Raw genomic sequence first — 72,089 nt, forward strand, 5'->3', positions numbered from 1 at the left:
GATTATGAACTCTTCCTTGCTGGTTTCAGTCTGATTACTAGTGAGAAAAGATATTTTAAAGCAGACTCAATTCAGTATGTCCTTTTTTTTTTTTTCTTTGAATTGTGAATGTAGATGTTGACTACTGCAGTCTCAAAACAGAAGGCAAGGTTGTGCAGACTATTTCCTACAGCGCTTACAGTCCATGAAGGCTCATTTATATACCAAAGTGGGAAAAACCTCCTTCTGGTTGAGTTAATTGTTTTTGATGAAACTATTTATGGTTCACATAAGAGCTACACAAAAGTTTAATTGTGATGTTTGCATGCAGCTCCAAGATATATGAAAAGCTTTGTTTTATCAAGTTAAACTTCTTGTCATCTGCAGCTGGGCCACACTTCATCTTGGGTTCCTCCCAGTGCTTCTCTGGGACTGGCTCCTGCAGAAGGTCCTTTGCTGTCATTGTTATTCGGGGGGGATGAGAGAAGCGGCAGACAGTGGCTGGCATACTGCTGTATTCTGCCTTTGTAAAGGACAATGTAGCATTTGGACGGGCTCCATCTTATTTTCCTCTGGATAAGCTCTCACATTATACACAAACATAAAACTATGGTAGTGGATATTACACTGCAAAAGAAGAAAAGCAATGCAGTACGAGTTTTGTAGCAGCAGGTACTTTGGCTCCGAAAGGAATACCTAAATGGCTTGTTACATGAGGGGTAAGAGAGCCCATGCCTCTGTAAAATACATGCCATTGCTGAGTTTTTTTTGCTTGGCAATGCTGCGGCTGCTTTCCTCGCTGTTATGATTTATGTAACTACTATTCTATATTCTGTGAGCTAGTACCTCGCTGAAAGACGAAAGTCTGGATCTGCAGTGTTACAGCCTCCAGGAGCAAATTGCTCCTGCTGATAATCAGCTCCAAATCCATTTCTGATTGTCTTGTACACAAGCTCCTCTGCTGCTTTATGTTGCTCTGATAGTTTTCCAGCTTTTGGACTGAAGTCAGTAGTGCGAGATAGAAGGGAAAGAAGAAGCATCTCTGTTTGCCTGAGATGACTCAGACATTTCATTCAATCAATTTAAATACTAGTTTTCATGTTTTCATTTAGGGAACACACATCAGCAGCTAATTTTGGATGACCTCCTGGGAACCCGACTTTCAACTTCAGAATGAAACATCATTGCTCCTATCACAGAAAAAGTCCAAGCAAAGTTGCTGTCACCGGCACTGCAGTCACTGTGGTTGAACACAGCCCTCAGCTCCTGCACGGGGAGAGATGAACCTGCCATGGGGCTCCCCCTATACCACAGGGTGTCTGAACTGTCCGCCTGGCCCCAAATGCTCTCCTTCATCCTCCCTAGAGCTTCCACTAGATTGCTACTGATTTATTTTGGTTAGAGTGTGTATGTGATTACTTGGGCTTTGGGTTTAAATAATTCTGACTGCTATTTTATGGGAAAGTCTTTCCGCTAGTTCTTTCATAAAATATTAGCTTTAAAAGATTAAATTTGTTTAATACCTTGCATGTTAATTATGAAATGATGATGATTTCCAAAGCACAGCAGACAGTCATAAGCATAAATTTTCCAAGTGGTGCTGCAATACTACCCACAGATAATTAATCCCAGTCATATTAACAATAATTAACTGAAAGTGTTAGTAAAATTGATACTTTCAATCACTAGCAAAGGAATAAATTCCGTATTAGAGGTGAAATAATGACATTGTTTTGCTTTTCTTTCTAACTTTTCATAAGAGTTCAATGAAATATTGTTTTAAAACAGGTACTGAGATTTACCTGTGAGCTAGGAACTATAATCCCAGAGGTAGCAGATGTGGATTATAAGAACCAGACAGGCATCCAGTCCCATACCTAGGAGATGTGGTTGCCTGGTGTATCCAGAAGTGTCTGTTCTACACTGAGATTAATGATAGGTGGATACTTGCTACAATATTATTTACATGAGAAAAGTACTTTTCAGAGTGTTTGTATAGCTTTGAGTATAATAGGATCCTAATCTTCACTGATATCTCTAGTCACAGAAGAAATAAATGGAAGTATTTGTTCAAGAATGCTTACATGCTTGCAAGGCTCAAGTATTAACCAGAACTTAATGATTATATCATATTTTGGTTTAACAGTTGTTTAAAATAAATACAACTTGGATGTAACTGAAGCTGGAAGTGCTGTGAGTTAAGTAGGGATATTTCAATTTAGAAAACTTTCAAGAAGCTTTAATAAATTTTAGGGTGCACAAAATATTTCTTTGTTTCTAATCTTAAATGAATAGCAACTGTCCTGTTTGTAATTACAGTACTGAAGGTTTTTGAATCGCCCTTTTTTTGTCCTCTAATACTTGAATACAGCCTTCATGCCTTTTTGTTTTTGATGTTATAACATAAGAAAATTGTCTGAAAGATTGCTGTGTTTTAAGGCACTTTCTGAAGTGCTGCTAGTTTAAAAAAAAATCATTTTATAGAAATGACAGCTTGATGTTCTATGTATATCACTTCCATCACCACTGTGTCAGCCTGAATCAGTTTATTTACCAACACAGCTACAAGGATTTTTTATTTTGTAGCCTGCAAGGTCAAGCATAGTAGTGAAAGAGAAGCTGTGGTGCAGCACCCTCCTTTTTCCTTTGAATTAGTGAGAATAAACTTTTTTCAATGCAGTTTGCTCTCTTTCTCCATGCTTTCTGGTAGCATGAAAAGGCAGCCTTCTCTCAGACTGAGGTAGTCAACATAGAGACAATTATCCCACTGCTCCATGACTGCTGGGCTGGTGGCTCAACTTATTGCCTCTGAGCCATTTTTACGAATTCGGTGTGACACCAAAGAGAATGCTCTATGTTACTTTGATTAACCAAAAGTTTGAAAGTGTCTCTAAACAGTAAATAGGGAAGCAGACTAAGACGCAGAGGGTTTGGCTGTGTCCATCGCTCGATGTGATGTGACTGCCCCTGTCTAATATGGCATCTATAAAATGAAGTTCTATCATTTGCTGTTTCTGAAAACAAAGCTGATTTGTAAAAGTTGTGATTAAATCTAATAAAACTTTAGCCAAATATTCTGTGTAACAGACTGAAACAAATAACCTTCATTAGTTAATCGACTGTAAAGAAAATGACATTGATAAACAGCTAGTGGATGGAAAGTTTGACTTTGTCTCATCAATTGGTCAGACCTTTGCCTGATTATAGACACTCAAAGTGCAATTTGCTAAGCCCTTAAGAGTTCAAATGAGACTTGAATAATTTAGTGTTTTGCAAGATTAGTTATTTAGTGCTTAATATGTCTTGAGATTGTATTGTTAGTCATTCAACAAGAAGGAGTATAATTTTCATTCTTGTTCTATACTCTTCAAATTGTGAATTGTGATATAAACTCCGTTCATAGCTCAGTAGAACAGCTCTGAACTGCTGCATAGATTGTAATTGCAATCTGTGCTAAATGAATGCCCATTAGCAGCACTCTTAGACTGTTCTCATTTTTCTCCTTCATATTAATAAGAGGTTAAATTTACTGCAGTCTGCATATTACATTTTACTATCCATGGATAGCATAGTTAAGAAAATTGTTTTGTTCTCTGTAAGTTTTTTCACATTTTTCCTTGTTATTTAGGCATTGTAAGAACTAGAATTGAACATAGCAGAAATGAAATTATGCACAAAACAAGACTTCTCTCAGATAGGAGTCATATACTGTTGGACTAATTGCTCTTTTGTTAGAGCTTATGTTTCTAAAATATTGAACGTTTGGAAGTATCTGTATTCATCCACTTAAAAGAACAAGGATTTTATGTGGATACTTGTTTTGCATCAAAACTTAATTACTAGGAAAATGAAATAGCTGTTTTCCTCAAGAATTTTTCTCTGAAGCCGCATCCAAAATAGACGCATGAGGATGCAACAGAGTTTGAATATTAGTTCCTCTAGCTAGATCTTCTGTGCAGATTAAAGGACCGACTTAGGTATCATGGACATGAAGTCCAAAACTGTTTGCCAACAGAAATTTGTTTGCTGGCAGCAAGTTTTCAGAATGTGCCTTCTGAGTACCCTGGAACTGCACATTTTACCCTGAAAGCTCCTGAGACACCTGAGAGGTAAAGGGGTTTCATTTCTTTCTCATTCACACTGCTCCTCCAAGTCCTCCCACCCTTCTTAGGTCATGTTTTAGGGCTGTCTGGTCTCTCTTGTCGCTCCCTCTGGTGTCTCTCCAGCTGATCCACAGCCACCTTGACCTGCAGCACCTGCTACTCTGGAAGAGGTCTCACCGCCACCGAGAAGCTGATGATTCTGCACCTCACAGCCTACAAGAATTAATTGTTTATGCTCTGGGAACTTGGAAAAATTCTGCTGCCATTCATGTATTTTTGTTTTAAAGAACTACATCTAAGACCAAACTAATTCTGTGAACCAACATCAGATCATTTAAGAACTGATGTTGTTTAGCAATCGAGGTATAGTATAACCAAAATATAACTATTAATGGTAAACAAGCAAGAGAAGGAAGTGGATATATTCATGCAAAACATTATTTTCTTTCCTGCATAATTTCCTACTTACGAAGCTAGCAGAAATGAAGGATAATTTGACTTATTAATATAATGAAGATCAATGCAATCTCTGAACACAAGGTTGAAAGAACAACATAATTATCCTTCATTTGTTGATGCAAGGAATAGACTGATTTCAATTAGTGTTTTAAATTGGGAAGGCACTGAAGAGAAGTCGGTAACTTTCCTTGTAGCCGAAATTCATTCAGTATGATTCTTTTTCTTGCTCATCACTTTAGACAACATCAGTTACTGTAATGGGTAACAGTAGTGTGTCAATGATTAATGTGTTAAACACACTCAGTGTAATACAGAAAAATTGCAGAACAGCAGATGGTAACATTTGGATCCCTCCAAAAGCATAAACATTAATTTCTTCCTGGAGCCCCCCATAAGAGGATTCAGGGCTTTTGAGGGGGAGGGGGGGAAAGCAGTGTCTTGGACTCAAGTGGAAGCTGCTAAAGAGCAGCATATTGAAAGCAGATGTCTTCTTAATTTCTTCTTTTGTCTTGCCAAAAAGTCCTATCTGCTGCTGACTATCCAAAAATGCTAAATGAGTACTGCTGTGCCAAGCAGGTGGGCTCTGGGTCTACCATTCTTCCAGCCACCCACCAGCTTCTTCCTTGATATGGGCTGCATTGGTCGGCTCCTAAAGGAGAGAGCCTACAGCAGAAAGCTGGAAAAGAAACTTCTGTCCCTTACTCTTTGCCTTTTATTTAACTTTCAATGTTAACAATTTTCTGTTGACAAAAATTAGCTCCTGCACATCATCCCTTGCAATAGCTGGTACTGGATGGGTTTCCCATTACATTTGGCAACCCTGCTGACTTACCAGATTCCATGCTCACTTGCTCTTTTCGTCCTGACATGTTTGCATAATAGAAAGTATTCTTGCACAGGGTGGAAGATCCATACGTGGGCACTTCTAGTGTAAAGGGCTAGCTCTTAGTTCTTCAGTTTCTGTGAGGCAGATTCTCTGTTTTGGGATCTGTGCTATGGCTACCCAGGGGATTGAATAAAGTTTGTTTGATTTTTCTTCCTGTTTTCCCTGCAGGAACCAGGAAACTCAAGGTGGTAGAAGCTGAAAGGAAAGAGGAGCTCTGACTCATTCACTGCACTGATCAAGATACAGCAGGAGACACCATCTTCTTCCCAAGTATCATTATTTACTATCTCTTGTAACAAGCTTTTTTAAGAAATATGAAGATTTAGCAAGGCCTTGGCCATGAAAAAGAGAATTAAACTCACATAGACTTCTGTATTCCAATCTTTACAATGTTGTGAATATTGTTTGTATGTCTGTAAATGTTTATCTCTTTCTGTTTCATTTTTCTCCTGAGGAAAAATTGAGTGCTCCGGTGTTTTTCAGAACAATTCACTAATGTCTTTCCTGCTACTTATGTTTTATTTCTTTCTCATTGGTTTGACAAGTATGGAAATGTAGCACTGATAGCTGACCTTACCTCTACCCATCCATTTAAAATCTGTCCAAGGGTACATTAACTGAAAGTAACAAAATTAATGCTGTTAATTTTTATAATCTTAGCCTAGTCCAAATGTTGTTAATTACCCTTATTATTTTGTCTTTTTCTGCTTAATTGATTGTAACTGAAAGGCATGCTCTTTCCTGTCTACAATCTTTTCTAACTCATCTTTAGTGGTCGAAGAGAGATTAGTCATATTTCAAGTTGATTTGGGACATTCATTGGCAATCGTTTTGGTTGCAGTCTTTCATGATGAAATAAGTACCTTGCTACTCTTATTGGATCTTGCCACCCCTACAAGGAACTTGTGTATTTATATTCTTAAATGCATTCATCATTTGTGCTTTAATGATTTCTTCTGTGTTTTCTCCTACTAATTTTCATTAATTGTGTTCAAATCCAAGACTGAATCATGAGAAACTTTCTTCTGTTGGCAGAGTACCTCTGCACTATACACAGCAGTACTGCTCCTTAATCCGACATTGAAAGTGCTACCTGCGTATGGGATTTCTTCTTCTGGACAACGCTCTTCATCTTGCAAAACTGACTAGCTCATTTTGTTTAATTTTTCCATAGTCTGATCAAAGCTACTTTTTAATGTTTTCTTGGTACATTAGCACTATGAAATTGCTTCTAACAGTATCAGCCAATTAGCAACTCTTTAATCTGCTATATTGTTTGTCAAGGCGGTGTGACAGAATGACAGGCTACCATACTAATTAGCTGGCTTCTGCATAAGTAGAAAATTGCTCTTGTTTGACAAATATTTAAGTTAAAGAAGTAAGGACCTGGAAGTCTGGAAATAAACTTAGTCATGCAAGGATACATCAAAGAGAACTGCATGGCTCAGGTAATTTGTAATGGGAGGGAGAACCTTTCACCTTTTTGTAATAAATCAGAAAACTTATTGAGTGGAAGGGATGAAATAACTTTTAAAAGCCTTAAATGAGCATAGGGTTCAAAGTATCGGTTCATGAACCTTATTTTTTCTAGCAGAAGTTGGGCTTACATAGGTTGCTGATGTTTATTTAGTTTGAAAAGCTGCTAACCTGCATATGTGCACCTGGCCTCCCTTGCCACCCATTTGAGAAAGTACTATTTTTCTCAAAACTCTGTGCCTCCATGTCTGAAAAGAATAAAGGTTCAGGAGCATCAAGAAGGGAGAGGCGAGCTACAGAATTTCCCTCTCAACGTGTTCTTCAAAGCTTCAAATAAACCAAAGTCAGCTCTAGCCAGCAATGGCCAGTGTTGCATGGAGACGGCTTTGTTCAGGCAGCGGATCTACTCCTAGCCTGAGGTCTGCAGCGGTTCCATGGAAGATCCTTGCACTGTTCATTTCAGTGAATCACGGGGGGGTGAGGCTCATCTTTTCAAACTCTACCTCGGCCTCTGCTCTGGATGCAGGTAAAGAAGGAATTTTTGCAGTTGATTGGGAAGGATGCATTACCAAGGACTTTGCAAGCAGAGTATCAACGAAGTAGAATTTTAACTGTAAGACAATTTATGCCCTACAACAATACTTCTTCCTGAGCTCAGGGAAAGATCTGAACTTGTCTCTCACTGCTGACTTTGCAGCAGCTGATCATCCTGCTGTGTTGAGCAGACCTCCTACAATGCAAAGGGGTATAAGACAAAACTGTACCCATGGCTTTTTGATGCAGCCACAGTAGGATTTTGCCTACCTTACATTAGTAAGTTTCTTCATATCCAAATCAGACCCACCAAGGACTTAATAAAAGTTTCCCAAGGCAGTAGAAGGGGAAATTTTGCATTGTTTTACAGTACCCACCATACACAAATTATTTATATATATATATATATATGTAAAACTTTTTAAGCAGACGGTTGGCTTCCTGCATCACTGGGAGACAGTAACTCAGTCTGTAAGAAGGCAATGCCAAACGAGTTGAGTTACAAGAACTGGAAAGCAAAAGATGATTTATAGTATTTGTTTGTGAATCAAATGACTTTTGTCATCTTTTTGAGGTAAATTCAAAGGTGTTGATCTCTGGTGTTTTCAGTTATTTTCAAACCTCAGTTCCCCAGTAAAAAATTAGAATGAAATCAATCAAAATGGTAGAAACAGTCACTAAAAATCTTGCAAAGTAAATTGAGTAATTTTCAAACTTTATCCACTTTATCCACTGCCGCCACATATTTAATATTTGGAATAAAAACATTGCTAACTGGCTTAATTATGATTAGAAGTGCCTGGTGAAAAAGGAAGAGTTCATTTTTAACTTTGTACTCTTGTGAGAGTGCAGCTGAAGTGCTGCATTCTCAGCTGAGCCCTTTCAGGGCTGGAAGGATTTGGGAAAGCCAGAAGGTATTCACAGAAGAGCAACAAAAATGATTTAGGGACTAGAGAGATTGATGACTTGATGTGTGAAGAAATATTAAGGGAGCTAAATATGTACAGCTTGCCCATCTAAATGATAGATACAAAAAATGCAAGGAACTTTCTTGAATTGATGATTGATTAGGTGAAATGAATGAAGTGGATGAAAAGAATGATTACCTGCTGGGTTGTAGGAACAGTGATTCTGGATTGCATCAGCAGTATGGGACCAGTATCTCATCTTTGGCAGTGGGGGGGAGCTGATGCTCATGGAGAAAAGAAAAAAAAAAAAAGGCAAAGAAACCTCAATTGGGTAATTATAGGTTCATCTGCTTAAGAAAAAAAGTTTATGGTCATCTTAACTACATGAAGAGAATGGATGGGAAGGTGAAAATACTTAGGTCAAAAATAACTCTTACTGAGGCCTTAAAGAATTAATGAACAGAGGTGCTCTGAAAATATTACTCTTAAAACCTCTGTATTTTTTATATTATACTGGTAAATGAAATCATAAAAGACCTGATTGCTTGTATGACCACTAAATCCTTAGTTAAATCACCAGAATTGCGGAGCACAGATCTATCTAATGGGGATTTTTCAATTTTCTCCTTTATGATTCTGTGTATACAGTTAGAACATATTTGGGATAGCAGCTCCTGAAAATTTGCTGTAAAATAGTTCAGTAGACACACAATAAGATTCCAAAGCAAACCATAACCTTAGCCCAGCATTGGCTGAGATTGCCTCTGAATGTATTTCAGATGCCAAACTTTCAGCTTCTTTGTGGGCTGTTGTTAAATTGTGACATTTGGATCCTTTGATGTTAGTGTCAAAAATCCCAGTGATTTCAGTGAGGACTGCATTTCACATAAAATGAACGAGAAGTTGCCCAAATGAAAAATAAAATAGAAATCCAAGAAGGAGCTCAAAGACTTTGCTCCCAGTGGTGAGCATTTTATTGAAGGTGTTGTGCACAAGTGTCCTTGAGCAGAAAAGCAGAGATAAGCCTCTGACATACGAACGCAGCCGTCAGGCTGTGCGGTGTGCTGACAACTCCTGTCCCATTTTAACTCATCAGTGTTGATGCATGAGTAAAGCAAGGTCAACACTGGGTTTATGAATGGCAATATACAACTGCTTGGGATCTCTTTTTTTTTTTTTTTTAAATCTGTAAAAACAAAGGCATTGAAGTCAACTTAAGTTTTGCTTCAAGATTGCAACATTCTGTGACACCGTGTCTCAGAGTGTCAAGACTCCCTGTTGCTTCTGGAGAAGCATATAGAGATGTTGATGGCATCCACCTCATATAAACCTGGGTCCCATCCTTTATTGGCTTGAATAGTGGAGAAATCCATAATTAACTCCAGCTCTTAGCTGGGGGGCACATTAAAATTTTGTTATTTTCTTTCCTTTCTTTCTTTCTCCTGTGGGTAATCTGAAAGTGCATAAATTAGAGGAATAATATAAAATATGACCAGTAAATGATCACTGGGTTATTCAATATTCTTTTTCAGTTTCTGCTTTCTATTTTCTGTCAATCATATACCATAATAGGCTATTTGTCACCACAGCTATCTGTATACATAAAAGATAAGTAGGCACTGAATATATGCTTTTAACAATGTTCTAAGCATTGCCAGTGATATATGATTTTCTTTTATCTCTTCTGTATGTCTCTGTATCAGGGGAGTGTCATTGGGTGTATCCCAGTGGAACAGAAGGATTTTAATCAACTGCTGAGAAAATGAGATATTACACTGGAACAAGAATAGCTGCTTGATAGAAACTCCTCTTTAAAAGTATAATTCTTCAGTGTTCGGGTTTTGTTGCCATTGTCAAGTACTGAATAAAAATGACATTAAAAAAATACCCAACTTTGGGTATTTTTCTCAGAACATAAAAGACAAGATTCATACCAGCAAACAAGAGGCTTCTTGATGCATTCCCTGAGCTTCAAATAGGAATGAGTACACTAAAAGCATTATGAGTTATAACCATGTAAACTGAGTGTGAGCAAGACCTGCTGTACAGAAAAAAAAGATGATTTATGTTGCTAGCATTTACATCGTTAGGGTTTAGAAAGAAACTGGAATGAGTTCAGGTATGTCCCAGTTTTCAAGCATCAGAGTTAATGTCAGGCATGCACCCAGCCATGCCTCTTGCATGGGACACAAAGCACCATGTCTGGTTGTATCCATAATGCCTATACCTCAGTATGTCATTAAGACAGAACTGTGCTCAGCATCCCTTGGGTCAGCTTTCTAAACATATTTAGGCTCTTTACGATGTAGGCATCAGACTTTTGTTATTTGCAAGCACTATGTCCCTTTGCTTTTAGTGGCAGTTCGCATGCAATATATTTTTGATCCATAGAGGTAAAAATCCTGTAAGATACCTATCTAAATACTTGAATAACTTTAAAACCTGACTCTTAGTAGGGACTGAATGAGTCACCCTAACCGAACTCAGCTGATCCTGAGCTAGAAGGAATGAGTAATGTCTGGGCAGCCCTGGGGGCTGTGCTGAGCAGGAGGGCAGCTCTGGGGGGTGGAGGGCCTCTGAGCCCTGATAAAGGGGATGTTCCCAACACAGGGCTGGGGACCTGGCTCCTTTCTGCCTCAGAGTGTATGGCTTCTCTTCACATATTTTTTGGTGTCGGTTTTCCCCTATTGTCCTCCATATATTTTTTTCTTAGTGCATTTTGAGTGCTTTTGCATTTTAAAGCTCTTAATTCTCACCCAGCTGTTACCTCAGCCCTCTTCAGCTTGTACCAGCAGGAAGAGTTCATGCTTCGCCTTTTCACATGCATAAGCTCTTGCATGGCTTTAAAGCTTACTCACAGCTAGCCCGCAGCTCCTTTTTACATCCTGTGCTTTTTTGTTTTCATGGGCTGAAGGGCTGAGCTGTCCAGGAGATGTGAAGCAGCTTTTCCCTGGGATGGTGGCCAAGAGCTGTGGCAGATGGGCAAGAGGCAAGATCCCTCTGCTGCCAGACCTTCTCCTATGGGTGCTGCCACCCTTGGGAGTCTCCCAGAGAAATGAAGCTGGGGGGCGAGGGGGCTTAGGAATTGTGAAACCTCATTCAGTTTTGGCCAGAACCATTGTGCGATGCTCACACTTGCTAACAAGCTTGTTCTCCGAGTTCCCACCAGCAAAATAATCTGTTTCAGGTATCTCCATGGAGACTAATCCTTGGGAGGTCCTGATTTGCAGTAGAAACACATTTTGGTGTACAGCCCATACAGTGTGACCAAACCTAATTTGGCTTCTGAAGGTGAGTGTGGCATTGGTGCCTAGTATCTGTATGAAACACAGGGCAAATAGCAATAGTTGTGTTGGAGAGGAAAAAAACTGACTCCACCAAGGACTGGCATGTCTTCAATGCTTCTGGAGATGGTCCCATACTTTACTTTGTCCTGATTTTATGGCAGTTGCACACAGTTCCTCCATTTCTCAGTCTCTGGCTCCCACAGCCTGTATTCGAGCTGCAGCATTTTGTGTGTATTTGTGCCACTGGATGGCTCCAAATGCTGAAAATAGCAGGAAGCGTTTTTCAAAATTAAGACCATTTATCATAAGGTTGACTACAGTGGCGCAGGGGAGACCGAAAGCCAGGTATTGAAAGAAAGCGTGAAAGAATACCTTTACCAAGTGAAAATGGGATGCAATGCACTAGTTGGATAGGCAGAAGCAAAGCCAAAAGAGGTCTAGAAAAGGTTGCTAGGAAGAAAAAACAGGATCATTGGTAGATTTTCACTGCAAATTGGAAAGGAGAGTAATTATGTACATCAAGGAGAACTGATGTACTTGGCTAATGTATTTGCTGCCTTTAATAAGATTGATGAGTGAGGCTTGCAGGACGGTTGAGACTGAGATGGGTAAGGGAGAGGTGGAAAGCTGTAAGGGGTGGTGGTTCGTAAATCAGCCAGCCTAGAAGTTATGACCCTCTAGTACAAAGGGAGCTGACTCAGGGTGTTGCAGAGCTGCTGACAATCATTTTTGATGGTTTGTGGTAGTCAGATGAGATCCTTGTCTTATATCAGGAAAAAACCTGCAAAACTGATGATAACTTTAAAAAAGAAAAAAAAAAAGACAAAAACAAAAGAAACAAAAGCAACAACAACAAAAAACCACCCACCCTATGTAAACACAGTTTATATGTCAGCTTAGTTAGTTATCTAGAATGACTAAATATCTCTATTAATATCTCTATTAATATAAATATCTAAATATCTCTATTAATTATATCTACGTATGGGTAAAACAAAGTCTCTCACTTAAGCCTTAGGTACCTGAAGTGACAAAGCCTGTGGTCTTTGAAAAATAAGACGCATTTTTGTTTGTTTTTGAGGAAGCTGGGTAAGTAACTGCTGCCCTTAGACTGTTATAACCCACCCACATGCCTCTGATTTACAAGGGTTTTAGAGGTTAATTTAGTCTGGCATTGAGGAAAAAGAAAAAGTGGTCTTATAGTGAGAACATGTGTCCAGTGGTCAGTCTCCTGAATACAAAACATCTCAGCCTTTTAGGCTCTTGGAAATTAGCTTGGTGAAATCACTGCATTAGGCTGCTGGCATCATTTGTGTATTAAAGGGTTAAAAGCAGGTTTTCTTCTATGTTTTCCAGCATTCAGAGAGTAATGAGTATACTCCAGCCATAATCAACTTATGGGTTCAGGTGAACAAAGAAGACCAACGTCATTGAGCTCCAGAGAAAACAGGGTGTTTGTTCCTTCAGCTTAACCAAAGCTGAAGTTATGCCCTCTATTTCTTCCTCTATTTGTATGAGGAGGAGAGGTCACTGCGTGACAAACAAATGTGTGAGTAGCTCAGAGAGGTGTTTCAATAGTTGATCTTGGCCCAGGACATCTCTCTTTTACTGTCACTGCAGCGTTCTTCATGAGAGTTATGAACTCAATTTTTTTTTCCCCTTGAGTAGTAGGTAGGACAAAAGCAGAAGGTGAACTCTGGGATATAATAGTTGAATTTTGTTTACTTCCCTGCAAGAAGCAGACAAGCTTCAGGTGGTTCTGTTTGCTCCTGATAAGTGTGTGAAGTTTTTGATGCGTGAGCCCAAAAACCTGGGTTTGGATCCCAGAAGAACGGGCTCTTGTTTCCATGAATAATGCACCTTTTGTATTTAAGGATGTTGACAATGCTGTTAGTAATTTGGAGTTGGTTCTTCCAGCTGAAGCTTAACCAGAGAGACAAAAAGATCCCTTGCAATACAGATTAAACTTCAGGCCAGTAACTTCTGGTTCAGATGTAGTTCAAATTCCATTATTTGGTCTGGTCTCCTTTTAGCACAATTTGTTAAATTATTTGCATTTTCTCTTACCCAGATGTTTTGAACAATATCCTTGAGCTGTTTTCCTCTTCTTGCTAACTGTCCAATATTTCTAGCTGCCTTCTGGCTGTGGAAGGAAACTTTTCCCTTTTAATTAAATCACTGAGATCCTAACTGAGGGCTATTAGCTCAGAAGGAATTTGTTTTCTGTGAGTCAAGATGGTAGCAAGCGTGACAAAAGTCTAAGCAGGTTATTAGAGACCCAAATCCTAGATTATTTTTGCTTCCCAGAAAGCCAAGAGGAGTTACTCTTTGGGAAGCAAATGCCTGTGGGGCACCGTGATGCAATGTAGAACAGTTTCCAGCTTTGTTTGGGGCAACGGGACTGGACTTGGTCTTCAGCTGAGGCTTTTTGCTGTCTTTCCCCTGCTGCCTGGGAGTCAGTGCAGCCTGTGCTTAATAAAGGTAGTGCAACAAATCCCGAGACTTTCAAGGATAATAAGAAAACAAAGATATTTCCAAGCATAACGACATCATGTCTTTCATTTCAATGTTTTTGGAGAAACATCTATCTCTCTTTTTTTTTTTTTTTTTAAATTAGTTTAATTTTATCTTCATTAATTGCCATGACTTCTATCTCAGTGAAAGGAATATAGGCAAAAAATTAAATTGAATTATCACTTAGATGGTAGATTGTCCTAGCAGTATCTCAGATAGGCTTGAAACATTTCATAGCAGTGTGTCTCATTCAGTGATTCTGTTTCTTGTGAAGCAACACTTTTCATTTCCTAATGTGATGAATGGCATGAAATAGTGTAATGCAATCTGAACGTTTAATTCAAAACAGATTACTCTTCTATCTAATCAGCACCCAGGAGCACGTAAATCTGTGTGTACCTGATCAGAATTAATTTCATTTGAATGGAAATGTGCCCTAGAGAAGCTCCTCTATTTGTCAGGGAAGCATGATAAGCAATAACAGAAAGACAAAGAAAAACTGGTTTCCAAATAAGGTTTACCATTTTGTCTTAAGTTAATTTTATGATCCTAATTAATATATGTATAAAATTTATCATTCAGTAAGATTTATGGCAAGCTGGTGATAGAACAATCCAGAACAAAGAGCAAAAATTTCTGCAAACGTGGGACTTCAGATCTTGGTACTGCTAAAGCAGATAAAGGTATATCCTTTTGAGGAAAACGGAGTGCCCATTGTGTAGGATAATGAAGGCAGTATCATGTATGGAATAAGGCACAGGTCAAATGCTAAAGACCTTGGCACAGTCAATCTCTTCTTGGAGAGACCTTGGCCGTGCTAAGGCCATGCTGCCTGATTTGAGAAGCCAGCCTGATTTTGCTGTGGAAATACTTGGAGCAGGGCTAGATGATCTCCAGAGGCACCGTTCAGCTAAAATTATCGAATGACTTGGGTCAAGATGCTTACACTGTGTAAGTGACCAGCCAAGTGCAAATATTCTTGTATGAGTCAAATATATTGAAGGAAACTCTTGATGGGACATACATGCTAAAAGAGAACTCCTCAGGTTATCCATGCAAATTACCGAATAATGTGATCACCTCTTAGCTAGGAAGAAAACTTCCCATGTCAATGATATTTATTTTACATTTTTTCAGAAGCTTCTTTAAAACTATGAGGTAAAAGGTATATGATGCTATCTTTCTTTCTTATTTTCGGCGAAAAAAAATTCTAGTCCAGTTTCATGAAAAACAGATAAAGAGGGATGAAGTACTACACAGAGCATTTTAATGGAATTCAATGTGCCTGTAAAAGAAAAGGACGTGAACAGCATCAATATACAAGGGTGTTGATTGCAAACCAAGAGAACCAGAGAAAAGATGAGAACTGGTAGAGTGTCAGTGTTTGTACAGCTAAAGAAGAGATTTGCTCTAACTATGTGCAAATAGAAATTGTGGGTTTTCATGAGTCATTTGAGTATAAGTTTAAGGACTGGCTTGATGAAGATGAGCAAGTCATTGTGTGTTAGTATAAATGAAGTTTGAAGAGGGCTTCAGGCCAGATGGCAGTTTTCTGGAAATTCTACAAAGTACATAGCTGAGATTTGCACTGTTTTAGAAACTCTGTATGCAATGACCACAGTGAGCTAATGTTTGTGGTATGTGTGTTTCTAGCACTGTAATAAGTTGTTTGAAAAAGTAACTTGGACACCTTCTCTTTGAAGAATATCATGGACAGAAAAAAAAGCTAAAAACAAAAGCAAACAAACAAAACCCCTACCATATATATAGGAAAAAGGAAAGTTACTCAGCCCCAAAGAAATGCTATATTCTTCAAAAAATCACAAAATGAAGAGTTGTGGGTTTGGGGAGAAGGTTTATTTTTTGTCTGAAGTGTATCCAGAGAGTAATTTTACAGCTTTTGCTGTGAATCTCCAGGAAGACCAAACAAATATTTATTAGATAACATCAGGTATTGCCCCACTCCCGGAACAATATCAGTGGGACTGGATCAAACCATGCAGAGGACACTCTTGGGTTATGAAGATATTCCTTGCATATTGCAGGCAGACATGAGACTGATGTGTGTTAAGTTTGGAAACCATATGAGAAAAGTCAGAGTGGTGCTAAACTGAGCTTGTGAGGCCTGTTGAAGTAGAAGATGGACATAACTGAGCTCAGGTGTGCTGGCCGTGTCCAGACAGCATTTTCTTTGTTTGTGTTGTCCTGTAAACAAGTGGAAAAAAAACAAGATCTCAATGGCAGACTCAATTTCCTGTCTAACACAGGGTGGCCAAGGTGTTTGAAGTGTTCTTTGCTCTTCTCCAAACCCTATAGCCCTATAAGCATCAGTAATGCTAACAGAGGCCAGAAAATCAATGGTTAGTGCGGCCCGAGGTGGTGTATAGCAAGGCGTTGGGCATGCCCTGCTGTGAAGGGTTTTGTTGCTGCGCAGCTCTTTGCCCCGGCTGATTCCAGCCAGGAGCCAGCATAAAGCATCGCTTTTAAGCAAACTCAAGTCAGTGTGAGATTACAGCTAGCAAAGTCCTGCCGGGTCCATGGGAGCCAAAACTCTTCTGCGCTGAAGATACTGAAACTGCAGCAACATTCATTTCACCCTTCACAGAGTTCATCATTACTGTACATGTATTCCCTCAGCAGGAGACAATAGCAGCCAAAAGTAAAATAATTGTTTCTCCTTGTAGAGGAATGCTCCAAGAAAGGGCCCTAGGGACTATTCTAAGCAAGGCCAATTTTTTCAGCCATATCTAGAAAGAGTAGTACCATCTGCTTTTATCACATAATTTACACAACGCTTAACCAGAGACAGAGCATAAGAAAACCTGCTGCCCCCCTCCTGGGAAGCCGTGTCTCTTAACGAGGATTGGTGACCCCGCTAGTCCAATTTGGTTTGAAATTACTGCTCCAATATTGGAAATTCTCTGCACAAGGAAGCAATGTACAATGGCATAAGTAGCAGAAGTTACTTGTTGTTTTTTTCCACTTTTTTTTTTTTTTCATCGAGTTCTTGTTTTTTCCCCTTATCTAAAAGTATCTTTCATTTAAGAGAGGAAACATGATATACGTGTAAGTAAAGAAAATGGATGCAAAGCTAGGTCATAGTGTTTTGTGACTTGGGGCAGCAATACAATACCTTTTATTACTTGTTGCATACTAAAAGATACTTCTGAAATAATAGTTGACTTTAATGTGAAGCATACAAATCATTGAACTGATAGCAAAATCCAGACTTCTAGGCAAGAGATAAAGTATCTCATTTAAATTGATTACACCTACCTACAGGACACAGAGATGCGAAGAGAAATGAGCAGAAAGGCGATGGAAGATAGCAGGAGACACCTGGACTACACACAGATTGATGGCAAAGGTTTTGTAAGAACACAAATGTAAAATGGACAAATACCATCCCAGCCTGTTATCTCACCTAAGGCACAGAAAGATTTGCCTGCAAATGTACAACGGTAGCTAGTTATTTCAGTGACAAATACTTTGTACTCGAGCTGGCTCACAGAAACTGTGCCCTCATGTATTTCACATGGCTTTTGTGGGTTATGATGAGGAAAGTGAGGCCATCAAAACTGACAGTCGAAAAGTCACTTAGGCTTCCAAAGCCGTACAAAAACTGGTGCAAAATGGAAATCTGAAGTGCTGGTGATGTGCACAAAATCATAGCGGCTCAAAGGCATCGGAGAGGAGAGCTGAAATACCTGTGAGTCCTCTGCGGGCACTTGGTCTAAGAGTAAGTCAGAAATTAGGGATCTATGCTGGTTTTCTAGGCAGTGTGGACGTGTTAGCCTGCATACACCGAAGACCTGGCCATGCAGTGTTCCTGTTGACCAATTGCTGGGTCTCGTAAAACCAAGAAATCTGGGGTTTCTATGTCACTTTAAGCATATGATCACTGGTTTTGGGACGTTATGGTATTTGTGAATGTAACAATGTTTGGTCAATATGGCACAAAGTCAATGGCTTTAACCAGTCACATATTTAGCTGGTCAGACTCTTTCCAGTGCATTTTTGCAAATCATCGGTCTCCGAGCAATGGTGTGAGTTGAAGTCTTGTGCACGAGGAATTGGGGTGGCTGGTGCTGTTATTGCTCCTTTTTTTGGGGGGTGGAGGAGTTGTTAAGGGTCAGCTACCAGCTCAGCTATGCACATTGCTTTCATACCCGTGTCACTGGGGCTAAACATGTGCACACCGACTGAAATAATCTAGCTCAAAAACTTGATTTTCCTCAGGTTTTGGCTTCCTTGCTCTTTCAAAGTGACGGCTGGAGCCCCAGGCTGGAAAAGCCAGCAGAGTGCTTTAGACAGACCTATTTACCAGGATGCGGAGGCATTGTGAGAAACTCTCCACCTGGACCCCAGTCAATACTGCTTGATCCTCGCTGGCATGTCCTAAGGTATTTCTTTGCGGAGCTCTATTCAAGGTGTCTATTTCCAGTCTCTTAACCTTTCACAGCACATACTTTTTTAATAACAAAGCTGGAAAGAAAGGGGATCTTTTTACTATAAAGGTCACAAATCAATGTTTTATTTTAACAGGTTTGTCATTCCTTTGTTGAGGCTTTATTTAGCAAAAGTCATTGCCAGCCCAGCAGCACATAAGAAGGAAAGAACCAAGGCAGTGAAATTACAGCACATATTGCCAAATGACTCTTTAATTAGGAAGTAAGTGTTTTTTCTGTTCCCGTAACCTCTGGCATTCAGGGCTGGTGAACAGCCAAGGGAAAGTGGCATATGGAGAAGAAGAATGTGGCATTCATGAAAGGCAAGATTAAGTGTCCAAGTCAAGGCAAGTCTCAGGATAAGGTCTGCACGTGCCTGTCCTCACCCCGCCATCACCTCTCTTGTGTCCCCACATGGGGAGGCAGCCCCATGAGATGAAGAGCCATAAGGTGTCCCTAAACAACATGGGCCTGGTTTCAGCATATTAAAAAGTGTTCAGTCAGATAATTACCCCTAATAATTAATTCTTTTTCATGATCAGCTTAGATGGCAATGGCGCAGAAAAAGCAAATCGCTTGGTGTTTGCAATCTGCCACTCGCTCGCAGCCCATTCGGCACCTGGTGATTCAGCACATCTGTGTCTACCAAGGACTGATAGAGATGACAAAGCAGCTGTTTCTGGAAAAATTGTTTACCTCCTCCTACCTTTTCTAGTCACTTTTCTTAATGTACAATCAGTCTTGATAAACAAAAGTCACTTAACAGCCCCCGCAGTCTGATATGCTATCTGAATTTTACTGCAACTTCACCAATAAGTTGCAATCTGCTTTTTTATTTTTAAGATAGAAATATATATATTTTTAATTTTAAATAGATTTTTTTTTTTTTATTTTAATTAAGATACATGAGACCCATGACTTAATGAATTTCCGTAACTAAGAAAATAAAATAAATTGCAGTCTAAATTTAAACAAATGCTTCTTCAATGCCTGGCCTTGCAGACCTTCCTAAATGTAGGTGGAACTTGCTGTCCTCTGTTTGCCAAAAGTAATGACACCTTGCTTTTTCATCCCCTGGGGACTTTCACCCCTGCTTTATCTTCAGCGCTTCAGTTCTGCATCTCCCAAATCACAGCTAGGCACCGCTATTTGTTTGGCTTCCTGCTGACACTGAAGTTGTCTCCTTGTACTAGTAAGCACGCTCATGTTTGCAGAGTTGGGTTGTTTGGATGCTTTTCCTCACTAGCAGTTTTCTTTTAAGCTAGAAATACCTTAAACCTGAATTAACACAGCCTATTGGCTCTCAAGTACAGTTTGCTAAGTTGACAGTTTCAACAAATTTTCAACAAATTCTTGCGTTCTAGGTTTGTAGCTGCCACTGAGAAGGCTGGGGATGAACCAAGCCAGGCCTGGAAGGAAAACCTTTTACCACAGTCAGTATGTTGGGTAACTATGCTCTGAGGACCTGGGGAATTAATTGTGTAATTGCCAGGATTAGTGAGGTAAGTTGATGATAATGGACTTGTTAAGAGGACAGTTTGTATCAGGTTAGATAAATTACCTCTTGGTGGTAGGAAGCAGTCCTTGTTCTGTCTGAGGAGTGGAGCCCACCCTCAACTCCCCCCAGGTCTTCCTGTAGTTCTCAGTACAATACAGAGATAGTTGTGTAAGAAATAATTCAGAAGTTACGGAGCTACACCTGCATATTGCTCTATAATAACAGTTGTAGAAGAAGCAGAAAAAGAACAAATCATTTTTTTTCAACCCTCTGCTGTTCTCGGTGTATATTATTTAAAATTTTATTTATAAGGGGTCTTTGTGGAAAAAGCATTTTTATGCTGTTGGCGATGGCTCTGCTATAATAGCAGTGTGACATAGTCCGCACGGGCTGCTGCTTAATTATTTTTCGTGGTGGCTCAAACTTTATTTTACATGCTTTGCATTTAATTTTTCTTCATTTTTTTTCATTTTCTTTTGATTTTTCCTCTCTTTTCTCAGAAAAAGCTTTTCCATTTTACAGCAGCAGCCATCTGACAAAACAAAGCGCATGGTGCATCAAAGATGTAGGTTGTCCCTTCAGTTTTAAAAATCAAGGGGAAAGCAGAGTTCTTTCATTTCTTCCTTCTCTTCCTTGTCTGCTTAGCTGAGATGAGATCAAACAATCCTGTTTTATGAGTGATAGAACAAGCTACATGCCTGTCTCGCAGCATCCCAGCTGTAGAGACTGAATCAACTGTTTTGGAGGCTATTTAATTATGTCAGCACTCAGCACATTCAAAAATGCTCCAGATGTGCTCTTGCAATGAGATCGCTTGCAGAATCAGCTTTAAATTATCGTTCTTTCTGGAAGGCAAATGCTTCTAGCGGTATAACTCCCATTAATGAAAATGAAAAATATTTTCATAAGCCAGGGATGAAATAGTGGATTTCAAATACTGGTTGAATGACCATATTTTAAAAAAAAATTTCATCCAATAGGATGTTCACACCTAGCACACATGTGCATCTGCCATTACCATCAATATAAGATCCAAAAAGTATGACAAATACAGCACCTCAAAATGTCCTGGAGTTTGTATGTGAAGCACATTTACTTAAAAACAGAATTACACTTGCCAAGGCTTGAGCATCTCATAAAGGTGAAGTATATACAGGGTTTTTTATTAATCTAAGCTATGATCTGAGTAGTAAATTCAGGAAAACAGGCTTTTTGGGGTAGGGTGAAATTTAGCTTTTGAATTATCTTGCATTTTAGTGCCTTTCACCAACTTTGTATTTTGAGCCAGGCCCTGTAGTGTTAGTTTTGTTGGTAGAAAATTGCTGCCTTGTGTCTTGGTGCAGCTGAGGATGTTCCTTGCTCTGACTTTTGTGTCTGCTAATGGGGCAGCTGATCTCTTCATTTGCTGCAGCAGCTTTCAAGCAAACTGACAAGCAAAGACTGTTTTGGGGCTAGAAATTAAAGGTCATGATGGTCATCTCTATCATCACCTTTCATAGCAAGTACTGAAAGCTGGATCTTGAACTTTAAGCACTGCCAGGGATCAGGCTGCCCATTGCTTGACATCTTGAGATGCATAGTCCTGTCTTCATACAGGAGCTTAAAGCTTGGGGAATGTGGAGGATGTTGTTGCTAAATAAAATTGTTATTATTAAAGGCAAACAATAAAGGCAATCATACCTGTTTGGGGCACTGCACAAATGCAAAATTTAATATTTAGGGTCTTTCCTAGTCACTGTGCTCATGAAGATTCTCCAGACACCCTGTGAATGGCCCCCCTACGCCTTTCCTAGTCTGACCAACTTCTTCTGGTCCAAGAAGCTCACTGGAGAGGCTGCTGGTGCCTGTCTCCTGGGAGCTGGGAAGGGACTGACTACCAGTTATGGCAATTGGTAGCTGTATTGAGATGAATATGAGTATTGTGACTATTGCAATTGCATGAAAACTCTGCAGAAAAGTGCCTTTCTAATCCCCTGTGCAATCTACAGTTGCTTCTGGTTTAATCTCTCTAAGTGACTGAGCAGGCTGGAGCTGGCTCTGGGTGTCTACCACAGCTCATGTACCCACCCCGAAATGTCCCGTAGCCATCAAGCAGCTCCTTGCTGTTGGAAGCAGAAAGCATGCCTGCTTCAGTGGTTCTTGGGAAGATGAGCTGCTGGGAAGTAATGCACAATGTCCTTTGGGAATGAAAAATTGAAGCATTTGGGGAAAAAATCAAGATGAAATATTTCAACATCTTCCATTTCTTCAGTACAACAGATCCCATTTCCAATTCTAGCCAGGTACTTCATGAGCTTCATTGACTCCCAAAGTGCATGTATTTTTCTGTGAAATGATATTTGAAGAATGCCTTAGCCCAGCTCTGTGGTTCAGGGGTGTTTTCTCTCCCTCCTGCCCACCCTGTTCCTGCCCCAAGCAAGGCAGAGCTGCTGGCAGAGGTGAGCGAGGCTGGAGCACAGCAGCGTCTGGGGCTACTGAGCACAAACTCCGTGGTGCTTTATTCCTTTTCTGCATCTCTCACTCCCTGCTGGATTGCCACCCTTTTGACTCAAACCTTACTGAAAATTTATTCACCTACAGAGATGCTGAATTTGTCTATTTTTTTCCATGAAAATGGGAAAAATTATGGTTTATGAAAAAATGCATTATCTGTATTTAGCCACCATAACATGGTTATTTCATTCTTCTTCACTATTTAAACAAAATTCCTAATGTGGCTGCTATTAGGGATGGAGGGCTGTAGGAGAAACATGTTTTGCTCTGCCCATTGTTCATTTTGCCCATGTAAGTTGCAGGCAGGCATTGACACAATACTCTTAGCCTCCCTTCCTCTTTCCCCTATTCCTAAATTCTCCAGTGTCACAACAGAAATAATCTACAAAAGCTCCCCTGAAAGGAGTTCTAGTTATACTTTAGGCATGTTTTTCACTGTTGTTTTGTTTCACTCCAATCCTTCATGAGCTCTTACCCTGTTCTCCTGCAGGCTCCAGTGAAAACAAATCCATGGGAGCACTGGCAGTGTGCTGCACTGGGGGTGCTTGTGGTAACGGGTTACAACTGCTGGTGTAAATATATCACGTTATCATTTTTTGTCATTGTTTGGGGCTAGATAAAAAAGAGGAAGGGCAGTCTCCTTTCTGAAGTTGGCTTGAATGCCAGATGGGTTTGCAAAACCAATAAATACAATGTTTTCATCAGCTGGCTTCCCAATGAGCATGCCAAGAGGTGACAGCTTCTCCTGGAGCAGGAGTGAGTAGTGGGGCTCGGGTAAGGCTAATATTTTTCAAGCAGTGAAACTAAGGGTAAAGCTAATATGTTTTCAAGCAATACAGTCCTAACTGCTCAAAAGTTCTGTGACAGTGACACCTGCAAGTGCTACCTTGTGAATGTCCTCCCCCAAAAAATGGAAAACTGGGAGATTTCCAGAGACCTAAATGGGAGATGAACACCCTGTTGCTGTCACCTTTCAGTAGTAGATAGTGATTTGATTCCTGGTTTTTGTGTGTGTCAGTCTTCCCATAGAAAACCACTGGAAAAATTGAGTTCCACTTATTATTATTATTTAAATATTATATATTAATAATAATTTTTAAATATGTGTAAATAGTGAATTACTTTATGCAGTGTCTTTGAGATTATAAAAGCGCAGTAGCTAAACAATCTGTATGTCACCATTTCTAGGAAGACCTAAAAGCTTGCTAGGCTATTGATGGGATAAAAAAGTCTGTTTATGATATGTTGCAGTGCTGATAGCTGTATAGATTGAGCTTAATATGCCTGAATTCTTAGGTGGGACATGGAGTTCTTTGAAAAGACAAAAGGCTGACAGCTTTTCCCCACTTGCATAGTCACTGTCTATAGGCTAAACTTGTCTCCAGGCTTCTCTCTTGTTCTGTCAGGTATATATGTAGTCCCATGTTTTGAACACAATTGTTCGTCTTCTGTGGAATATGAATTTAGGAAGAGATCTCCAAGTCCCCAGCGTCTCAGGTAGAAATCAGACCACATGAAATATAAACAGCTGAGAATTTACTCTCTGTGGCTGAAAATTCAAGCCTGTCATTTCTGTGAAGACTTCTAATTTGTGTGTGTGATTAAAGATGCTCAGCCAGCCCTTCTGAAGGCGCTTAAACTAATAAACTCTGTTTCTTACTCAAAGCACAAAACTGACAACATCAATTTTGAAGAGCTAGGGAAGGAGTAAGTTTGAGTATTGCTAGGAAAATATTCTTCGGTGATGAAATCTTGTATGCCAAGTTTTAGCTTAAAGCAAATGCTAAGGACATAGATGACCCTGTAGAAAATGTTCCTTAAAACGCCAGTGTTGACAAACTGACTTTCAAAAGTACTTAGGATTGGCCATGGGAGTTTAACCATTATCTTCAGTGGGAATAGATTCAGATCAGTGCAGAGAGCCTACGTGGAGCCCAATTGACTTCAGTGGTTACTGCACAGGAAGAATTGCAGTTTAGACAGATAATAAACTGTCTGCAATGGGGACTGTTACAGTAATGTGTTGCCTGTAGATGTTTCTCAGATCTTTTTGGCACAAAAGACAAGTATTTCACATAAGAGCATAAAATAAGCTCTAATTGAGAGTGCTTTCTAAAAATGTGATATGTATAATAAATGATTACTGAAAGAATAAAGATGTTTAAAATTATTCAAAGCAACTTTGCTTTGGAGAGATTTCTGTGTGAATTGATGTTATGAAATAAGTGATATAAAATCTGCTGCAGATAGATTGTAGTAAGTTACGGCATAACACTTTCTGATTCTTTAAGTACTATAAAAGTGTCCTAAGTATAAATAGGCTTACAATTTCTCTGGATCATTCTTGATGCTTGAATAATCTGTTGTAGCAGAGCCTCTGCCAGGCACAAACACACATAGCTCCCATGGATTTTCTTCTGCATCTAGCAGTGGCCATGCTTTTTTTTGGATTGTTTTCCTTTCTGAAAAATTAAATCTAATTATGTAAATACAAGCTATATTTGTATATCATGGTAGCAGGAATCTTCACTTATTTCAGAAACACCTTGTGTTCTAATTGTATAAAAAGAAATTAAATATCCCTAAGGGGAACAAGGCAAGGAAAGGAAAACTTTGGTTTTACAAATACTCATCTGATGAAGGCAGCTAAGTCATAGACTGAAGGGACCTCCAAGTCTATGGCAAAATGGGGAAATTAAACTGTCTCCTACATTGAAGTCTTTTATAACATGGCCTTTACTTTTACCCAAACAATGTTAAAAACAGAAAAACGATACTGTAATGTTAGAGGCAGAAATGCCACATGCCATTTGGAATGCTAATTACTGTAAAAAGCGATCGTATCCACATTTATCTACAGGACTTGGGAAATCTGACTGGCACCTCCCACGAATTGCTGCTCAAACACGTTTGAGTCGCTCAGTTAGCAAGTCAGCAGCTTTCCCATCAGCATGGCACATATTTAATAAGAAGTCAGAGTTTCCCCAGACAAAGCAACTTCTCATGGAAACTTTCTGGAATCAGACATCTTGCTTAAACACTCCTCCTTGAGTCTCTGTATCCTACCAGGGACTGAAGTCATGGTGAAGTTAGCTTAACAAAAGGAGAATGAGGATCCATCAGTAAGATAAAGCAAAACCAATGCTGATTATTATATTGGTTCAGCCCTACAGGCCATGTTTTTCCAACCTTGCTTCCTGCACAGAGTTCGTGGGGATGGACACACATTTGCCCCTAACACCCAGGCGCAGTGGGATCTTGTACCATGGGATCATTAAGACAATAATTCTTCTTCCCAAGATTTCAGTAATATAGAGATTGGTTTACACGTAGGTGTATATTTTTGTTACTATTAATACTTTTAATACTATTAATACCACACTGGCCCAATAAACAAACAAAGCAAAGTATAACTCAAATGAAACCACTATCTAATATCTTTGTAGAGGACACAAAGGAAGGTTAGGTGTCAGGGAAGGTAAGAACGTAAGTGCTAATCTCCAGCTTCAAAGACAGCATTAGTAATGTTGCAGGGACAGTAATTACATGGAAAAAAATTAAAACACTAAAATTGCACTTGACAGAATACCTTTAAACTAATATAGTGTTAGAGTCCACTAATGGTTTCTGGCTCCAATAAGTTTCCACAATTTTCTCTTTATTTAAGTCTTAAACTCTCCAAATTAAATGCAATTGGAAAATCGGTTTTCTTGTTTTACTTTATGCTCTTGCTAAATCAGCATCATTATATGATCTTGTTTTCCAGTTTCAAACTTTTCACTCTTTTTCATTGATGCAAAGTTTTGTTAGAACAGAACTGAAAACATTCTTTCTCTATTAAAGTGATTTTTAATTTCAATTCTGTCCTTTTCATATGTCCCATCTCCTTTGCCCTTCCAGTATTTTTATGGTCCATGACCAAATTATGTCTGGGGATAGCCCTTGGCATCCTGGTTTGGGCCAGGATCACAAGGCCACTGGAAATCGGTGGAAAATGTTTTCCAGTGCTTCAGACACGCACCTACAGAATAAAGCAGAAATGGCAGAAGAAAGGCACCTATCATCTGTAATGGTCACTGCCTCAGGTTCTTATAGCCCTTTGTAGTCTCCTTGCTGGCCAGATCGCACCCATCTGCTGTGGTGACTCATCGAGGAAAATGTGGGGGAAAGCAATAAAAGAATTTTTGAGTGCGGTGACTGTCTCCCATTTAGTTCCAGTTTTCTGGTGATGATGAATATCTTGGCTAGAGGTATTTTGATTATCTTCATATTCCAAGTGATTTGGTGTTACTTCAAGCGAAAGCCACAAAAGGAGGAAACCTGTGCATCAAGCCCCTTCCAGCTGTGTCCAAGGCACCAGGAAGGTGAAGTTGCATCTTATTTTTTTTTTTTTTCCTGGTGCTCACTGAATATTCTTTAAAATTTTAAAATAGTTTTTTTTTTTTGTGCTGAGACTTGAAATCTTGGGCATAGGTATCAGGGGAAATTCATGTTCTGCTGGAGCTCATCTCAGGCTGAGGCTGTTTTGCATCTGGTATATCTGTACAGCCCTTTGTCTTGAATTGATGTTTGCTTTTGAGATATATATACACCATACGTATATAGATACTAGTAATTAATAAGTAAAGGAAAGAAGTACGTCAGTAGAGGATTGCTCTTCTGGCTCTCAGTTAATCCCTTGTCAGCTCAGAATAACAGCACTTTAACCTACCAGAGCTGCTTTGAGTTTCATCCTGGGTCAGAATTTTTAATCCGGACCATGATATGAACGGAGAGTACTATTGATCCAAGGTAAGTGCTTGTGTATGGATAGATAGGAAAAATCTGTTTATTTGTTTACGCTACCAGCTGTAATCAAACGGTACAGGAAAAGCACAAGACCATTTTTCTATCATGAAATTGCGTTCTGGATGCAAATACTGGTCTGAAACCTACCAGGGTTTTTAGATCCTCACTTAGTGTTTGCTCAGCAAGTGTCAAAGTTTGCCACTGCAAAATTTTGCTCTTGCTTTGCAGTCTGAGAATAAACAGTTTTGCTCAGCTCTGTTAGCAGCCCTTAGCCTCTAAAGGTTATGATCAAGCAGATCTGCTAGAGAAAAGCCACATTTAATTGGGATTCTTATCTCCTGGGAATTCTCCCTCGGCTCTGGAGGGGAAATCTCTCTGCCTTCTCAGTGTAACACTTTTGCTTCAGCACTAGGCAATGCATATTTCATTGAGCCATGGGGAGACTCACCGCTGACACCAAAGAGGGCAGCTGGAGCTGCACGAGGACTTCAGAAGGGCTTCCTGGGAAAGCCCTGACTGCAGGAATCCTTCCAGAGCTGCTGAAAGAAGAGATGTGCTCTGTATAATTGAGGCAGTTTTCCTCCTCCAGCTGGTAGGATGAGATGTAATGTTCACACAACCGGTGCAGGGAGAAGCAGAGATGCCTCCGTGGCAGTTTTCCTAGCTGACCTTTTGCTTTACCAGTGATTTTGCTGATTCTTTTCCTTCCCTCCCCTGTGCCCCCCCGAAAAAGCTGTGCAACTCACTGCAGCAGACGGAAAAATTTTGCATTTCCTATTTTCTTCCAAGCCAGACTAAGAGCTCTATGTACTCCTCATGAGGCATTTTGCTAATCGATACAGATCCACATCACCTTGTCACGTTCAGCAAATGTGAGAGGCTGCCCAAGAGCTGCACCCTGGCCGCAGGCAGCTGCCACCACTTCTCCCACATGTGGACGTGCCACAGCAATGTGCATTAAAATGCTGTTGTGGTTGTGGGCAGTATTTTCTGGAAACCGAGCCTCGTGAACGAAGGAGCAGTGGTAATGAAGTGATATACTGTTGGTCTTGGGGCTAGTGTAGTTAAGGAGAAGCTATAGCTCTTCCTAACAAGGGAAAAAGCAATTTCTTAGAGTTGAACTTTGCAATAATGAAATGTGAAACTCGGTGTACGTATCACTGCTGTAGCTAAGGGCCATCGGCTGCTGATGGATCAAAATGTCCTCAGTCTCCAAAGAAATTCTCAGAAAGGCCAAGAACAGTTTCGTAGTTTTAGAGGCTGTGGAACATCTCTGAGCTGCTCATAACTAGTTGCAATACCTCAAGCAATAACCCCACTTGTTTTGTTTTGTTTTCAGAAAAAGCAGAAAGAATCTAACACAGAAAGTAGAGTAGTAGAAAAAAAACAGTGTAGACTTGAATTAAATTCCATATTTTTGGGAACAGCATCAGAAAATGTGTATAACTCAGTAAACATCATGTATACATCTAGCTTAAAAGAAGGATTTTGCAGAGCATTTTGAGCAAAACATATATTAAAGTATCGCCATTTCTGAATATTCTTTTTTACATTAATGTTATAGGCTCAGTAGTACTTAAGTATGATTATTATTTTTATTGTTTTTGTATAGTCTTTCTAATATGTCTGGTAAGAAAGATATAGAAGAATAATTAGAGATAAGCCACTTTTCAATTAACTGCTACCTGCTGCTACCCGCTGGTGGACATAAATTGCTAGCAGATAATTTTATCCTTGTATTACTTGAGAACCTTTGGACATCATGTGCTTGACCTAAATTTTTAATGATATTATGAAGCCTTAGTTAAATATAAAAATGATGATTTTGGAGCACAGTTCTTTAATAAAGTTCCTTGGGCTGTATTTTTCTTGTATTCAGCTCAGCATGTGAATGTTTTTGTGTCCTTTTGCTTTAGCTACAACAATGTGGTTTCTAAACCTTAACATGGACAGACTGACATAACCCATTAGAGGCTACATTGGAGAAAAGGCTGGTGAGATCTGTTCAAAGGAAATTCTAACTGAGTTTTTGACAAAAAGTAACAGTGCTTAGTCATGAATCTATGGATGAATACAATCCAAGTTTTGGTTCAGATATGTTATTTCTTGAGCCATAATGATGCTGAAATGTAGGATGTGTAGTGCTACTGGAAAAAAAAGGATAGATTTCAAATTGTCCTTTTGAAATAATTGTGATTTTTTTTCCTCACATTTCAGCCTATTCCAAGTAATGTAAGTGAATATAAAAAGAGTTTTCTACTCTTAAAGATTACCAAGTTTTCTACTCTGTAAAGTGTTCTATTAAGAAATAGAATATAATCTTCAGTAGATAAAAACTAATTAGGAGGCTTGTGTACTTAAATGTAGAATTAGTTCTCTCTATACTTAGGAGTGAAGCTTATACCTTATTACTCCCACAAGAAGAAAGTAAAAATACATCTTTTCATACATACCAAAAATCCAACAAAAATGAGAGTTTCTTCTATACAAAAGCTAACCTACGGTGTCTTCCATCCACAGATACAGCAAATGACATCAGTAAGTGAATATTTGCATAGCACCAAGTGTGACATATATGTAGTATGTAGTCAGCACAAGTTTTACTTAATCTGTTTTCTACCATCATTCCATTCTATACTTCCCTCACCAGGTTTATGTTACAATGATGATTGAAATATTCACTAACTTTTTTTTTTTTTTTTTTTTTTGATGGGGGATGTTAAGCAGAATTCTCTTTGGTACGAGATGCGCAGTGTTACAGTACTTTAAGGTGATATCATCATCACAGACTTAATCAAAAGTGCACCACTCCACTTTAGTAATCATTTTGTTTTCCTAATCCCAAATATTAAAACACTTGTAAGATACCTCTTGTATCACCAGGCTTATTTAAAAATCAGGGGATATATATTAATGTTAGACATTAAATTAGCCATGAGATTATAGCCTTCAGGGTTTGGATTTTCAGACATTCCCTGCACCCTGTGGGCTGGACGTGCTGCCTTTGTTTAAGTATGAGCTAAGTCTCTTCCATGATGATATGACTCCTCCAGGGGATGTTTGAGCAAAACACCATATTGTGTGAGCGGCAATAATGCTGGCAATATAGATAATGCTGGAAAAACAAAGACAAGACAGTGTGTTACGGGTGTATCTGACCCATTGAGACTAAAGGGGTGCAAATGAAGGCTGTTTGGAGATGGGATAAAAATTGCAGGTGGCAGGCAGTAGGCAGCACGTGGGATCAGCCTGTGAATGTCAGCATTTGCAGTTTGCCCCCCAAAATACGCTGTGAAAAACAAAAGGAAATTTAATGAAAACAAAACCCATCCCTCCCCCAGTTTTCAGATGAAGAGAACTGAGGCCTGGAAGAGCAAAATATGTTTCTCTCTTTGCACTTGAAATAGCACATCACTGGGGAGTGCCTTGATGGAGGTGGCAGTGTCCAGGAGCAGGTGGGCTGGAGCTGGAGCACGTCAGTGAATGTTTCCACAGGGTAACAGATCAGGATTTGTCCAACTGTGTCTAAATATCACGTCCTTCTGAGCCATATGGAAATGCTCAGGGGGAAGAATATTATCTGGTCTTTGTCATAAAGGCTGCTAAACCTTCTTCCCAACTGTTCCTTGATATTGATTATCTCAGTGCAAAGAAAATGTAGCAGGGAATTATGAAGTGCTGTCTGAAGAAAAGAAAATCTAGAACTAGGTTTCTAGGGGTTACCTTTGATCTAAAGTTTTAAACTTTAATTTGGTATTAAAAAGAACTTAGTTGATCTACCCAATTTCATTTAAAATACAACGGCAATAATTTCTTTGAATTATAGAAGTAAAACAAAAACAAACAAAGACACTTCTGAAGCTAGTAAACTCCTTTAACTTAAAGCATCCACAAATTTCTTTAATATTTCTTTACAACTGCTTTCAGACTGAGAATCTGTTATATGGCTCAGCTGCAGGAAAATTTTATGGCTGAGTTATAACCCCCTCTCCCTAAAAATAGGCAGCATATAAATGATGGGACTGCAATAGGCGAGGAAGGAAGTGATTACAGGACCCAGATAAAAGAAATTCATCAGAGTCAAGGTCAAGGGAAGGAAGAACTTTGGAAATGTGCTGAAAGTAAAGGTAAATCCACTCATGAAAGTGTCATTATCCTGCAGGCTGATATCAGATAGTGATATGAGTATCGGCCTCTATTTTCTTTTCCTCCATGTATGGATTTCTGAAGTCCAGTTCCAATTAAGATACAAGTCCATGGAGTTTGATGGTAAGTGAAAAATAAAAATGCTGTTGACTGTTTTAATAATAAACACCAGATATGCCTTTGCAAATTTTCAATTCAGATACACTTTAGGTAGTAGCTGGCACTCAAAAGCTTTCTTGCTCACAGTAATCTTACCTAAATCCCTAATAACTATGAATTAGGCTTTAACTTTGTGACAGCCACCTCTCAGAAAAGAATGAAAACACTTCTGTTGCAATCCACAGAAACATCCTGTTATGGTATTTCAGTTCATCCTCTTTTAATCACCACAAGAACCTGAAAGTGCAAAGGTGCATGAAAAATAAAAATAAGCACTTTACCAGGCATTTCTGAACTTTAAAAAACAAGGTTTAGTTTGGTTCAAGTCAGGCTTGACAGATGAGCAGTAGTGTTTATAGGTTCTTAGTCTTCCACGCAGGTTGTCCTATCCAAATTTTATGATGGCAAAAGTTGTCCGATTAAATCGCCCATTTTTCCATTTGCGCTTTGATAAATCACTTTTATGCAGATAGTAAAAAACACAGAAAACTTGGCAGATCCTGATCTGGCCTGTTAGCCATGTACTACCTCTCTGCAGGGTGCTGAAAACAGAATTATACACAGGGACAGTCCCCTTCTTTCCAGCAGGATGAGTGCAGGCACGAAGCACAGGCTGGTGACCGAGGACAGGGCTGGCTTGGAGCAGAGTCCCCAGCAGGACCTGTCCAAGGGCAGCAAAGTTTTCAGCTTGCACCTCTTCTTCTTTCTGAAGTTTTAAGATTTCTGAAATGAATTTTTGCTGTGTGAGGTAAAAGAGGCCTCAGGCAACTTCATCTTGCACAACCAGCCTTTGCCGACCTTGGCAGAAACACAAAGGTCGCGTTTAACTTTTCACACAGGCGAACTATTGAACAATGGCTGCTATGTATTAGGAATAACAAGGATTTTCTTTAGCATTTCTTGTGCAGGTTTCTTTTCATCCATTCTTTCCTTCAGAGAATACCCTGATTTCCCGTGAAATGGGTTCCCTTTGCAAGGCTGACTCTAGCTGCTGATTCCTGTCCACCATCCGTCTTAATGCTCCAGTGGAAAGAGCAGCTGGTAATTTGGAGTGAAAATGTGATTTTTGCTTAAAAATAGCATAAAAAAGACTCAACAATGGCTAATAGGAAAATGTATCAGAGAATGACGCTTATTACATTATTCCTGAGCTTCAGTAATGCGTTAGGATTTTCTCTCATTAGAGTGTTAAAGCACGTGAAAATCTAAACTCAGTGAACAGAAAGAACAAAAACAACATTGAAGTTGTCTCTTCAGGTAAGGGAAATTCTGGTTTTCTTGTTTAAAGTCTCTGCTACCTACAACATTAACTGGACCAGAAGGCAGGCCTGGTGAAAGGGTGATGACAACTGGATTTGTCCCTGCCTGCCCGATACACACAGCTCCCCACAGGCATGGTGCCACAGCCCTAGTTTCTGACCCATCTGGGATTCATCATGGGTCACAACTACCACAGCACAGCTGGCAAACATGGAAATATGCTGGGCTCTGGGGCCAAACAGAGTAAGTTTCAAGGAGAAACCTCGTAGTCCTTCCCTGACCTGAGAGGCGATGTCCTGTGAACAAGGCCTGTAACAGAGCCATGGGGTTTTGCAAATGAAAGAAATAGCTGTGTGAAAAGGAAACAATATGCCATATAAATGAAAAAAAAAATAGGGAAAGACCATTAAATTTTGTTGGGAGAAAGAGAAAAAAATCTTAATTTCCAGCAACAAGTTGCTGCCATTGTTATGTGCTGCCAAATATTTGTGCCATTATACCTTTAGCCTGTATCTGCACAGTGGATCTGTGGGTGTGTATGGGGAACCATAGCATGTTGCTTTCCCTTTTGGGGTGTCTTGTGGGCTACATGAAATGGATGGAATGGAGACCCCTAAAGAATATTATGGCTGTGCAGGAACACTTTAATTTTCTTTTATTTTCAACTAGACAGATAAAGTCTTCTGGTTATTTTTCCCTTTGTTTACAACAGAAACCATATGGTTATGAACCAGAGTTCATTACTGTCAAGAAGCTTGTGGAAGCCTAGAAGAAGGAGTTATTAACTTTTTAAACAGCATTTTTTTTAACGCAGAATAAAAGCTGAAATGGACTGGCAGATAGGTGCTGAGCCACAGATATGTACAGCTCTTCCTGGCCCCACCGACCTGCCCAGTGCACAGGAATTAAGGAGAAAAACAGGTACAAGGACTCTGCACGAGAGGGGCAGGGAGACACTGGAGTCCATGGGGCAGCAAAAGGCATTGCAGGCAGCAGGTGAAGAGCTGCCAGCGGGGCCGTGTGTGGCTCCTGAGGCTGCTTCTTGTGTGTCCAGGCTTGGTTCTGCAGAGGCGACATCATCAGATGTGCAGATCTGTGCAGCAGGGTTCCCAAACAGCAGGGGGAAATTAGAAACTCCAGACACCCTCAGAGTTCCTTTTCAAGTCTTATTTTCTTACCTCATTTTAACCTTTGTGAGGCTTTATGCTCGAGGCCTCTGAGCACAAACTACAGCGAGTGCATTTGGGAGCACCCGCATCCCAGCCCCTGATAAGTAATTGGGTCTGTGCCAGCACATTACAAGGCGACTGTATAGACAATGCCTTTTATTGCCTAATCAAAATACTCGGGGCTTTTACATTTTGCAAGGCTGACTTGCCAAAGGCTTCCTTGAGCTGCACATGCTGCTGCTTTGTCTTGCTTTTATGCCTTATTGAATTCCATTAAAAGACAAACAAATCTCGCAGTCATTAGGCACCTCGCTGACAACACCTGTCAGTCTGTCACTCCGAGTCACAGGCAGCTACCGTGGAGCTTCATTTGGCAGAATTAGGGGAAAATAGAAAGAAACATATCTGGGGCACCTGTCCTCTGCGAAGGAGTGATAGGATTATTGGTACCTAAAAGGAGCTCATTGTGCTGCTCAAAGAAGGTGGATAACAAGTACCATTGCAAGCCAGTTGCAGTAATCAGTGTTGTTCATCATGTTCGTGGATTCTCAAACATTTTCCCAATTTTTAATGGGGAGGAGGCAACCACATTGCGAGTGTTCAGTTATGCACACCCTGGAAACGTGCACAAAGGCAGATACACAACCACACATTCCTCAGCAATTAATTGCCATTGACCTAACTTGCTTTTGTGACCTTGCAATGTAACAAGTGCTACTTTAATCCACAGAGATCCCATTTGCTTTAGAGGAACTATTAAAAGGATTAGGGAAATTTCCATTGTGAGACTTTTTACTCTAAGATGGAAGGTTTTACTATTGTACCATGTACGTACACAGAGAGAAAATACCTCTTCTTCAGAGGTAAAAGATTAAAGGGGTTGAAAGCAAACACTGCGGATACTTTTTCCTTAAAAATGCACAAACAAAACCAGTCTCTGCTTTTTAACCAGTCTCTGATTTTGTTTGGTCTTTCAACTGGCATTGTTCCAACAATTACTACTTAGTGACATGCATGTTCAATGAAGCCTGTGTGAAAAAAGTTTGCACTTTTGTCTTCCACTTCTATTTTAAACTTTTCTTTGATTTCATTCTCTCTCTCTCTTTTTTTTTTTTTTTTTTTTTTTTTGGGGGGGGGGGTTTATAGGGATACAAAATGGAAGAGAGCTCCAATAAATCTACATTGCCCTAGCTCCACTGAGAAGCTATTGTACAGTTCTGCAGCTCCTGGACACCACTGAACAAGGGCATGCCCATGTTTTTTTTTTGTGAAATTTGGAGCATTCCAGGTCACTCTGATCTTACTGGTAGGAAAACAGGGCAATATCCAAAGCTTTGTGAAGTCTGTCAGTTATGGATATGTAAAATTAGGGAGAAACAGCAAAGAAATTGCATCTGAGTAGAGCATATGTTATTCGACATATATTTTTGTACACATGGATCTAAAATTCAAACGATGACTACTTTTATTTCAACTAATTATGTGTTGTAGGTCTATTACAAGTAGTCTTGACATAATTTTTTAGGACCATAGCATTCCTATTATCCTTTATGTCTTCAATTAGGAATGAAGAAACTTGGTAAAGTGTAAAGCTGGAGAAAAAGAGTAAAAGTAAAACACTTGGTAAAGTATAAAGCTGAAGGAAAAAGAAACTCAGTAAAGAGTAAATATCCTGCAGGCTGAAGCGCTGTTGGAATGACCCATGTTCATTGGAGCCAAAGGTGTGTTAGGAGATGATTTCCTTGAATGCAGCTGATGTTCCCGTGGCATGGTTTGTGTGTTTATCCTGCCATCCCTTTCCAGCCTTATTTTGCAATTGAAAACTGCTTTGTGCTGGTTTAGATGCATCACACTTCTGCACCAGTTGAATGCTTAGGGACTGGTTTGCATCCCGACTCCTAAAGATGCACGAGGACCAGGACTTGCTGGGTCTGGCTGAGCTGTCACATCATGAGTTAGCAAAGATAATAAAAACTATCCAGCCCTAGGACACATACAGTAGCTCTGGAACAGAAATAACAACCATTTCTGTACTCAGTACAACTTCTGCAGCCAACACTGAAAACTTTATTATTTAATCTCATCCATTCCCATGTTGGTGCACGAACCACTTGTACACCGTTCCACTCATTGCATCCAGACAATGCGATCTGTTTTGCTTTTCCAGACAATTTCATATTATTGTTGTTTTTCTCCTATTCAGTCCGTTTCCTTTATTTTTTTTCAATTTATTTTTAAGCTTCCCGTTGAAAATGATAGCTGTACCACTGCTGGGGCCAGTGCTATCGGGAATCCCTTTCTACTGGGTTTTATCCATGGGGCTCTCATGCTTCTTCTGTGCCCCATGTGAGCCCAGGGAGGGTAACCACATCTGTGCGTTAACACCTGGCTGGTAAATATGAACTGAGTTCCTGAGAGAACAGTAAAGTTCCTGAAAGAACAGTAAAAGCTTATCTTTTAATCAGCAGCTCCTGGGCTAATTCCCATTGCCCTTTTCTGAGCTCCACCATCCTCACGAGGCATTGCACTCTATCCCAGGGCAAGGAGCCAATTTGACAGGGTTTTTGTTGCTGACCTGCACTGAAGGTTGCAGCTCTAAGTGCTGTTTCCCTACAAGAAAGGTGCCTTTGTGTCTGAAAGAAAACATCATCACTACATGGCTTTTTCAGGGGAGTTTTGCCTGTTGATCTTGTATTATCAGGAGCAGAATACCTGATCTGTGGAGGGAATAAAGGCTCGCTGTGGTCACAAAAGACGAGCTGTCTATGTGAGCTTGGGAAACCTATGGAGACGTGCGCCTGACGCAAAATGCACTCAAGTCAGAGGGAGACTTCCCATTTATTTCAGTGGGTCTTGGCCCAAACCCTTGTGTTATGCTGAGACACACCCTGTGTTTGGTAAAAAAGCACCATGCTGCCCATAACAGCAGGCTGCTGGGTATGAAAAGGCAAAGCTGAAGAAGCAAAACCACAAGTGGCTGCACAAGGGTCAGGACCACAGGTGACTCAGCCCAAAGGACAAACTTTGTATCTGAGAGATGGTCCTACCCCAAAATATCTAACTGCCAGTGGTCTTCAGCAGACTTTATGGACTTATAAGACTGTATATAATGACCAGCTTTTTCATATATATATATATATATATATATATTATTTTTTTTTTTTTCATTAGTGTTACACCAATCTGAATCTTTAAAAAACTTACTAATAGTTTTTATAGTGAAAGGGGACCATGAAGATAATATTTTCTAATTGGTTATCATGCATAACATAGGCCTAAGAATATCAGGAATATTGGCCTCTATCCTGACATGAGTCCCAGTTCTCTTCCTGTCTTTATGGAAAAGGATTTTATACAAAACTGTATGTATTGGGAGAAGGAAAAGCTTGCCCCTAGTTTGTCAGGTGAGCCACTGTAAATGACCAGTGCAATCACATCTGTGATAAACTGGAGGGATCTGGTTGCAAGTGGGGTTTACAGCGGCCATGTGAGGTAAGCCCAAAGAATTTATTGTGTAAGCAGTTCACGCGTATAAAATGTGCAGCTGTCTTTATTATTAAATGACTTTGCTGGCGTTTCAATATGCAATTAATTCAGCATTAAAAGGCCCAAAACACTCCACAGGCATTTCCATGGCATGCAGAAGCTGGTATTTTGCTGAAAATGGAAGGGGAAAATGCCCTGAAATGCATCATGTGAACACGAGGTGGCACCTGGATCTCATAGATGGAGCAGTAGCCAGCCTGGGCACACTTCCTACACACCACAAGCACTTTATTTATATATTTTTATTGAAAAGCTGGAGAAACAATATGAAGATAAGGGGCTGAAAGAAATGCTGCTGGCATAATGTATGGGCTGTATTTGCTTTTTAATGCATGCTTTTTCTGGTTGGGATAGGAGTGCTGTTTGGCTGAAGGAGTGAATGCTAGTTAACATTGTACTGTTTCCCATTGCAAAGGAGCACGTGGTGACCTTTGGGACCTTCAGATATATCTGCTGCAATCGGTGGCACCTCTTTTGTAGCTGGGAAGATATTCTGGATATAATTAACTTGGGTGCTCTCCTTTGGGCTTTCCCCTGTAGTCATCAGTCAGGCTGCTGCATGTAGCTTTGGTGCATTTTTCCGTTCTGGTTTGATCCTAAGGGAGTCGTCTTTCTTCATTTATGTTCAGCACAATATTCTGGAGCAATGGAAGCCTTCGATGAACTTTTTGCTTGAGTTCCTGCTGGGACAACACCATGGACCAAGCCATCCACTTTCCACCACCTACCTTCTCTCCTGCAGGCTCCTCCAAAGGAGCTGAAGGCTCAGAGGAGCTTCCCAAGATACCCGCTCCCCCAGCCAGCAGGCAGAGGCCTGTGGAGCTCGCTTTGGTCCTAAGGTTGTTTTTTCTCTTAAAACCTGAAGACTCGGTGCTGCATTTTCTTTCCCGTGAAGACCCCATCATGGTGAGTAGGCCAACCTCTCTGTGGCAGCCAAAAATACATCCAGTACACTCTCACTTTACATGGACAAGAAGTAACCCTTCTTCATGAAACCATCCACATTGCGGGACAATTGGCTTGTCCAAATTAATAGTCAGTGAAATCAGCCTCTGTGTTTTTTCCCTTAGATGCCAGTGGGAAGGAGTGGGTCTCCCATTTCCCTCCTGTCCAAGCTGAAGGACTCAATAGAAAACTAGAGGATATGTGTGAGCTGGAGACAAAACATGCTCAGAAGAGGAAATTCAGCTATGGAACGTTTTTGAAGTGGTATATTCAAAATCTCTATTTCAGAAAAACCTGGTAAAACCTGTCTTGTGCTATGGGATGTTTAGTATGCTAACATGGAAAAGGCCACAATAGCTTGTAAAATCTAGGACAGAAACCTGAAACATTCACCTCCACCCACTTTAAATATATCAGGCTTTGAGTAACAAAATAATAAACTCAGTCTCAGAGATTTTACTCCAGAAAGGGAGAAGGAACGCTAATGATTTCATATTAGCACTGAGTTCTGATAGGACATGCTCATCCATTACAATAAAAGCACATAAAGTTATGATAAATGTAAGCTTAAAAATGGAAATGCCAGCATCAAAAATTGCTGTGAAACTGCTGCTCCCTGAATGTGATCTGATTGTGCTGTAAACTTGATTGTGCTGTAACTTTCAAACAATTATGAAAACATTTATGTATTTTTATTAGCACTTGTAAATTATGCAGGGCTTTTTACTGTAGAGTCATAAGAAAGAGGAAAGCCTAAATGTACGGCAGAGATCTTCCAAGTTCCTAACATATGAAAAAGTCATGATGATCTTTCACTTAATTAATGTCATGTTTAATAGCACATTATTTTCTGCAAAGATTTAGCTTGGCCTCATAGAAGGAGATGGAAATCGCTGATGGCTGGGTAACCTTTTCTGGTCTCTTGGGAATAAAATCACAGGCCTGGATATAACTATTACTAATGCAGAGGTGTCTTCCCAGCACACTGCTGCCACGTCCTGTGGACTAGGGAAAGCTCTCAGCTAGAACAACATGGCTGCAGCTCCGTGCTGGTGGCACACTCAGCTTCTCTTCTTCTCCTGTTCTTCATCTTCTTCTTCTTTCTCTTCTTTGGGAAATTTGGTGACATGGCTTTCATAAGGGCAGGATTTGACCTTAAGCCCTGAAGTGGCTTCATTTTTGAATGGTATTTTTTTTTTTTATTCATTCAAATGACAGTTTTGTCTGTGTTTTGCCCTTAGACCCAAGCTTAGGGGTGTCATGAAAGCTTCAAATGACTTAAATCTGGTGGAAACAGGCTTTGTTACATCTGAAAATGCTTGGCTGGCTTCTGCAGGGAGCAGGATCTCCTCCAAGTCAGCACACCCAAACCTGCACCTGCAATTGCTGTAAAGGAGGAAATCCTCAGTGGAAGGATAAGCTACTTTGGAAATAACAAAACCCAAGTCCAAGCAAAGACTCAAAGGAAAAGGTGAAGATATTTTAACCACTGACACAGATTTCTCCTTTTTTCATGCAGAACAGCAGCTGAAAACATTTAAAGGAAAATGATTCTTAGCAGTGAGTGGCTTCAGGCTTCTGCTGGGCAGTGCTGGAGGAAGGTGTGTGAGATGCAGGAAGTGAGGAGCTCAGGATGCCCAGCCGGGTGTTGGGGCTCCTGTTTGAAAGGTTGTGGTGGCTCTGAGCCCATGGAGTGCTGGTCTGGCTGTTGGTAGATGTCAGGCGCTCAATCAAGCAGAATGAAGACTGTAAGCAAATAAAAAGAAAGAAGTCACTAAGTATTTATCATGCATAAAGCCACCTTCAACCTGTCAAGAGAAATAATTGCAAAATGATCCAGTAACACTCGACTTGCTGAGATCTCTGTCAGCTCTAACTGGGAAGTAAATAATACAGTGAGTTTAATGGTCTAAGTTACTTGAATTCAAACGTTAATTTAATGAAATAACTTAGCTGTCATAAATGCCAAAACATGCCATTATCGTACAATCATACCCGAGTAAGGGCTGAGCAGGGTTTACCCACTTGACTAACCCATTTCCCCATCCCCAGGCAGCTGCTGCTCCGAGGCTGCTGATTGTAGGGGTGTTGTAGGGACACCCAGCCCGGTACTGAGCTCTGTACAACAGCAGCTTGATTCCTCCCTCTGTCTGCAGAAGCTGATCCCAAAAAGCTGAGGTCTACACTTGGAAAATGCTGAGTACTGGCTTTGATGCAGTGTCCTGTTTTGTCTTGCTTTTTTGTTAAAAATACTAAAAAAAAAAAAAACCAACAAATTATAGCCTATGGCAAGCTGTGGCATTTAAAATGAGAGACTCCAGAGTTCCTCAAATGTATCCTTTGTAAAATTTTTAATTTTCATTAATGTCACGTGCAGTTCTCTATCCTAAGGACCCCTCTTGGTGGAGCTAGCAGGAGAAGGCAGGTCTGGGCTTCCTGATGGCGAAGCAGAGTTATCCCTCAGTGGTCTCAAAAGGAAGGGAGAGAGTTTTCAAAAGTTTCCATTTATTACCCCAAAATTTATGAACTACTTTTCAGCTTTACCTTTATGCTGTTTTAGATAGCCAGTCCTGGATGTTGCAAGGCTAAGAATTCATGATCAGTGGAAATATTTGGAAACATTAATCAGATTGCAGGTAAGTGAAGATAGAGTTTGTTTCCAAGCAGAGATTAATAGGCATTTGAAAAGTTATGCATAGTTATTAGGGTAAGATTTTACTATCAGCAGTGACAGTATTGTTTTTCTCGCAGTTTGAAAAAGAAGTAAAACCATCGCACTTCAGGAATGAAGTACTGAAAATGTTAGCAGCTTGGACTCTCCAGCAGGTTAGCTTGTGCTGTTCCTTACGTGAACCTGTATGTGTTTAATTGTGCTCTCCCAGGACAGGGTCCTCAGACAATGCCGGTGAGCACAGCTCCGTGAGTGTTGGTGGGATAATGCAGTTTTTGCTCAGCGAACTTTTGGATAGAATCGCAGTTTTGGAGTTCCCAAATGCAGTGGCAATGCGCTCCCCTGTAACGTCTTCAGAGGAAGCTGGGGTGAAATAAGTTCATGCCTGAACACCAGAAGTTCATACCCTTTGCATCTAGCCGCAGATAAAGCACAAACTCAGGGAACCCAGCTTTCTTCTCTCAAAGCAGAAATAACGGTGGGCAGGCAGGAGAAGGGGAAAAAGGCCGAGAGTAGCATTGGTAAAAAGCATCAGTAGTGTGGGCTGCTGAAGGGAATCGCTGTTGAGGAGCTGAGGCATTCCTGGTAGCAGGGCTGCCCCTCGGAGCTCGTGTAAACACCTGTGAGCTGGATGCAGGCATGGGCTGGCTCTGCGTGGGCAAAGGCACCTCCAGACATCGCTGCCCTGCTCTGAGAAGTGCCTGCAAGCCTGCACATGCTGGGCTTGGCTGCCTCGGCAAGCCAGAACGTCACACTCCAAACCCTGCCTTTAGGATCGTCCTTATTTTTGGCTTCCAACTCTTCGGGTCACTCTCTGTGAATTATTAAAATGTGTGCTAAATTGTGCAAAGCTTTAGCTAATTATGATGTACTGATTAATTTCAGTAGACAAGTGTGGCAGTTCTAATGAATATTAATATTTTTTAGGCTGGGAGCTGCTGGCAAGAGGAACAAGCTTTCCGCATGGGTAGTGAGCGTGGCAGAGCACTACGGGGTTGATCAGCATCTCCTCAACTTCGCCTGGTGACGCTTTCAAGTCTTGTTTGCAGCATCAACGTCGCCATTGCAAAATGTAAGCTGTGAGCAGCTACAAATGAGTTATGAACGTTATTAATCAGAATCGCCCCCAAATCACCACCACCTGAAGAAAGGAAGAATAATTCATTGCAGTATTTCTGTTTGACATCACCCACGGTGAAGTGTGAACAGCAACACGCTACTTATTGGAAACTAAGCAATGAGATTTACAGCTAAATGACTTTCGGGGAGAACAACAGATTTATATGGTAATACAGACCTTACTGCAGATGCAGCATCCTCACAAATTTGTACACGTGGGCTGCTCTGCTTGCTAAAAGCTCAGTCTGCAGCCTAAGCAGAGGTAACCGGCGGCAGAAGAGGAAAATATCATCCCCCTCCAGTCGAGTTCTGCTCCTCAGGCAGCCAGCGCTGTCACAGCACATCCAAAGCTGTGAGCATGCCCCTGTCAGCGGGGCTGTCAGTCAGTCGCTGCCCCAGCCCTGCCCGAGTGCTGTGCAATATTGTGCCCTTACTGAAATGCAGCGATAGTAATACTGAAGGAGTTTTTTTTTTTTTTTTTTTCTTCTTTTTTTTTGTTGCTAGCAGACAACTCAATTATGAATGAAAAGGAACTTTTTTATTAAGCAAAATTGAGGGGGTTACGAGGCAGTTTTTTAACATTTTAACCCTGGATTTGCTTTTTGCTCTTCTCTGGTGAAGTCTTCAGCTGGGCTTCAACCTGATCTCCCTGTGCCAGGGAGAGCCACAGCACACACGTGGCTTTGAAAGCCTTTGAGAAAAGACAGGGAAAGCTTTAATAATATCCCAACACGTGCCAGCCCAAGCAGCCAGCTGCTGCTTTTTTATTTTTGTAGCTTTCCAATCTGAACATGGAGGAGATGATTAACAGCAGTGCTCAACCTGCATTTTCTTGACAAACACCCCTCAAAAAAAGCCCAAAGTCCATTTGGAGTAACTTTGATGGTCCCTGAAAAACCTACTGCAATTTGCTGAGGTCCTTTCAAAGCTCAAGGTGATGTTTAGGGTGATGCAGCTTGTGCCCCTGACTTACCTTGTCTTCTGGAACTCCAGAGGATTTTATCTGTACCAGAATTATCCTGGACATTTTAGTACAATGATGTGCATGTCAGGTAAATGCTGTTGGCATGATTCTGAGGCATGCAGTCATGTTTAAGATGATATTTCTGTCATCAGCAGAAAGGTGCGCAATAGAAAAAGACAGAAATGGCCTTACCTGAACCTGCAGCTTCCTTCTCGAATAACCTTTAATTACATAAAGCCACATGAGCGAGGCTTGTTCAGGTCGAATCACTGTTCTTTTCTCAAAATTTCGGTATAGATTGGTACAACCCTATGGAAGCCAGTAGAATCATGCAGAAGCAGCTGGCAGCCAGCCCAGCATCGTGTTTGAAGCATCTGTTTTGATAGCAGCCTGCCATGATCTAAAAAAAAAAAAATAAATTTAAAAAGAATACTATTGACTGCAAAAGCACTTCTCTTCAGGAAAAGAACATGAGATTATATTAGAGGAAATTTAATTAAATCACCAGAAAACCTACAAAAGTTCTAATCCCAGATCTATCAGTTTGCTTCTAAAATTGTCCATAAATCTCCTTGGTAGTCAATTTTATAATTCCTAGAAGACAAAATAAAAAATGAATGAGAAATGAAATAGGCTAAGGATTGGGATATTTTTTCTTTAGGCGGAAAGCTGACCATGAATTTCATTAATCCTGCTTAATATCCTACCTTGGCAGTCATTGTAAGAACTTAACATTCATCTACAGTGATAAAGTATACAGAACTAGGAAAAAGAAAAAAAAAAAAAGGTTTCCAGACCTGCTTTTATAATGTATATGAAACATACTGTGACCCACATTAGCTTTAACAACAGCGAGAGAGATGGAATCAGGGGATGCCGCCTCGTGGATACAATTATGTGCATTTCTGGTGTGTAGGGAAAAACTGGTATTACTGTAATTACCACAGCTAAAATTTAGAGTGTTCTGCTGTTTTTAAGCTGGGATGGACTCAGGGAATTGAAATAAATGATACAGCTTTGCAAATTTGTCAGAAAGTAGCATTTTCCATTAAAGAATACGCTCTATATAAGGATCCTTTACAGGCTTATAAACAACATCTTAAATCTACAGAATGTGCTGCTGTACATGATTGCAGCAGTACTTATCACGAAAGAACATTTGGGATGGATTTCTTATGTCTCCTGGGCTTTCCCTTTGATTTGCTGAGTCTTTTGCCCTGAACAATGGCAAGTGAGAGGGGTTTTTGGTGGAACAAACTGAACTGTCCAGGTAAGAATGTTAATGCTGTGTCTTAATGGCAATAAATTCTTCACCATGAGGCCCTGGCACAGACTACCCCCAAAACCTGGGGCTATCCCATCCCTGGCAGTGCCCAAGGCTGGGCTGGCTGGGTTTTGAGCAGCCTGGGCTGGTGCGAGGGGTCCCTGACCATGGAGGTGGGGCTGGGTGGGATTTGAGGTCCCTTCTGACCCAAACCAGTCTCTGATTCTGTGATTCTATGTTATTTACCACATTTTTTTCCTGAAAATCAGAGTATCATTTATGTATAATGTCTGTTAATGTACATACAGACCAAGGAGACGGTTGTACATACAGGTCAAGGAGAAGAGACCAATGAACAACACAGAGATAAAACAGGACTGTTCTTACCAGCCTGGATTTCTTAAATTCCTACCTGAAACACTGCAAATCAGCTTGGAAAAACACATGCAGAGCTGTCTTAGCAATTGCTAACAACCCATGCAAAAATCCAACTCCCAGTTGGTTGGGCTGGGACATGGGGGGCAAACTCCTGGGGTTTCTACCCAAGCATTGGACAATACCTACAAGGATGGTGGGGTACTCCCCGTTTTCCCATCAGGATGTGATCACCAATCACGTGTAGGTTTCCCATGAAGGGAAAGAATCCTTACTGCTCTTGACATTTCAATTTTGGAAATACTTTGCTGGGTTAGAGACCAGCGAGGCCGGTGGAAGCTCCAGCTGCCTCTCAGTACCCATAACCGCACGGCGCAATTAAGCTTTTCTATGGAGCCAGATGGATGAAGCAGCAGCGCCCATCCAAAAAAGCTGGCACATCCCACTGCTTCAAGCAGTGCATGAGAGGCATTGGTGGTGGGGAGGTTTTTGGGGAGAGTGCTCAGCTCCAGGATGGAGCTGGCTGCTGCTGGGGCATCTGCATGGGCTGGCAGTGAGGAATCATTGCCCTCCTGCAGCAGCTTTCTGAGGCTGAAACTAACCTAGAGCAACTTTTTTTTTTTTTTTTTTTTTAAAAAAAAAAAAGGAAAAAAAAACAGTCTGAGTAAATCAGTGAGTTATGTTTTTTATATTTTGTTTTCTCATTTCTGAGCATGAGGCTGAGGAAGGTCTAGAGTGAGCACACTGAACACCTCCATCACCTGCCTGCCATATCCATGTGCTGTGGATCAGGATGGGGAACCTGCCACGCTCATCCCATTCTTTGGACGTCTTGGTGAAATGGTGGCTCCCCAGTAACCAAAACGACATACTGAAAGTACGCTGGGAGCACTGGTTCTGCAAACTTGCTGGGAAGGCAATTGAATAATGCTCTGCCCTGCACCTCCAGAAGGAAAACCCATCACTATTTGGAAAGTGGGAGAGTAAATGATAAGCAGGCACCTTTATTTCTTGGACACCCAGATAAGGATGATAAATCACTACTTTGGTTTTGCTTAGGAGAATTGAAAGAGCAGAGACATTCCCCCTTTTGGAGATGATTACCATAAGGAGAGGGAACTCTGCCACCTTGATTAAATGCAACATTGATATAGATTACTCCCAGCTATGAGAGGTTTTCAGATTATGATCTTCTTAGTGCTATAGATTTATTTTTTATTTTTTCCTTGGGATTTTTTACACACTTCAGCAGCCAGCACAGGGAAAATCAAGCCCAGAAGGGGCAGGAGGGCAGGGGTGAAGCTGGTTGGGACAGCCCAGCACGGACTGGGCCAGGGCACGGGGCAATGCCTGCACATCCCAACCTCGTGTAGGGCCGGGAGGGTTGTGATGGGAGACTTTGGTGCTGAGTGGGGTTATTTCTGTCCCTATTCAGAACTTCTTTTGTTTTAGTCAGGCAAAGCTCCTGATGGAGACAATGGGACTCTATGGCAGCAAGGAATGCTAAATAGGGCCCTCGCTGAGTTAAACTGCAGCTAGCTTTGCATTCCAGTCCACAGCTGGATGCAACTGATATTATCAGAGGTATAAAAGAGTGCTCTTTCAATTACATGCTTGGTTAAAAAAAAAAAATCTAGCTTAAGTATTATCACTTATGTGTACCCCTTGCTGTAGGTAGCTGTCCATATTGCGTGCGACGGGGGTGCCTGCGATCCCCATCACCTCTCCCTGGGTCTGCTGAAGTCAATGCCATGCAGGCTCGCTGGAACAGCCTCACAGATATTTGCTGACAAACCTTTTCAGTATAATCCTTTATTATCTAACCACAGTCAAGAGCCTACTTCACATGAAATATTTTCTGCTACAGATGGCAAAGCCTGAGACCGAGCCAACCCCAGTGCAAAAATACATTTATATCCATGCAGAAGCCCTCAGCCAGCCAGCTTTCTCCATTTGTCATGAGCAAGAGGTATCCCAGATAACGTTTCAAATTCATTAAAAGGACCAAATGGACAAAACTGTTGTGTTTCTTATTAAATTGTCATAATCATACTGCACATAATAAACATGTTTGTGCACATAGATCAAAGTGGGACATGAACTGTAGGCTGAGATTATCTGTTGTATTGCATCATCAGATGTCTTGTTCATTACTCTTTATGGGTTTGTTACAGGTAAACTTTTAAGGCTTTCTTTCATCCCTCTGAACAGTCTTGTGACTGCAGGTTTGGGATTTGTCCAAGTCCAAATGGCTTAGGTAAGTAAAAATGAGTATCCTTTTTCTTTGCAGGAGAAAGAATGAGGGTGTGTGTGGTGTGGGGAACCTGGGAATGCAGCCCCCTTCCACTCTCACTTTGTGTGCACCCAGACAACAGTCTGGGATCTCCTCTGTGGGCTCTGGAGCTGCTGGGACCGGAGGCGTGAGCTGCCAGCTTCACGGCGCCCACCTCGGGGTAGCCCAAAGGGACCATTACGGTTAGAAACCTGAGCTTAACAAAGGCAAAGTGAGTGATGAGAAAGCAATTTTGCATAATTAGGAACATACCAGCAAACTTTTCTTACTGACATGACATTTTACATTATTATAATTGTTTTGACGAAAAGGAGAAGAAGAGTGCTGTGAATGCAAAGCTGAAATATTGTCCCGGTCGTCGGGACACTCCTGCATATAAAAACTTTAGAAAACAAATGCAAGCAGTGTGACATTCACATAACAAGAGGGAAGGAACTACATGATAAAAGGCCAAACTGGTGTGTTTTGCACAATGACACTCTCAATCCAGCTGGGGCATTTCTGCTGCTGTTGCTCAGGATGGAGGAAGCAGCCCCACACCCCTGGCACTAACACACTGCACGCATGAACAGGACTTTTACTTATGACTTTGCTGGACAAAAACCAACAAGGCAGAAAAAAAACAATGGCTTCATTTAAGAGCTCCCAGAAAATGCCTGGTGTTAATTGACAGCAAAGAAAACCCTACCGGGATGAAAACACAACAGCCCAGCTTCCCGTGCTGATGCCGTGCTGGAGGAACAGCAGCTCCCCAGGGCTCGTGTCCCACTGCTGTACCCAAGGGTGTCAGAGCTTTGTGCAGGCTCTCGATAAATGTCAGGTACCAGGGCTAAGTTATTCAGTGCTACGTTGCATTTAAAAACACTCTGGGAGTTGCTGAACGCTCCCAGCTTTTGGAAATTGTTGTTAGCATTGGAGCTGGTTGGCTGAGTTGTCAGTGGAAAATAAAGTTAGGGTGAAATACACTTTTCTGAAGGTTTTTTTCTGTGCTAAAAATGAGAGTGAGCTGCAGCACTTTATCAGCCCCTCTCTCGGGGCACCTCCAGCCGGTCCCATCTCTTCTGCAAGACTTTGGCTGCAGGACGGCTGTGGCAGAGACGTGACTGCAGCCCCCGGGGGGCACGAGGCTGTGGCACACCATGAACCCCGGTTAAGCAGCTACAGCTCATCCTTAAGCTGCCTGGCTACGGAAGATATCACTGTTTTAATTCTTCATGCTGATTTGAGTTTGAAACGTTCAGTATTAGGATGTGTTGCAGGGTGGAAACCTGAGGGATATTTCTACTTTATTTTATTCTGAAAGAATTTAAAAACATCATTTTAGGCACTTGAAGAGTTGGCTCAAATTCCCTCACTTGTGCCCTTAGTTCTCAGAGATTATAATTAAAATGAGTGGTCAAAATCTCTTATTCCCTGAAAATAAGCTTCCAGGTGAAAATACCTCTTGGCTCAGCAGTTGGTATGTAGGCACTGGCTCATACCCTATTACACGATATGATGGACTTGTGGTTTTCCTATTGAAAGGCTGACAATTCTGCAATTATGCTTTCTTATCAGCCTGACCTTCTTGGGAAGCAATGACTGAAGTAAAACAAATTTCCTTTAGCCTTGCTTGTATTTTGATGAAGTCAGAACTGGGTTGTGCCCCTTATAACTGAATAATTTGTCCCCATACAATGGAATGAGAGATGTCTGGCCCAATATCCAACCGCTAGAACATTTTCTCTTTTTTATTTTTCAGTCCAAATTTCCCATTACCTTTTCTGTTGAAATCAGGCCTCTCTTTGCAAGCTGAGACAGCCCTTGCTTACTCCCAGGTGGGAAAACGGGGTGCAGGCAGCCGAGCCGAGTCCAGCAAACTCAGAAGTGCTTCCAGCAGACCTGGAATTGGGCACTATTAAACTATTACTCTATACCTGCACAATATCAGTGGCAAAAATATAAAAATCTCATGCAGTTCCCTGGAGGAATTTTCCTTGTCTGTTTCTGTGACATTACAATCCCATACACCACTCACAGAAAGTCAGCACAGAAGACCAATATTATTATCCATCTCCAAGTTTGCTTGCAAAACCAGTGCCTTGTGTCTCTAAAGAGAAGATGCTGTAGTCTATTGTCTTGAGCTGACACACAACAATGTAGTTGTGTTTTTATGCACACAGATTCATATATAGCAACTTCAATATTTTACATATTTTAGTCTCCTATCTTATAAAGTTAAGCCCGTTCATGCGGAGACCCTCAAACCAGATGAACCCAAGCCCTGCAGTGTCTCTGCTACCAAATATGCTTCTGCTCCTGCGTTGCACTAAGAGCCTTGTTTCTTGTAAATGTTCGGGGATTTAGAAATTGGGGATTTCTAAAAAAGTTGAGGATGTTGGGGATTTCAGTCTGTTCTAAGTCTGCCACAGCCCAGTTTAGGGTCAAGTTCTCCCATAAAACCCAGGCAGGGCTGCAGATGTGCTCAGCCGCTCAAAGGCTCAAGATACTCTGTTTATAAGGTGAAAAGTAAAGATAACTCCAGAGAGTTTAAAGTCAAGAAGCAACAGCAATAAATAAAACCTGTTTTGACTATACAAGGGTGACACAGAGATACCCTCTAGATATAAATGTGACACTTTTTTATACTTCTCAGCTATCGCGTGCCTCTTTGAAGAGCCAGCCGCTGACAACAAGCTTCTGTATCTGTGCACAGGAGTGATGAAACGGCGTGGCTCAGATCCTTCTGAGCGAGAATAAATAACATGTAATGTGCAAATGCCAGATCAGTTTGCAGTGCACATCTTCCCACAGAAAATCACCAGTGCTCCACTTAAGCTAACTCAGCTTAAACTGTAGGTTTTAAGGACTGCACCACTGGCTGTCAATTAAAAGTGAGACACGAGCTGATTAAGCTATTTTTGCTGTGCATGGTCTCTGGAAAGGAGCAGATTCACTGGGTCGGCCTGTTATTTTGTGATTTCTTTCCAAGGAGCACAAAACATAGTCTTCCCTTATTTTGACTCTTTAAAACTGAACTTTGTTTAGGTATAATGAAAGACAGTCAAAATAAAATGCTGAGCAAAGCTGTAACTGACTGCCACAGTGCAGGATGGCTATAACAGTCACGAAGACTAAGGAAAATGGAAGATTTCTGCATCTCAGATTCAGCAGGTGTAATCCATTGTCACAATGCATTCATTTTGAGAAACACAGTACCAGATAAGCATGGTTATCAAAATATCCTGCAGGCTTCCCCCCCCCACCCTTTTTTTTTCTTTTTCTTTTTTTCCTAAAAGCGTTATTTGCACCGTCTGTCCCTTTTTAATGGAAAGAACCAAACAGCTGCTGTGATGGAATAACATCCCAAACCACCTCTTTCATGCATCAGTGTGTACAAACATATGGATATGTTTAATTGAATAAAAAGTATTCTTATGAAATGCACTCTCAGACTCTGCTTGTGAGAAAGTGTAAAATTATGTCTGTATTTCAACACGGAAAAATAAGTTTTCCTCTCATCTTCATAATGGCACCTCGAGCGGTGTGGGAGGTGTCCCAGGGCTCCGTCCCCCTCGGTGAGGATTTTGGGGCTTGTCATCTGGTGCCACCTGAGACCACCAGGCATTTTCCACCAGGAAAATGGCATCTCTACATAGGGAAACATGTAGGAAAATTTAAAAGTTTATGAGTTGTAAATGGAGAAAGGGGCTGGTGAGAAGAGTGGGACCACTGATTGCCATGTGCAAAGCAGAGTCTGAACTTGTCCAAATACCCAAGCTGCTGTTTTTGGCAATCTCACAATGAAAAGATTACTCCTCCTTGAAGTAGTAATAAAATTTTTTTTGGAAGTGTAATTGCTGGAAAAAAAAAAAAAAGTAAACAAAAAAGCAGAATTTTGAAGTCCCCAGAACAAATGCTCTGATTAACCTAATCGTGCTCTTTTTTCCTGCATATTTAATTAATGATTTTCCTGAGATGTTGATTATTTTGTCCAAATTCACAATCAGAAACACGAACATTTTCCCAAAACAGAAAAACAAGTCACACAGCTCTGAGAAATCCCCCAGGCAGGAGTGGGGAATGGAAATGCTGATAGATTTGTTTTCATTAGGTACCTGAATGCATTACAATAATTATGTCAGTTGTGAGCTTTTCCCATCTGCAGCCCAGCCCTACAGCAATTTGATTAGAAAATAAAAAACTTGAAGGGAACGGGCTGGAAATATGAAGACAAGGGACACTGAGCTTCACAAGAGCAAGGAAATGATGAAGCAGGTTCCTCATTATTCAGCAATGGGTTTAATTCAGAGCGCTTTCACGGGAACAAAAGCATGCACTTGACAATGATTTGTATGATTTCTGCACTACCATATTCTGGGCAGGAAACCAACTTCTGCTAAAAATGCTTCTTTAAGTGGTGCTTACTGGAAACGCTCACATAATGCAAACACTAACAGCTGTGGGACTTTTTTTTTTTTCCCCTCTTAAGGATATAGGTAGCTTTAAATTAAAATAAAAATATAACGTTTCAAGACTCATCCCCATTACAAATACATTGTAATGAGTGAACTTGCAGCAGTCCCTATTTTCAGCCCACAGCTGAAGAAGTCTGAGCCTTAGCTGCTTTTTACATGGAGAAATCCCATGGGCTGAGTCCCTGCTCTAGCAGCAGTATTTTGGCCAGTGGCAACAGAACCCCACCCCCCCACACCCAAAAAGTTGCCCCAGGGGCAGGCTCAGGCAGCTCAGCAACATAAAGCTGCTTCTAGAGGTAGTTTTTTATTGATGGGGTCACCATCAGCAAACTGCATCTGCTGCAGGATGCTGCTTTTGCAGAAGATCCAGATGATCATTTTCCTACAGAATCAGCTCATTGGGAACCTCTGAGCCTCCTCTTTTGCTCCGTGTTTCCCAGCTGCTAAGCACGTGCCTAGGGGTAACAGGGTTTTGCCCAGCAATCAGCAAGATCCCAATCTCCATTCTGCTGAGGCTCATTTAGGGTAACTTCCACTGCTGTCAGCGGTGCTACTTCAGTTTGCCATGATGTAATTGAAAGCAGAATTTGATCCTGAATTAGCTCGAATTAATCTGCTACTAATGTTGCTGATTACAACTCGCTGTGATGATTTAGACAATAAAATGAAACAGACTGGTAATCATTTAGCATTAATGCAAGCAAAACTGCAAATTAACGGAGGAGAAGAAAGGATCTGCATTTTCAGTAGCTTTCAATTTTTGCCTAATTAAATTTCTGTAATGCAGTCAGAAATTAAAGGGAAGCCCAACAATTGGTCCTTCAGGTGAAAGAAAAGTTGATGTAAAGGCAGGAAGGGCTGGTGCTGTACTCTGTTCTTCTAGCCCTAAGTTGGTATTTTACAGTTGAAAAATGGTAGTGATATGAAAAGTGCAGGGTTCATTTCACTTTACAGCAATAACAGCTTTTTGTCCTAGTGCAGAGAAGGTAAGTTATAGCATTTTTTTTTTGGTATTTCTGAAATATGATACGATACATTTGGTTAACATACTTATTTTACAAGCTCTTCGCAAAGTGATGCTGTTGCATTTACCAAAACAGCAAAGAAGTACTGATTTAAATAAAATGTGTGTAGATCTAAATCGTTATTTTAAATGTACTATTTTTAAGTGTTGTAGTTCTTCTACAACATGGGTTTTCCAATGCTGTCTTTGTAACCAAGTATGAAATAGGTTTAAAACCTATATCTCAGTTCTGTTATATTGTTGATACAAGCATTCTGTCTTAGATGCATAATGGCCTTCACAGGGATGCTAGCAAAGGATTCTTAAATTGGGTTATTGTGATGGCCATCACTCAAATAAATAACTGGAGCAGATCTTGACAAAATTGTGAAGTTGACTCATTTTTATGAACTTTGTTTGGAATCACAAAATGTGGCTGAGTATAGCTGATCAGATAGAACCTGCTGTCTTTAATAACAATACAATGGCAACCAAATCTTAAATGTTATCTTTCATTTTTGACTCCGATTATCAACCTTTGTGGACTAACCAATGAGGGAAACCAAGCAGCAAATATCTTCCTGTTTTGCTTATTATCATTAATACTTTCTGTGTGATTATGATGGAAAATATGGTATTTCCTAATAGTCCTTAATTATCTTTTGTGATAAGAAAAACCCGAAAATGCAGATAAGATTCACAAGGTTTATGCATCAGAAGCACGTCTTCAATAATTTCAGCAATCAGATTTGGATTTAGGATTAAATGCAGTAGTATCACTTAAGTTTTGCTAGCAATGATGAAAGTGAATAAAGTACCCTGGTATTCAGGAAACTTCCCATTTATTGCTTTGTGAGAGGTTTGGGTATGTAGTGGAATGCTCCTAGGTTTGTATCCAAATAGAGTGTGAGTGTTGGCAGGGCTCCTCTGTGAGCAGGGCTGTGCCTTGATCCCACCTATTGAGTCTGGTTTTCTAATTTTTGGTAGGAGAATCTGCCCAGGGTTTTGGCCTGGAGGCTGGCACATTGATAAACCATCCCAAAGCAAGCTGTAGTGTTTCATTTCAATCATATCTGAGATCGCTAATAGTGCACAAAGTGCTTTATAGGGGGATCAGAATGGAGCAAAGAAACATCTGAAACATCCTTTGGCCCTTATGGGTGTTGCCCATCTAACATCAATGTGTTCGGGTGTCTGAGTGCTCTACTCATCTCTTACATTGGTTGCATTGTGTTTTTTTAAGTGAAATATTCCTTTCCGTATTTCTCTCCTTATGTGTGTTACTTTGCCCAGTACAATGATATTACTGTTAATCACTATTATTTACAATTATTGGGAATACTCCCGGGGGTTTCTGGTATTGCTGTGTATATTTTTGGTGTATATGCATGAGGAAAACAGTAGGAATAAAGATAAAATTGGAGACATTTGTAGCAAAACTTTAAGTATGTGTCCCAAGTCAGCAAGATACTCTCCAGGTAATGCATAATGAGATATCTGAATCTTTTGAATTAATAAATGCTCTTGAAGCAGCCCTTATATAATGACAGAGATAGCTCTCAAGATATCAGGGAGGCAAGATTGATGGGCTATGCAGATGCTTATGCCATTAAAAAGACCTTCAGAAAGAAACAAGTAGGATTGCTAAAAATGTTGTTTTAAATTAATGTCTGACTTTGGAAACAAATTGATGCACCCCAAGATAATTGAAAAAGTTAGAAAACAATCAAGGAAGAACAAATTGAGGCTCCATGAGAGACAAAACCCCCAGATAAAGGAAGTCTTTAAATTCTGCTTCCAGAACAGAGACCTTTCTCCTATCTGAGGGATTTTTTTACTGTCCTATTTTTTTCTCTTCCAAACAGAGCAAGTCTTGCCTTGACATGTGTAGGACTCAAGCTGAGAAGGGGCTCTGCTGGGAGGTGGGCTGCAAGACCCATCCTGCTTATGTAGGGTGTTGTCTACCTCTATATGGAGGCATCCCTCCCTCCGTATCTGCCCTGTAGACATTACGTGTTTCAATGTAAGGGGCTTAATGTCATGAAAGGGATGGCAGTGGTTGTTGCTTGGGTTGTTTTGGGGATGCCATGTCTTGATCTGCCCTCCTGGACTAGCTGCCTTGATGCAGTGCCTGCCACATCTCATGGCTCCCTTCCTCCTTTCTAGCAGTGGGAGCTGCTTTCTTTCAAAACAGATTGTCCATTTTAATTCAGATGCTTTTGTCTGAAAAGATGAAGCATTTGATCAGGCAACTTTTAAAATGATTAGTTGCGCTCGTTGCTTACACCGTGGTTTCGTGATTCTTCTAACAACATAATATGTCAATATGATGATATTGATTCTTCAGTTAGCTTTATAATTAATGATAAATGACTTGTATTCCGCTGTTCTTTCCCTGGCGACTATAGCTGCTAAGAACTGCAACTGAGGCAGATGAGTGTGGTGCTGAGAACTGGAAGTGAGAAACTGCAGCCGGCAGTAATGCTGAATTATACAATGCAAAATGGTGGCCTTCTGCGGTGGAGTGACTGCGTCAGTTGATGAGGGATGATGGGCTGATGTCATCTACTTGGACTTCAGCAGGATCCTTGACATGGTCTCACATGACATCCTGGTCTCCAAATCGTGGAGAGATGGATTTGAATGGAGGACCATTCAGTGGATAAGGAATTAGCCTGAAGGTTGCACCCAGAGAGTGGTCAATAGCTCTATGTCCCAGTGGAGGCTGGTAATGAGCGGTGTCCCTCAGGGGTCTGTTCTGGGACTGGTGTTGTTAAATATCTTTATCAGTGATGTAGGCCATGAGATCGAGTGCACCCTCAGCAAATTTGCAGATGACACCAAGCTGCGTGGTGCAGTTGGCACAACAGAAGGAAAGGAAGAGATCTGAAGGGATGTGGATGAACTAGGCCCATATGAACCTAATGAGGGTCGGCAAGTCCAAGTCCAAGGTGCCGCATGTGGGTCAGGGCAATCCTGGGTGTAAGCAAAGACTGGGCAGAGAATTCACTGAGAGCATCCCTGCAGAGATGGACATGGGGAGGGAGGTCTGGTGGGTGAAAGGCTTGATGTGAGCCAGCAGCACGTGCTTGAAGTTCAGAAGCCAAGCAAAAAGCTATGTGGTAAATGATTTTTCTTTTAAATGAGTTTTTCTTGTGGTCCCCCCATTGGAAAATGGGGCCAACTTACAGCCTGTGTCCCAGTGCTTTGAGTTTATTCCAATTCTTTCTTGTCTTTTTTTTTTTAATAACTTTCTTGGTTCAGGTAGGCATTGAAGGACATCAACACGTATCAATGTATTTCCTAAATGCGTGTGAGGGTTATCTGAGGCAGGGCTCAACGGAAAGGGGATACCTTCATTTTTAGCCTACAATTATAGCAGATTTAGTTTCTGCACTTAAAATAAATAAATACTTTAAGCAAGCCCTCAGCAGCCATAAAGCCCTAGTGTGCTTTGTATAGATTTACGTCAGGAGAAACAATTTGCCGCACCAAGAATGTCTCTCTGAGGGGTAGCTGGGAGCGTGCTGGAGGCACTGCACTCGGGAGGCTTAAGGTAATATCTTGAGAAATGTGGTGAGGGACCTGTAATGAGAGATGCTGAGTAATATGCACAATAATGGTATGAACTATTTGTGTACTTATTTTTAAATGCATTTCTAACATCAACCCCAACACCTTCAGGGAATAATTTCATTTCCTATTTAATTTCAGATGTTGCAAGTGCCTTAAGGTTGTTATAAATTATGTATAGAACTAAAAGTTACAGTTTCTATTCTTTGCTGGCTACAGATTTCATTTTAAATTAAACATGCTGTAGATCCACAGTTCAGCAGGACATTAGCTTGTTTCATTTGCACGATTCTTGTCTTGGTATCTGCAATCAGCAGCTCTGAAAGGTGTGAAATGTTTTATGTCTCAGTGCAGGGTAATCTACATGTTAAACAGCTCTTTGTGAAATTCTGTTCATTTGGGAGAAATTCAAAAAGCTTAAAGTATGGAGGCACAAAGTGATATAGCTAGGCTGTTACATATTATGTTTTCATGAGTCATTTGCTTCTTTTCTGTAGCTAGTAGTAATATTATTAATGCCTATAGCCTAATTAAAGCCCCAGATTCTGAACTTCCTGGGGTTTTATATACAATAATTCCACTGTCTTTTGATGAACTTGCAGTAATTGTAATTTGTACCAGTGCAGTAAGCCTGACTTACTGTCAAGGTATTTTAACTGCAAATACACTGTTTAGATACTGTCTTCAGGGGCTTCTTTTACAGACTTTTAAAAATGTATGATAAAAAGAAAATTAAATCAGTATGAGTGTCTTGTGTGAATGAAAATGTGCCATTACTTGGATAAACAAAGGTGTTTTCTTTTCTCCCCATTGCCTACAGACCGCAGCAGCTTTCTGGACATTACAAAAGTTGCTACATTGCTACTGCACCTGGCTCTGACTTGTATCACTGCTAAAGTAGCTGTCAAGATAAGCTGCTATCATCTGCAAATCAAAGTTTAAAAACTGGGTGGTTCCATCTTCCTCATTTGTGAATGTAAAGAGGCCTGTGTCACAGGAGTACATGGATCAGAGCAGATCCCCTTGAAAGGCTGGAGGCAGGAAATGCTTCTTGGTTCCAACTTAAGTGATGTTATGTACTCTTAGCAAACCTTACTTATATATGCTGTGGGGTAGCAGAAGAATTTCAGAGGAAAAGAAAAAAAAATCTTACTATATGAATCTTAAAGAATCTTTTTTTTTAAATGAGAAGTTGTATCAAAGTCTGAAAAGTCACCTTATCTTAACAGCTGCAATAAGTAATCCCAATGACAAAGCAGTAAGTAAAATTACACTGAGTGAGGTCACAGTAACTTATTTAATCCTGCTTATTATTTTGATGAGCCTAACTTAGGCGAGTTGAGCTAGTGAAAAGTTTGTGCTAGTGAGCATTCATTAAAAATGATTGCAATGATAATACAAGTAATCATCATTAGCAATGACTGTGCTGTTATCTCATTAAAAATGTTTTGTTTTTAATGTGTCCTACTTCAGTCACAACTGTAGTAGGGATGGTTGATACCGTTTAATAATAAAAAATATGGTTAGCTTACATTGTAGGAACCGAAGCATTTAGCAGCTGCAGTGTATGGTCTGAATAGCCTTACTGTAGGTAGGCTTTGGTAGTTTGACTAATTAGAAACAGGTGGAGTATTTGAACACTGAGGGCAATAAGAAATATGCTGCTTCAGGATTTGACAGTTAATGATCATAAGAAGATCATTTGCAGCAGCTGGTAATTAAAGATGGGATCTCTATGAGCAGAAAATTATGTGTTTGGGGATGGAAAAGGGCTTTCGTTTTCAACCAGTGCAAAGCATCTTGTCAATCGGAGATTTGCATTTTTCACTTAAACAAAAAGGGTTGGAGGCAGAAATAGATCTATTATCTAGCAGCTCTGCCTTCTGGCTGACCTTATCTGCCCACTGCAAACAGATCTGTGACTGGGTGGCTCAGCGCTGCCCTTGCACACCCAACCTTTCTGCTCTAGGTTTCCAGCTCAGAGCTTGGTGCTAGATGGAAATTAATGTGATGTCTGATGGCATTCAGTGACCTGTGTGACAGCATCATATTTTGTCAGTTTTCTCAGCAATGCCCTGATAGAAGTCTTCAAAACAAGCAGTGCAGTGTTGCGAGAGACTCCTGGGGTCTCCTGCTGCTTCCTGGGGTCTGTCCCTGGATCTTAACCCTTGTTCTCCATCACCCATCCCCATCCCTCTGTGACTGGAATGGAAGCAGTGCAGCCACAGGAAAGGTCCTGATACAGGGGGACACGTGGCCTCATTATTGCTGATGGCATTTCAGCTTGTGTTTACAGGATGTAAACTCAAACAATAAGATTACACTTTTTTTTTTTCCAGTTATCTTCCAATATAATATGCTTCAGGAAAAAGGAAAAGCAGCAGAAATCTGTAATGGGACAGAATCAACTGGTTTCTGGGAGGATCTGCCCGAATCGTTTTCTTCAAGTGAGTAGACCAGGTGTAGTGGAAGAGATTGGCATTTATAGTATCAAATATTAATTAGTACTAGTAGCAACAATGAACTTTTAGGCTTAGGAAAATTTTAGCTCGAAAGCTTTGGATTTAGTTAATTGCTCCTGGATTTTATTCACATAACAAACACCTATCTGTACTTGTCCTTATGGCGACTATTGCATGGCTGCTGCTGGATCTATGACAATGGCTCCTGCCATCCTTCTAGAGCCCTATTAACTTTATTTACAGCAAGTGTGTGTGGCTGGGGACATCTTAGTGCACGGCTGGTACCTAGAGGCATTCCTGCTGTGTGGCAAGAGGTCTCCTGGGTGTGCATGTCTTTTTTTTTTTTAACCCTCCCTAGTCAATTTATATTCACCACGAAGCTGAGAATGTTTAGCTTTTCTCCAGTGTTCTGACTCCAAATTTATGAAAAATCTAGATTTTTAAAGTTAGATGAGTCTATTCTGAGAGACTCCTAAGCTTTGATAAGACAGAGTAACTTCTCCAACTTAGGGCTGTGGTTGATTTAAATGTTACTAATATTGTGCTATGAGATATGAACACCAAAATATATGCATCTGCTCTGTCCCATGCTCAGTAGCTATTTCATGTGTTATGTAATGATTTCGTATTTTTTGATACGGAGTTTCTGATTCTTTGTGACTTCTTTCTAGTTTCTTAGAGAAGTTATATTTTTATTTGGATATAAAGAGTTGTGATGAAAATAGTTGCAGTGAGTGAATATGGAAGACTATGGATTTGTATTAGATGACAATGCAAGAACAAAGTCTCATGTTTCAGTTTCGAATAGCTGTTATAGCTTTGTTTGGAGATCCTATGCAAAGCACCAACAGACTAGTAAGTATTGACACTCAAGAGCTTGTCTCATAAATTAAAGAAGTCTTCATAGTTCTTGAAATTTGAGAAAGAAGTGTGTACTCTAGCAGTGAAAGTGTTACATAGTTTGTATTTCAGTTTACGTTTAGATTTATGAGACTAGACATACATTTTTCCTGAAATAAAATATAATTTTATAATATGTGATGTAGTCTTATTAGTTCTTGAAAAATGGAGTGGAATATTAAATTCTTTTTTCATTAGATTCTTTCATTATGAAATATTAGGAAGGGCTCAATTACAAAATGACAACTGTCCTTGCAAAAATCAGCTTGAAACATTTTCAGTGTTTTCATCAGCTTAGATAAACTGGCGATCAAAATGAATTACAGCATCATATCTGATCAACTAAGGCAAAATTTTGTGTTGTTACTGCCAACAAAAGTTTATGTGTAGAGGAAATAGGAAACTGCCCTGAAGAAATGCTGAAGCACCAGTCCTCTGGTAAGAACAGTGGCTGCTGGGACACCATTTCTGAAGCCGTGAGCCTGTCATAAGTATTTTGGAAGTTTTAAAACTGCATGTCTAGAAACCAGTAAAAACCTAGAGAACCAGCAGCTCTGGCTGTCTATAAATACTTAATAACACAAGATAGGGTCTTCCTGGTTGGTCCTTGATAAGGCTGCAACCAGCATCTCTTCTGACCCACAACATGCCACTTGCTGGTAATATTATTGTGCTGTGTATTCTAGATTAATGACTCCTCTTGCAGCGTTTGAATAAACGGATCCTGTCTGCTAACATTGCTAAGAGCATTTGTTAGTTGTAAATGATTTAAGAGACATTCTTTATGGAATAGTTATTTTGAATGTGCTTGTGGGTTGGAAATATTCATGTCAATAAAGAGCAGCAAGGGGAGCAGCCCTAATGGAAGAAAAATAAAGGAAATATAATTAGCATTTAATGATTTATTAATGGTTCATAAATATATAAACAAGATCGTTATACTAATATCAACAGTTCTAGGCAGTTAAAGACAGAAAATTGCTGGCACCATGTATTTGGATTAATGATGAAAGCCCCAAACCCAGCTCCAAGCTGTTGGAGTGCCGTTGCTGAGTGAGGAGCAGAAGCTCCTGAGATGATTTTGGTCCCTCTGGGCACAAACAGTGCCAATGGGGACAGAAGAGATGAGTTTTGGGTTGGCAGAGCTTTGTGCCTATGGCCTTTCTCTTTTATAAGCTGCAGAGATGAGGGATGAAGTAGGCATCTACTTGCCCTTGGGGAAAGCAGCACAATTCCTTCTGCTTCCCTTCCCTGGAGCTGTTATGGGAGGCTGAGGGCTGAAGGAGGTCAGGGCCTGTTGTAGGATGGAGAGTGTGGTCAATCCAGATAGCTTTGACACGAAGGAAGCTTTCTTTATTTCTGAATTACAAAGTGCAGGAGATGAGGCTGTCCACCAGAGCAAGCAAAGGTTTCATTTGAAATGTGATTATATTTTTTTTTTTCCTATCTGGTCTGGCTTAGGGTTTTACAGTGTCATGAGGACAGCAAGCTCTTGTGTAAGCTCCTGCTGATGATCAGTGTGCCCTCATTATGCTCAGACAGAGGCAAAAACATGCAGGCAGCTGCCCGTCTGCCTGGGGATTTGCTTCCGAAAGTAGAAACAACATTTTTTATTGTTACTTTGGATAATCTCACAGCACTGGAAATTCCTCCAAGAGCAACTAAATAGTCTGAAAAGTAGCTTTGAGTTAATTAAGCGGCTAAAAGATACCCTTGGTCACGTACAGATACACTGCTTTGGGCATTAGGAATGGCCCTGCAATATTTGTTTCAGGAGGATGCAATTACTCTGCTTACAGAAACTTTGTCCAGCACCAGACCAGGTGACCAAGAGGGCTCCAATGAATAAAATAAAATGACCAATTATGATGTGTAGGTTACTTAATGAAGTAAAATTTCCATCTTATATAAGGTGTTTCTTCCAGGCCACCAGCTGACAGCGTGATACAGCTCCTGATGACTCAGTGAGTCTGAGTCACCACGCAGTATTTGACCCATCAAACGAGGCAGCGGACTCATCTGGTGTTAAATGCCCAAGCCATGGCTTGTAAAGAGAAGTTTTGCAGCAGGGTAATTACGCTAATAAACCAAGATGATGCAGTGTGTTTCTGGAGAGCACCTGTGCTTGCCCAGTGGTGGCTGGCTGATGGCAGCCTGCAGGCTGGGCTGGGCTCCGTACAAGGAGCTAGGCCTCAGCAGCACTGCAAATGATGTGACTGCTGCAAAAGCTCATAACTGGACATAAAGGGGATGGGAAGATGGGGGAGATGCGAGGAGCGAGAGGTAAACTGCTCAGCAGTCACTGTGAGTGGCTCCAGATGTTTTTAGTTGAAGACACTGGAACAAAACTTGGATGTCATGACCATCTCCAAGGTCCACGTGGAAAATAGTTTTCCTCAGTTCATTGGCTGCAGAAGAGAGAAGCCACATGGGAGCAGCTGTTTGTGGCCCTCCCATGTTAGCAGCCCTTTCTGAGCTGTTTCCACGGTTATTTGTTGTTGTCCTTAGCATGTAACAAATGCAGAGGAACCCAAACTGATGGAGATTTTGCAGAGTCTTGTCTCTCTGGTGCTGAAACTATCTGCTACATCGTCTGTCCTGAGAAAAACAAATACAGACAGCAGGGATGCTTGGGTTCATGATTAATAGTTATTTTGTAATGATTCTACCTATTAAATTCAGTGTAGTGACACATTAAATTGTATAATATCCAACCTATGCCACAGCCTATGAGCAAGGCAGACTTGAAGACTTTTATTATTGTCATAAATGAGATATATGTGGGAAAAATTAACAACATTGTTCTGTTTAATGAAAGTCCAGGTTGATACCAACAAGAAATCCTGCAGTGATGCAAGCTTAACTGGTCAATGCTTGTGTCCTGGGGAGCCAGGCCTGTTATAAGATCCTGCTGCAGAACTTAGGGAATAACGTGTTGTGTGCCAGGTGGTATGTGCAGGATGCTCTTAGGTACTGCTTGATAGTGCAGATGTTCCAGTGAGACAAATTTGTGCCATTTATCTTATGAAATAAGCAGGGATCTATGATGGTTCAAGCCTCATTGACAAAATTGCCAGCTGAGGTAAAATAATAGCATTGACTACTGGGGATGAAGAAAAATTGATTTTTTAAAATCTCATAAGTGATTTGCAGAGATTAAAGTTAGATAACTCATATTAAACATAAAAATTGAGAGAATAAATAAGAAACACACTTTTAGACCAATTAAGCAGAATCCATTTGCAGCTTATAATAAACTTCAGGCAGCTCCTTGGCCAAAATACAATTTTGGAGCTATGATGTATGAACAAGTGTATGGGCTGGGTAAACTGTTCTTGCAGCTAATGCTGCTAGGAGGGTGAATAAAATGGATCAGCTCATTCTATGCATTTCCACTTAAATTCTCCTTAGTGTACCAATGTTTTTGGAGTTATGTATTGCTGTGGTTATCATGGAGTCCATCAGGAATAGTCCTGCATTACTGCCTAATTGCTGGGTCTAACTCTTAGTGAATATCTGAATTAAACCACCATGAATATATCTAGAAAATGCTTTCAGAGAGGTGGGAATATAAAAACAAAAATGATTTTTTGATTATTTATTTTTCTGTGAAGAATTTACACTTCTCAAGGAAATGTCAGAACTTTTTCCACTTATCAAAATTGTTAGTTTGTTCTAAGATTATGAAAATCTATAGATAAAAGCCATTTTTGTCCAGTTCTAATAATCATTAAGGCTGTTAGTACAAGCTTGTATAACACAAGCAGTATATTGTGCACTTCTGAAGCACTTTCTCCATTTCTCTAAAGAGCAGGTTAGTTTTCAGTCTGGCAACAGCTTCCTGCTGTCATCAGAAAAATTGTTGTCAAAATATACAAGGCAGTCATGGCAGGTGTCTGGCCCTGATCATCTCAAACCATTACTAAAAGGTCAAGGGCTAAGACTTCAGTTAAAAAAAGATAATTTTTTTTATGCATATCCCTTGCAGAAAGTTTGACACTAGTTCATGGTTGAAGAAAAGTGGATCTCTTCAAGTTGTGGTGTCATATCAGGTTTGCCTATCAAATTGTTATGTCATGTCACATAATCTGACATGACAGAGCTAGCTCAGCTTCACATGGCACAGCATGATGTCACTCTTGGAAGAGCTAAAAATCGTTTATTTAAGCCAAGTCTGGAAAATGTGGTTTAAGAGAAAATGTGTGGGAAGAAAGAGGAAGTGAATCAAAGAAATGTTTGCATTAATTTTTGATATTGGAATATAGACTTGCGAACTTTATCACTTTTGTTTAATATCTTACTTGTGTGTGTGTGTATATATCTGTTTAAATTGAGTTATGGTGGCCCAAGTCAGGCTTGGGATCTAAATGGGCAGAACTGCTGACCACACAAATGCTGAAGGCACCTGATAAGAGGTGGTGTAGGTGTTAGTGCTTGGCACCTGGTAGGAAGGTTTGGGAAGATGCTTTGTAAAAACTAGAGTGGTTTTGTGGTGGCAGTAAAGAAAGAATAGAAACTTTGGGAGCCTCAGCTTGAACTCTTTGGGGATTATATCCCTGTTCACACTGTTCTGAACATGTTCATTACTTTTCTACCAAACCCTGGAATCTTACTAAGCGTCACTTGAACGCTAATGTTGAGGAAAATTGCCTGAATGATAGTAATGATGTACAATTACAATAAATACATGGATGTAGCTGGGAGCTTGATTTTCTTTTTCTATTTCTTAGAGTTTTATTATTCATTAAACTTGCTGAGCCCAACTTCCTCCACTTACATCAGTTTTACTACAGTCTTTACTGATGTTACCTTTACTGATACCAGCGGAGTTCAACAGGCATAACAAAAGTAACTAAAAGGAGAATAAATTCCACATTAATTAGCCAGCATGCATGATTTTATGCTGCTTAATGACTCTTGTAATCATCTACAACTGTATAAAGTGAATGGCAATCATACCCAGGCAGAGCTATACAAGAACACATACCTCTCATAATGAATTCACCCATTTTATCCTTTTCTTAATAGAAAAGACTGCACTGTTCTCTAAAATCATATCTACAGTATAAATGGTGACAGGGAAAGTAATGATTATAAACAGCCCTCTATGAGCTCAGACTGGTTTTTTACCCAGTAGAAAGTGCTATGAGCCCCCAGCCTGTCCTCGTGCTTTAATGAGCCTTTCCAGGCTGGGAAGGATTGGCAGGGTAAAGCTCTTAGGACCTCATCTAAAGACCACTGAAGCAAGCAGAAAGATTATTTGTTTACAGCCCATTATACTTCAGTTTTGTACAGCAATTCCCAGGCTTGCTGGCTTGTTTTATTTTTGTTAACAAGACAAGAAGGTTTTGCAGGAAGAGCTTCAGGGTTCCTCACACTGAAGAAGGGTGCAAGCTGGTATCTAAAGATCTTTGGACCAGGGTATACAAACAAGTCAGGATCTACTACACCAGGTAAAGGCTTACTTTGATATGCACAAACTGTGAGTTTGGCTCAAGCCCAGCTGAGCACAGCATTTTGTAGGAAGACGGCTCTGTTCTCTGTTGCTGTCTCCCAGGTATTTATTCACGGGGGTAGGGGGGATCATGTCTAATAAAGTCCATAAAGATATTTCACTTTAAGCATGAGCATGACCTGTTACTTTCCATTCTGTTGTATAGGTGTTTAATCCAACACGATTTTGCCTTTCTAGCTTAGGAAGCAACTGTCAAAATCTCCAGGATAGACCTGGACTCTCAATGAGCGGAGCACCCAGCACCAAAAAGATATCAGTCATACCTAGTGTTTAGAGACACTCAATTACACACAAATGATCAATAGAGCCAAATCAGTGCTGAATTGCACCCAGATTAGACCTACTATGCAACACTACATTTCTGATTAATTACTGTAACTCTGAGCCACCACTTCTCTTGATTTTTACCTGCATTCAAGCATATCAGTGTTCTCTATTTTTGTTTTTGATATTGAAAAGAAAATTAAGGTTGTGCTAGGTTTCCAAATGTTATGGAAGTGATTCCCCAAATACCCCTCAATTTCAGGGATGTCTAATGGACTGTGTGTGCATGAAGTTCCTGGCTGAATCTAGCTGTGCTGTCAGTGAAAGGGTGAAAAGGAAAGTTCAGCTGCTGAGGATACAAATTAAAATGGTTTCCTCCATTTGAAAAGATGTGGGATTTTATACTAGATTGAATTTGACACCATACCACTAAAGTGAATATAATTCACTGTGATCTTTTTGCCATTTAGAACCAATGGCCCATTCATGTGTAAATGCACAGAGTTAAAGAAAAAAAAGCACTGACAAAGTAAAGATAGACTGTAATGTCATCTGTATCTAAGCAATCAGCTTCATTGTGTCCCTGTGACAAAAGGAAGAGTAAATATTAAACTTAAAAAGGACCACAGTTTTACAGTCGTTCAGGAGTGTAGGTTTTATTACAAAATATATTCAGCAGCTGTATTTTGAGTGTGTGTATATCAATCCGTATTATACAGACTGCATGAACTGACTACAGAGGCTAATTCACTGCTTAATACTGAGTCACACCTACTACAGGAACAGAAATTAAGCATCCATGTGAGGAATGATTGTAGATGATTTTAGTCTCTTAAACAGAAATATAACTTGTGCTATTTACAGAGTGATAGGTATAAGATACTAGAGATACATAGGAGCTAATTCTTTGAGCCCATGGAAGCTGTGACATCCCCATCTAGTGCAGCCTGCCACAAAAACAAAATTCGGAGCGGTGCAGGAGGCTGGGCTCCCCAGAGCAAGTTCTGTCCCTGCTTTTTGGTAGGTAAAATGAGCACATGTACCAATGGGCACATAGTCAGGTCTCTGATATTATTTTCATTGGCATGCCAACTCTTCTGTTCTGCCAAAGCTAAGAAAAGGAGTGCTTGCTGCCCCCAGTGCTTGCTGCATCCCTAGATCCCATTGATTTTAGGCACTGGCCAAAATGATTTGCAGCTCTTGCAGACTTGCTAAATGCAGCTGCATTTTGAATTGTTTCATTTTCAGACCTGTTTTGTGAATTGATTCAGCACTTACACTGTAATGCCAACACCTTTCTTATCTAGATTGCGAAGGTTTCTGACAGATGTGCTGGGGCTCTCCTTAAACAGCATCCTGAGACCCCCAAACCCAAATGTTTACAGATTTTGTGCCTGCATTCTAATGTATTTTTCAAGTAGTTACTAGATGTGTGTTTCCAGTAATAATCTACAGCACACTAGATGAAGGTTAAAGGAGAAAATATACTGACTTTACATTCTAATGGAATTATTGATCTTAATTGTTTAGATATATGCCCATTAATCTATTACAACAAAATATCCATAAAGACTTCTTAATTTTAAGACTTTATATTTTTTGGTCTTCATTTAAATCTCAGGACAGGTGATTTATCTTGGAAAAAAACACAACACATTAACAGTAAATTTACATGGTGACGCCACCTCGAAGCAATACATCAAACACAAACAGCATGCAAATCTTTCGTGAGCCTGCAACTTCATTATCTGTGAAAATCCATAAAAAGTGTATTTTCTGTTTATAGCTAAGTAGTAGTCAGAAAGGGCTAAGAGACTTTATATTCTAACACGCTTGAGAACATCTATTCATCATCATCTCTGCAACATTCTGGACAAGACATTTAATAATTCTCATAACATTTTTCTTGGCCTGTGGTTGAGAAACATTAATGATGCTTCAGTTATATTTAAAATATTAGTAATTAACCATGCTATTATAAGGCCATTACATTCTCTTCATAGCCATAGCTATTTTTAAAAATGTGTGTAAGGTACTTCTGTGTTTGGATCTTCAGTAATAATGTGCATCAGGTACACTAAATATGCAGTATGTTTGCATTGCCTGAGATGACTCAGTGAGTGGGGACTGATGTGGTGACCTTCCTGTTTTGGGCAACAGGAAAATAAAGATAGGAAATATGGGCAAATAAGAACAAAGACATTTTTTTTTCTATTGGTTTGTGAACTCCCAATAGACTCACTCTTTATGCCATAATTAGATTAATTTCTGCTGAAAACTTTGAACCTGCAGTCTGAAGGGAGAATGAAAGAATAGAGCCAGAGCTTTCTGTACTGCTTTGACATCTCCTGATGTACTCTGTTTCAGTCTTTTCCTGCTCTTGGTTTTGTCCCCTCATTCATTTACGGTGGTATAACAATAGTAGTATGCAATTTTAGGAAGAATTTCTATTCTGAACTTAAACAAAAAGAAAGAAAAAGGTTTTTAGAATGCATATTGAGAACTAGGAAGATTAAGAAATGGTAGGTAGCCATCGATTTAGTAATCGCTTTGCTCTGTTAGGTGCAATTGGTGCTGTTTAGCATCTTTGGAGGAATGAAAATTTAGCATATTATGTATTTACCACATTTTAAGACTGCTGGAACTCTCAACAGTGGCAACTTTTGGTTTCATTGAGTTTTCCAGCAGAATTGGCCTCTACATCATAAGAAAAGAGGTTAGGGACAGAGCTATGAGTTCAGGGTCATTTCGGCTCCTAGGTCAGAGGTGGGTAGGAAAAATACAGAAAACTATCCAGTTTTGGGCATCAGCAAGAGAAACTGCTGGTGCTGAAGATACTATTTGACATTAATACAGGCAGCTTGTGTTTAAATGTGACGGGAAGGTAAGAGAAGGTTATAATTGAATATAAAATGTTAGAAATATATTAAATACCAAATTATATTGAGCACAGTAGTGCTAAAAGAACTTTTCAGGATTCAACTAATGAGCAATATGGAAAATAAGAGGAAATAAATTTAAAAGGAAAGCCCTAGGTGAAAATAGAAGATGCATTATATACAAATTACAAGCCATCTAATAATGCCAGCTTTTTAATTGCTTCAAAATGTGGACGCATTTGCATTATTAGGCTGAAGCCATATGTTTCTTCATGGGACCTGACAGCCAATGGATTCATTTATGTGCCCTATTCCAGAACATGAAGCAAACAGTGCTGCTTATCATTTATTCATTAGCATTTATTGCAAAAGATTTGATCAACCGTCTTTTTTCTTTTTTTTTTTTTTTTTAGTGAATCTTGATTTAGACTTTTTAAAGGAATATTGCTTGTTATTTCCACTGAGCAGTCTGAGGCACAGTATGTATTGTGCTATATATGTTGTGGCTCCCTGAGCAGGTTGTCTTCAAATCTCAATGAGTTTTTCATTTGCCTGCAAGTTTCTTGAAACCTTATGTGCAGGACAGAAGTTTCTGTCTACTTTCAGATAGCACAGGCAGAGAAGGAGATTGTTATGGAAGCTAAGGAGTTTAACAGTCATTTGATCAAGGACAAGGGAAATCATCCTCAAGGAGAACATGTCGGTATTCTTGATTATTGATTGGTATTCTTGAAAGAAAGCAGAAAGAAAGAGATGTTTTATGGATTTTTTTTTTAATTTTGAATATTGATCCATTTTCTACATGTGACAGCTCACTCATCAGATTTGTTAAGAGCTAATATCATTCCATTCTTCTTGCAAGAGATCCCCTGTAACAGAATACACCTTTCTGGGGAAGAAAAAGACTCTTCAGAAATGTCCAATGAAGAATGAGAGCTATGGAGTGCAGTGTGTGGTATAAACCATACAATATCTGCCAGGTTTAGTTAATTTGACCTAATTCTGCATGTGGAAAATTGCTGTGGTGCAGGGAGTAATGCTTTTAGTGCTCAGAGGCACTGGCTGCAATTGCCGGTGATATTTGCGGTGTTTATGAACATCATAATGAAGAGGGTTTCAGATAGATCTTGAACTCCTGTGATCTTGCCTGTTCAAATTAGGTTGTCAGTTAATAGGTTATTTTATTAATATGGCTTTTCAAATGTGTATTTAATCAAAGTATAGAAAGCCTAACCTATGAAGCTCAAATGAAGACGTTGTCCTGGTTTGGGCTTCATTGCAAGGTAATTTATTCCGTAGTTCACATGATGATGTAGCTCTTCTGTGGACTGACAGCTGTGGCCTTTTGCTAGTGTAAGGTGGGTCTGGAGTCTGAACCCTGAGATGACTTCTGCATGTCCTGACTTTTTTATGCCTAAATTCTCTAACTATTCTGCATAGATGAACTAAACCCATTAAACTCCTGGAAAAAAAAAAAAGTAATTATGCAAGAAATGTGAATAAATTATGCATGAGAATAAATATATTAAATTAAAGCATTTTAGATCAGATGCAGGCCAACTCACAATGTGTGTGCTGTACAGCAGTGAAGTTGTATGAACACAGAGATCAACATCTACATCCATAATAAACAATGCAGTCTGTTACATTTTAAGTCGATGGATTTGCATTCATTTGTATATAATTTTCTGTTGAAGAGTCAATCATTTTCTGATGTTTGAGCAAGTTCATGGTATGATATGCAAACATTATAAAATTTAATCAGATGGCATTAGATTTGTTGAAGTAAACAAACCTCAGTGATAATGACAGGATGTTATGGATTTCTGATCACTTCTATCATTTAAATTTAGTTCAGTGTTGTAGAGCTCATTACTGAAAAGAAGATGGTGATGTGTTCTATGAGAGGTTATGGTAGCTTAGGACAAACCCATGATTGTTGTAGTCAGTATGTGGCGAGAAAATCATTAACTGGACATATCACTGGTATGCACAATGCCATAGACTAAAGCACACCAGGAAGTTTTGCTCCCAGAGTATATTTTGTATTGATCTCAACTGATATATATACACATGTTGTGATGACTCCTCAAAGACTCATAGGAAATAAGGCTGGAAGTGATCCTTACCAATAAATGTTGAGTTAGGCCTAAAACTTGCAGATAGGCCTGTAACTCCATCAAATAGAAGAATATGATCAGTGTTATATTACATGATAATATTAAAGTACTTGTCTTATTAGTTTATATCACTTTTCTAATAAACCACAATTTTGATTTATTATGTTAAAAATTACAAATTTGCATGCCTGTTTTTCTGCTCTTTGCTTATCATATAGCAACAATGCCAGCACTTCTCCAGCTTGTATACCAAACACAGTTGGTGGTAAATACATACTTCCCACTAAAACCAGATTCATCATTGATGCTTAATTCTTTCTTAGTATTTAGTTTCTGGGCTGGGGCAGGGAAGTTACACAGAAATGCAGGGAGCATGCTGGTATGGCTTGGCTTGACTGCTCTTCTGCTGCAAGGCAAGGACTTTTTGGGTATGTGGGGCAGTGTTATTCCTGCTGCCCCCTGGTAAATCACAGCTACTGCCCACACGAGGGGTCTTTGTGGTGCAACACTGTGGTCCACTGCACCTCGTGCAGATCTGCGTTTGCACCTGTGATAAATGTAGGTGGTCACCCAAGTCCAGGTGTTGTGTAGGAAGTGATGAGGAAAACATGAGTACAGGTAAAATAAGGGCTTTTTTGTTTGGAGGGGGGTTGACAAAATTATGAGTTGTTTGTAATTACACTGACATAATAATTTCTAAGTACCCCTAAGGGAATTTAAAGTTTATCCTAAGTGCAGCAAAGGGGGGAAAAAAACAAAACAGCATCAAAAAAGCAGCCCTCAGTGGTCTATTACATATGCTGAAGTGCATGTGACATTCTATTTGGGAAAAGAGAGTGGCTTTAAAAAGAATATTTCATTTGACTCCATCTGCAATGAAGAATGGGGAATGAGAGTAAAATAAGTAGGACTATGACAGGAATGAGAAGATCTGATTTATATTGTGGAATAGAAAAACATAAATTCTTTCCAAGATACTGAAAAAGCTTTGCAGATCAAACACTGAAAGGAGACCGTCCTTCCTCCAGTTTGGTTGTTTTGTATAAGTTTTAGTCTGAAGTCACCCATGGTAAATTTGAGAAGGGAGCAAGGCTAGTGTGCCTCTGTAATGCAAAATAGAAGTGGGCTGTTCATCATTATCTTCAGAAGAAGTATATTTTAATGGTAGGCTGATTTTTCTGCATATTATATAAAGCCCCATTTTTCAAGAATTAGAAATGTGAAAATGTTACATTAAATGAGACACTGAAATATTTAACCCATTTTCAGAGGAGAAGAACAAACACTTAAAAAGGAAAAAAAAAGTTTTAAAAAATTGAAGAACATTCACTAGCTATCTTGCCTCAGATATCAAGTTATCACTTCTCCAGCAGAGCCTGGTGGGCTGCTGGGGAGCTGAAGGAGCAGTGTTTCCCATGGGTGCATCCTGGGGGAGCGTGTCTTTATGGGGGCGTGGGGCTGCCTCAAGTCTGGCAGCACCTTTATTCCCATGTAATGGCTTTTCATCAGAAGATGGCAGCAAAATCTTATGAACCATAACACTTGCTATCCTGCCTTCCCATTGTTAGGGTGCCAGGGACAACATGAGGGATCTGCTGGAGCCAGCTTTGAACTGTCTTCCTTCTTCAGTTA

General features: G+C 40.1%; 1 long non-coding RNA gene across 1 annotated transcript; it reads left to right on the forward strand.

The window, feature by feature from the left end:
* Window positions 1-21,890: 21,890 nt before the first annotated feature.
* LOC137861137 (uncharacterized) lies at window positions 21,891-44,376 on the forward strand. Its single transcript, XR_011099411.1, has 3 exons — window positions 21,891-40,199; window positions 41,350-41,424; window positions 42,197-44,376. It is a non-coding gene; the product is annotated as an uncharacterized lncRNA (long non-coding RNA).
* The last annotated feature ends 27,713 nt before the right edge of the window (window positions 44,377-72,089 follow it).

The sequence above is a fragment of the Anas acuta genome, chromosome 9 (genome assembly GCF_963932015.1).
Source record: "Anas acuta chromosome 9, bAnaAcu1.1, whole genome shotgun sequence".
Lineage (NCBI taxonomy): Eukaryota > Metazoa > Chordata > Aves > Anseriformes > Anatidae > Anas > Anas acuta.